The following is a 59,293-nucleotide window of genomic DNA, read 5'->3' as shown; positions in this document are numbered from 1 at the left end:
GATTTGCATAGCGGTGTGCAGAAACCCACCATTTAAAATGTTCTAAAAACATGATATGCATTACTATTTACATTTATAATCACTTAGAATTAAATAAATATTAAAATAAACGTACCTGAGCAAGAGGTAAACTTACATGAAGGAGTATGCATTGAGTTTGTTGCAATTACCTGCTGATATAGTCGTACGTAGTTCCAGGAAAATAAATAATCAAGACAAATAAAATGTAATATTAAATCGCATTACAGTTCCTACTCTGCGTGCATCGGAAGATTAGTTTCCTACCAGTTTATAAAAGGAATATAAAGTGCAGCAACTTAAATATTTTCAATATACTTGTTGTCTTGTGCTTTGGAGAGAAAAACAAAAAAGGGGGTAAAACAGGTTTAACATTTAAACTATAAAACATGAAGAGTTGATTATCCTTCATCTAAACAACTCTGAGTGAGGCTTTATTATTGTAAGGCACGTATAGCTACCTGACAATTAATAACTCGAAAAGTGAGGACGAGCGACGAAAACTCCGCCTAAATAAGATAAAGGGAGTCACACGGTGTACATTTGGGAATCTGAGGTCCAGTCTGTGCAGAATAATCAGAGGTCAGGCTGCTCCTGTTCACTCCAACACTCGAGCAAGTGAAAGCTGTTGAACCAGTTAATCATGTTTTCCTCTCTGACTCACTGGCTTTGGCTCATTTTCTAGGAAGAACATGCAAAAGAACGCATTTTCCTTGAACGCCCCACATATGTGGTGCTTAAGCATTTTGATGGTCATTTTAAAAAAGCAGGAATTGTGGGTGAAAGCAAGTGTAAATACTGTTAAAAACAGAGAAGAAGGTTTGCCGTGTGCCTCCACTCGGCCTGCTGCTGTCGAGTGTATTTGTGTCGTCCTATAAATTTGCTTTTTTACCATTTTATAGGTGCTTTAATTGATCAATGTAATGTAGTAAATATTAGCCAAATGTGCTGTCTACAGTCCACGTGAAGAACAGTTTTTATACTCCATGTATATCGTGTCAGTCTTGAGTTTCCAGTGACCTTCATAACTCTGAATGTTCTATGATGGAACAAAAGAACAATCGTGCATTAGAGACAGATTTATTATGGGTCCTCTAGAAATATGACAAAATCTGCTGGTTTAAAAATAGACATACAGCAACTTGAAATATCAGTTTTATTGATGTAGAAAACTTTGTTGATCAGATTTTCTTAGTGGCCTCTGAACTCTTCATGAGTGATTACGACTGACTACAGTTGGTGATTCCTCTGAGCCAATTTAAACAGGGCTCATTGGATCCACTCATCAGACTGAGCCTCAAACACTACAGTAGGAAAGTCTGAGGAGCTCAGCAAAGATCTAAAAAAGCTAATCACTGACTTGAACAAGTCACTTGGAGCCATTTCAAAGCAGCTACACATCCCAAAATCCATTCATCCATCCATCCATCATCTCTACACCTTAACCCTCACTAGGGTCGTGGGGGGCTGGAGTCTATCCCAGCTGACTCAGGGTGAAGGCAGGTTCACCTGGACAGGTAACCAGTCTATCACAGGGCTACACTTAGAGACCGGTGGGAGGAAGCCGGAGAACCCGGAGAGAACCCACGCTGCACGGGGAGAACATGGAGACTCCACACAGAAAGATCCCGGGTGTCCTCACCGGGACGTGAACCAGCGACCTTCTAGCTGCGAGGTGACGGTGCTAACCACCACATCCCAAAATCAACTGTGCAAACTACTGTAAGTATAAAGTGCACGGTCTGGTTGTGTCACTGCTTTGATCAGCAGAAAAACACAAACTATCACCTTCTGCTGAGAGACAATTGGTCATGATGGTCAAGAGTCAACCAAGAATCACCAGAAAGGAGGTCTGCAATGAATTAGGAGAAGTGTGTTTTATATCTCCATGTGCTGTGCAAGAAGGAAGTCCTTCCTCCAGGGACAGCACCTTAAGGCTCGACTGAAGTCTGCTGTTGGCCTTCTGGAGGAGAGTTAAACAATTAGTTGTTTGGCCACAATGACCAGAAATACTTGGAGGACGGAAGGTGAGGCTTTGAGCTTCAAGAACACCAAACCTACCATCAAGCATGGAGGTGGCAGCATCATGCTCTGGGCCTGTTTTGGTGCCCGTGGAACTGGAGCTTTACACAAAGTAAATGGAGTAAAGAAGAAGGAGGATTACCTCTATATTCTCCAGGAAAACCTAAAACCATCAGACAGAAGGTTGGTCTTGGATGCAGTTGGGTTTTCCAACAAGAAAATGACCCCAAACACACATCAACAGTGGTAAAGAATCAGGTTAGAATTATCTTAGACTGGTCTTCACAAAGTCTTGACTTACACCTTTAATCAGGAACCTGTGGACTGATGAAGAAAAAACACAAAGATACATCCAGAAGCTTGTATTCAGCTACCAAACGCACCTAGTTGTGGTGAAAATGACCAATGGATGTTTAACCAAATAGTAGCAGTGCTGTATGTATATTTCTGACCCAACAGATTTTGTCATATTTTCTGAAGATCTATTCGAACTCTTTAAAAGAACCAAAATACACGATTGTTCTTTGTGACAAAGATTCATGTTGCAGTGATTCCTTCATAGAAATTCAGAGTTACAGGAGGAGAAACTCAAGACGGCCATGATATACATACAAACCTGATTATGTTGTAGACCCACCACACCTGCAAACTTTGGTAGTTATTCAGAAAAGCAGCACAAAAGGGTTAAAGATCAAAGTTGTGACGTGTGAAACTACAGGTCCTCTGTTAAAAACTGCACATGGACAAACAAATAAACCAAAGTTAGGAAGACAACGACAGTCTAACAACAAAAAAAAAGAATCAAACGAAGATGCGACTTGACCTCTTCCTCAGGCTGACATGTTTCAACAAGCACCTTCATCAGAGTGTCACACAACAGACTTGTAGCTTCATGTTGTTTTTATAACGCCTGTAAAATCAAAAGTATTGTTTTTACTCATTTGTTCTAAGTCGTTCCTTCTTGGCATCCTCAAAACGCACCAGACCTTAAAAGTGCATCGAAAACTATTAGAAAAAATACTGGATTTTTTGTAGTGCTACCTTAACATGAACAGGATTTCTGCATGCAGTCAAGAGTTGAACGCATTCTTCTAGTCCAGCAGGACATGCATGATGCTTATGCTTAAATCACGTCTTATTCTTAAATAAATCCGTTATTTAATCAGTGAATTCAAAAAGGCCCGTCGTCTGTTTCCGGTGCGACGGGTGTCGAGGTGGGGACTGAGTCTGGACTCTTCACTCTCACTTTCGGCGAAGAGGTCGGCGGCAGCGAGAGTCTTCGTTTTACCGACAGCAGACGCAGGATCTCGCTCACGTGAGACTCGAGCAGCGACAGTCGGCCGCTCAGTATCTGAATGTCTCCCTTCAGCTCCAGCTTGGCTTCATGCAGCGTCGTCTGAAGCAGAGCTGGTTCAGAAACCGGCTGCACGAAGGAGTGTTTGAGGGAGACCTCGCTGTAAACGCCCAGACTGTGCTCGAACGGATTCCTCTCCAGCGGGCTCTTCTCCATCGGGCTTCGCTCAAAGGAGCTTCTCGAATCTCCCGCTCGGTCGATGCGGAGGTCGCTCTTTGTGATGCCGCTGTCGCAGGAGTCAGTTTTGTGCAGGGCGCTGGTTTCCTCTCCTGCGCTGTTGCCGCCCTCTGTGCCGCCCATTTCTCCACCTTCCTCCATCTCCTGAATCTTGTTGGCAGCTGCAAACAGTTCTGAGGACTGTGCTGCTTTCGGCCAGTCTTCTGCTTTCTGCGTCGGCTTTTCTTGCACGGCAGCAGGACGCGGCGGCTCAGCAGACGTGGCGTTCCTGAACTTGGCCCATCCTCGGGCGCCTCTGCTGCTGCTGACGCCACCTGCAGCTCCGTCTCCACCTGCACCACCGCTCCGTGCAGGACTGCTGGCCTTCTGACGGAGCTGACTCTCCGCACAAGGTTCTGATACAGACTCCACCGCCTCTTGTGTGCAGCTTTGCTCAGACTTTTCAGGCACTGGAGGTGCAGCCATGTTGCAGTCACCGCCTGCACCTCCAGCACCTCCAGCACCGGTGTTGTTGTGCTGCTGCTGAGAAGCTGCTGTCTGAGTGTAAGAGTTTGAGTCGGGGCGATGGTGGTGCTGCGGCTCCACCTGCACACAGTTATGATCGAAGTAAGCGTGAGACTCTGCCGGTGTTTGAGCTTCTCTCTGCTGCCTGAACTTCTGGAACAACTTGCGAACAGGGTGGTCTTCGGGAATGGAGAGCGTCACCTCGCTCCTCTGGCGCTCCTGCTCCCGCTTCACATCGGCGATCTTTCTGAAGATTATCTGCAAGAAGAAGAGTCTGCGCATGAGGACAGTGATGTGGGATGTTCACACAAAGGTCACATCTGAACCGCCGCAGCTGTGCTTCACTTACTGCACACACTCCAGCGCTCTGCTCGGATGAAACAGAATGCACATATACAGTATAATGCGGCTTTAAAGCATGGATAACCATCCAGAGCTGCTACGTATCTTGAAATATTTACAACTTGAGAGCAGCGGTGCACAAGGGAAACCGTTAATGGAGCACTAATTCAGCGATATCCAGGCTCTGAAGACAAAGAAACAAATGTTGACCAACCTCCTTGGACGTTTTAAGTGCATATTGTTGAAGAAATTGTGATGTAACAGCAGGCAACAGAACACAATCTGGAGTTCCTCAGCACTTCTAGATGTTTATTTCAGATGTAAAATACCTCCTGGACTAAATCCCAGAGGCTGGTACAGCCTCAAACATACGATGCGTATTCATGGCAACAACTTTTTTCTCTTCAAAGTGCTTCTGCAAGTGTTTAGTGGTTGATTCTTTGGTGGCATTTTTTTAAATTATATCAACATCACTGTGAGTTAATCTGGAACTGATGATAGTTTAGATCTTATGTTCAACCAAAGCATAAGCGATTAAAGTCCATTTAAAGGAGATCCAGGGAATCCTAAATATATTATACACGTCAGAAACTAACTGCTAAAAACATGTGAAAAGAAAAACTGTGGCGTTGGACTGTTCTTCATCGTTTAGGTTTCGGATTTATTGGGTGGCCCAGAAGTTAGGACTCAATGATACACTGAAGCGACGCTTTGATTGGCCCCCCGTCACTAACACTATAACGCTACAGAAACTAGAGTGCATTAGCATCAGTGGTTCTCCTGCTCTATCAGGTGTTGCTGCTCCTACTGCCGCCTACAGTTTGCTGGCGAGTGTGGCATCTGATGTTCCACATCATGGGTCTATGATTGGAGTCCCAGGTCAAAGGTTGGATCTGGGTCTTGGAATTAGGGGCCTTGCAGATTTCTGATTGGAGTAATCAGGTTAAAAGTTGCATCTGTAGGGTCGTCACATTACCTAGAGCAGGGGTGTCCAATCCTGGTCCTCGAGGGCCACAATCCTGCATGTTTTAGATGTTTCCCACCTGATTCTAATGATCAGGATCGTTATCAGGCTTCTGCAGAACTTGATGATGAGCTGATCGTTTGAATCAGGTGTGTTGGAAGAAGGGAAACATCTAAAACATGCAGGACTGTTGCCCTCGAGGACCAGGATTGGACACCCCTGATCTAGAGGATGTGACTCACATTACGACACGAACCATATGTCCAACAACGGCCCTGTGTGAGCCAGTGGTTAAGGCTGGTCTGGAAGGGGATTCTCTTTGGCTTCAAATCCTCTCACAGGCATCGGAGGTGCTTGTTCCAACAAATTTTTATAAACCAACAATACGGTATCAGCGGAGGACTTCTTCATCATCTTCACATCAATAAACAGCACGAGCAAATACAGCTTCCCTGGATGCCAGAATTTGCAGACCAGCTCGGTTCCTTTACTTAAAGTTTGTAAGATTGAAGAGATGAAGAAGAAATTAAATATTTTTGACGTCCAAACTGATGGATAGCTGAGGATCCCCTACCACTGCAGTGACCGTCCTGCATCGGGTAGTTTTAATAATATTTATCGGACATGACTGGGATTCAGATATAATCCAGTGTTAGTGGTGAAAGAGGCAAAACCGACAACCTTGTTCCCCTGAACTCCTCTGAACTTTAGTTTTTTATTGTATTTAACTCCATTTGCACCGTTGGGTTGGTTTGTAAACTGTCAATAAGCAGCTTTGGCGGACAAGCCCCCAATGAATAATTGCCAAATTTCTTCAAAGTCTGACAGCTAATTTTATACACTTGGAAAATATTTTAATCATCTAAATTAGTCTGAATGGTGTGACAAACTCTACACAGCTTTACACAGACTTTAGTGAAAGTTTCTTGGTGTAATCTTGACACAAACTTTGCTGAGCTGCTTCCAAAACAGTTTTTCCCCCAAAACCTCTGGAGACTCTTTTATTTCATGCACAAGCCAGCAGAACCGAACACATAACAGTAAAAAGGGGTTTAGAGTAAATATTAAACCTATGCAGGCATGAACAGCCTCTAAAGCTGCTCATATTAATAATGGATGCTTTTATTTTCAGTGAATACGTTTTAAGTATGTGCCATAAATCTTTCAGCGTGCAGCCACAATTTGCCTTGAAATCGTTTGGATTGCGAGCTGCTTCTCTGACTGAAATAATCAGTAAATATGATGACATGAGGCTTCTTATAGGAGTTGTAGTGGATGAGGAAGGACAATTAAACTATATACTTATGTAAAATATTATGACATCACTGTAAACGACTATGTTTTGTTTGGACCTGCGTGTTTCTATAGACACGCTGCACTGTTGTGTAGTTTCTGAACAGACAGATCCAGAGGTCATTCTGAGTAATTATGAGTCTCTTTAACTACTTCATCAAAGTTCATGTTTTAATTGATAAAAGCTTCTTTTAAATCTGCTGCCTCAGACGTTTTTCTCATAAGCCAGTCCTGAACAAAGAACACAGCATGGACCGGATTGACTTCTGAAGGGAGAATCCATTAAGAATTAATGCAACGTAGATCTCAAAGGATAATATTATAGCAATAAAGAAGCAGCTTACTGACAACGTCTTAATGGGACGAATATGTATAGCACGGAGAAGCTCTATGAAATATTCATTAGAGCTTTAGTTTGAAGTGGGGAATAGTTTTGATTGGTTTTTCTGTTTCTTTGTGACTGTCCTTTTGTCGAGTCCGTTCTGAAATCTGAAAGTTATCGTTGGAAGCAGCGTCCACACATTAAGTCCCATAATCAGTCGGTAAAGTCGGTTCACTGACAAAACTTTAAAATAATAATACCTACTCTGTATATCGACACAGATCGCAGCATTATGGACTTTTTAAATAAATAAAAATTTAAAAAACATTGGATGAAATACAGTCATTTCCATGACCAAAAAAAAAAAAAGATTTTCCTGCCAAATGTACATAAAAAAATACAAAAAATATTTGTACTGTTTAATGGTTTCTATTATATATGTGTATCTCCAAGTTTATTAGTTTCATCTAATAAATAAAAAGGATTATTTGTTTAACAAAAATCATGTTGTTTACAAATAATCTTTTTATGTAAAGTCTGTTTTATTAAAAAAAAATCCTGATAATGAAATGAATGAAAAATTAAAAATACTTTATTTATCCCAGAAGGGAGATTCAATTATTTATCATTTATATCAATTCAATAATTCACTGTTACAGGTTTTGTTATTTTGCATTAAACATAGAAGTATACAACCATTTCTAGTCATTTTATTTATATTTTTGTAATATTTTTTGCGAGAAAAAGTAAATTAAAACAAATAAATTCAGTAGAAACTCTGTTTTCTATATCTTGATTTTTTTTTTTTTTTACAGTGTGTGATCAATAATAATCAGCCGGCGCATCGCTGTTCTGTTTGCTAACCCGTCTCTGTTCTCGTCCTCATGCTCGGACCTTTTACTGCTGATGGCCTGAATATCATTGATTCTAATCACTGTGACCTATAATTACACACAAATCAAACGGCTCTCCGCTCGCTGCGTCGCTTTTCTTTCCTTCCTCGTCCAGACTTTCTCCATCATGAGACTCTGCTGCACTTTCTGCCCTCAGCTGCCCGTTTCTGACAATGTGCAGTTTCTACTCTGCTTCTGACACATTTTTGACATCATATATAAACAGCGTGCCCTCTTATTCACCCGTAATATAGACCGCTATCACTGCCCGTCTTATCTTTATAACCTGATGAGCACATCGTAAACCCACTGACTTGTTCTATAATTAATACTTTGAATGCTCATCTTATCACTGCCGGTCCTGTTTGTATCATGAGCATCTTGTTGGTATCATGTCTATGCTGTATGCTGCGTGTTTGCTGATGCATGTATGAATTAATCTCTGATCAACTGGCCTGCAGGGTTTCCCCTTATGAGCTGCTGAAGGCTTCTGTCTGTTAAAAAGGATGATTATTTCTTCCTTCCCAGCGTCGCCTTCATGCTGAGTCTGGGGATCTTGACACAGTTTCAATAGTTTCACTTCCTTTCATGTCAGTTGGTGCAATAGAAATAAAATCTAATTGGATTGAATTAAACTGAACAAAGTGAGTTACGTTCTTGTGCTTTTCAATCGACGATCACAGTTGTTCCAGCTCCTATTAAAACTTTATTATTTTACCATCAAATAGGAATATTTTAAATAACAGGAATATGTGTTTTTTTGTATGAGGTTGTGTGTGACTGCACAGCATGAGTCTGTAGCGGGTTTAACGTCTCAAGTCCAGCTGGAAACCTTTGTGTCCTGTCCCACATTTATGGTCTTTCCTCCTACAGCGGCATGCACTCCTGACTGCAGCCTGCAGAACAGATTTAATTTGGTTTAATTGGTGTAAATGTCAAATGTGTTGATTAAATTGGTTTAGACGAGGTTCAAATCATGAATTGATTGGTTTAAATGGCAAGTCTGAGTGAAGTCAAATGTCAGTTTCATTGGTTTGAACTTAGTTTTGGGTGGAATTAAACAATACAAGTTTATAAAATAGAAAATAACTCTGCAGCACGTCACAATGTCATTGTTTTTCTTCCACTGGGTTCCATTTTTGCCACTTTGTTACACGAGTACCTGCATTTACTCAGGTACAAACACTTGAGTAAAGATTTTATTTCTTGTGAATGCTTGTAGAAAAAAAACTGAAGGACTAAATGTTCCTTTTTGGATGAGAAATGATCCTATTTCTGAAGCTACACAGCTGTAGAATACAAAAAAGTGGTTGAAAATGAGCTTAACCGTAGCTCAACATCTACTCCAGTGAAATGCAACGTATACTTTAATGCAGCAGTAAATATTAAAAATGTCAAACCACTAACAGAGAGCAGTGGCCTCCAGTTTGTGAGCTTTGCTGAGAACACTTCCTTTACTTAGATAAGGTTTTAAATGCAGGACTTCTTTAGTAAAACTACACGCTGCACGCTTTACTCTGCAGCTATTAGTCTGACACTCACAGAAAATGTCTAGCAGCTCAAACAAACCGGTATCTTTTACACACACTGATGACTGAGTGCAGCTAAAGATCCTTTTTTTTACCCGTTTCCGTAGGTTACAGGTGAGGATGAGGTTGCGGGAGAACGAGCTGGCGAATGCGGTGTAAAACTCCAGAACCCTCATCAGAGCTTCCCTCCGGATGACGTGCAGGTCGCAGTAGGTCAGCGCTCGGACGTTGGCACAGGCCCGAGCCAGCGTGGTTTCTTTCCAGAACACGTCTCCAAACACGTCACCTTTACCTGGAGGAGGCCAGACATCAGTGTGTTTTGTTTAACAGGTGCTCAGTGTCAGATTCTTTGACAATAAAAGCCATATTTGTGCATAAACATGTGGTGAACTGAATAGAAGTGGATGCAGGATATTCTATTATCAGTAGAAAATGGGTTAGGGAAAACATTAATGGCTGGACTACAAATGCTTTGCACTGTGGTAACCTTTGCTCCAGCTTCATCGCCGCCAAAAGACGCAGATAAAACCTGGCAGGGCAGATTTCATAATATTTCTCTTCGTTACCTAGGATTGCGATGACCTCATCGTCCTGGATGACCTCCAGCGAACCCGAGACGACGAAGCAGAGCGTATCGACGCTCTCTCCGATGTGGAAGATGAGGTCTCCGGGCGCGCAGTGGGTGGTCTGAAACTCCACCGCCAGAGAGCGCAGACAGCCGTCGCTGGCCAGACGGAACGCCGGGTGGTCGTTGAACACCTGCCTGTTGAGGTGGACGCAGATGTCGGCTCGCATGTCTTTGGGACAAATGGAGAGAACCTGAGAGAGAGACGGTGAGATTCCACAGCAAGCACTTAATGAAGTTAAATATAAAACGTTTCAACACAGTGTGAAAATAAAGTGGTGGAGACATGAAAGTCTGCCACAGCTGCATAATCTTTACGTTCCAGATTACGGGCCATGAATGCGATGATCTCTGAGCAGCTAGACTTCAGATGTCGGAGCAGTTAAAGGCTCTGATTACATCTGTTTTACTCCACAACACTAAAAAAGTAGAAAAGAAAGAGAAAAACCTAGATAAATACGAGCCAAAGGTAACGTTGGTGATAGTGGCACCAGGAGAGCTGACATTCCTGCAGACAGTGATAACTTCCACAGAAATGGGTTGACTTGCTTTTTCTCGTGTCGGCATCTCAACTATCGAGTTAGTAATCAATCGCTTTCTCTGAGCATAAAGACTGGAAGCAGATGCAAACAGCTGATCTGACCGAATCAACACAACAATGCAAAAACGCTCCGTTACAAATAAAAGCTCTGCAGGAAAATCCTGCCTAAGAAAAGTACAGCAGCAAAATGTCGTCAAAGTTTAAAAGTCCTGGTTTGGTGTCCTACATATTATTATATATGACATCATAGGGTTGTTTCTGCTGAAGCATCAGTGTGTCTGCAGCAGGTTACTGTCACCGAACGGATAAATCTGAGAGGTGGTTAGATGATTAAAGGTAGAGAATATCCATCCATCAGTCATCTCTACACCTTAATCCTCACTAGGGTCATGGGGGGCTGGAGTCTATCCCAGCTGACTCAGGGTGAAGGCAGGTTCACCTGGACAGGTAACCAGTCTATCACAGGGCTACACTTAGAGACAGACAACCAAGCACACTCACATTCACACCTACAGACAATTTAGAATTAACCTCAGCATGTTTCTGGACTGTGGGAGGAAGCCGGAGAACCCGGAGAGAACCCACGCTGCACGGGGAGAACATGGAGACTCCACGCAGAAAGATCCCGGGTGTCCTCACCGGGACGTGAACCAGCGACCTTCTAGCTGCGAGGCGACGATGCTAACCACCTTGAAGCCCGGTAGCGAAAATGAGAAAATAAGATACTGATACACAAACCTATTTTCAGTTTTTGGACTTTCTGAGACTTTAAACTTGGATCATTTAAACATTTTGTGAAATAAAACCCCTTGAGTCTCTTCGATGTACAACCAACTCTTTGTATGTCTTTCAGAGGTGCTGGAGGACTGATTTCACTGCCTTTAAACCGGCCGTTCCCTCTCATGCTCAGCAGCTTTCTACCTGCCGTACAGACAGAGCGTGACCTGAGATCGATCTTCTTTTAAAACCTTCAGCAAAAAAGCTGCATCTCTCAACGTCGACTGTTGCCGATGCAGTTATGAAATCCCAGCATGCGGTGATGTAATTACTGAGGTGATTATCGGTTAAAGCTTCACTATCAGTCTGCGGTCAGCCCGCCCTGCAGCACAGTAAATTAGGACTCAGTAATGGCCTTATGATTGTAGTATCACGTTCCAGAGAAGGTGTGCAAGGTTTCAAAGAACCCGAGTGCATCCAGAGGTCTGCTCTGACCTTTGAAGCCGGTTATGGCTCACGTTATTTATGGTTCTGTTGAAAGTGAGCTCACTCTGTGACAACTCAATCAGATTAACTCTGGTCTTAAAACACAGGTGTAAGCAACTGTATAACCAGATAACTGTAATAAAACACACATTTTCACTTTCAGGTCTGTGCAAAAGTTTTGATTCTCACTTTTTCACCTTCGATGCCTGAAAGCTTTGCTGTGTGTATCAGTGACATTTAATGAACTGCTGCTGCTGCTACCAGTAAAGATACCTTATCAGTGTCGATGCCCTTCGACATGGCCCAGGTGGAGACGATGAAGTCCATGACCCTCTCGCTCAGACCTTTGGGAACCTGGTAGAGCTTGAGGAAGTCGCGCACGTTGTTGAGCATCTCGTGGTAGCGGTTGGTGTTGGTGTACATCTGCTGGAAGATGGTGGTGACGTTTCCAAAGATGGTCGCATAAAGCAGCGCTACAACGAACAGACGAAGAGAAAAGTAATCAGCAACACAAATCAGGGGAAAAGGTTTTATTTGTTGTTACAGGATTTTGTCTTATAGAAGGTCAGAAGTGTTTTTAGGTGAAAATTAATTATGTTTATATTCTTATTGAATTTAACCTTTTCACCTTAAATTTGGGGTTAAATATTGGATAAATTAATGTATAGTTTTAAGACTTTTTAATGGACTGTACACAGGTTTTAATCGTATTTAAGGGGTAGAAACCCTTTTAAAATGTACAAAATATGATTGCACAACCTTACAGGACTTTTGTTTTTCATTAAGCAAACTTTAAAATAATGGATAAATTCATTTATTGTAACACATTAATACATTTTATTTTAGTTTCATTGGTATTTGATGCCAACAACCCCTCAAAATGTATCCAAAAAAACTTTAATATCTTGTCGACAATTTGCAAGCACTTTCTTCTCACCACTTGTAAGTCTTTTTATTCTTGATATATGAATCTTCAGCCATTCCTGGGATATTTTTTGACTTTCGTTCAGGCACAGTCAAGTGCCAACTGCTGGGGATAAAAACCCGAGACGCGATGCTGCCAAACACTTGTAGTTCCTCGAGTGACCACATGGGGCTGGATCTAAAAGAAGTTCATCTCCATACACTGCTGTGTTAAAACGCCCAATTTTAAAGCATAAATAAAATATGTAGACATGTTCCTGATCAGCCGAATCACATGTATGTGGTTATAAAACGACCTCTGAACACCAGAACCTTCTTACTTGGGTTAAAGTCTATATTATGGATCCAGACAAGAATAGAAAAATGTCATTGTGAGATTTTACAAAGATAGAGAAGGATATGGGAAGATCTATGACAAACTAAAAAAACGCAGCTATCAGAAAGTACAGAACGAGCCATAGTACCACTAATCAGAGCTGCAGTGATCATCCTAACATTCAGCCCACATATAGCACACTACTCGCATCATCTAGCTCAGAAAAACAGACATGCTCAGGGCTCATGATGGCGTTTACCAGAGGAAATCAGAATATCTGTGACATCTCAGACACTATGAAGAACATTACATCACATGAACCTTTATGAACAGCACTTACGAAGACAAAATTGTCTGTTCCTGAAGATTAAACCTTGCTGTCGAACATGAAAAGAACCCTGATGAATGTCGCAAGCATTATTTGGTCAAGATTGATCAGGTCCAGCATGCTTAGTGTGAAACCACAGCGCCACCACAGTGAATGCACGGTCCTGACAGCGAAGCACAGCGGGAACAACGTGGAGCGCAAATGATGCTGACGAGACGACATTTATATGTAGATGGAAGAAGGAAGGCCTGTGGATATATTGAGACACGAACAGAAGCTTGACAGGAGAAACATTCCAGTGTGACGATGATTTAAAGCACATTGCTGAAATCACACAAGAGTTTCTAAATAAGAAAAAGTAAAAAAACACTTGGCCAAGCGTGTTTCCTGCCTCGAATGCAATAGAACACTTTTTTTTTTTATTACAGAGAACGGCAGAGCAACAAAACCCCTCCAGCAACGAGCAGCTGAAAGAAAAACTAGTCTCAGAAGAACGACAGAACATCTCTCTAGAAAACATCCTCCATGCTGAGGACGATTGAGTCTGTCACTAAAAATAAAGCCGGACACACAAAGTGCTAAAAAAAGAAAAGACCCTTGATGTACCGGGTTCCCACAGGAGGAGCTGCTATTTTGAATATAGCGAACAAAAACCTGCTTAACTTAAAATTAATGCAACTGCTGTGCGGTGAAACACTTCTGAATCCTTCCACAACTATTGCACACGAATGTGCCTCACTTCTGCTGTACAGTCCACAGCACCCAGCAGAGCACGGTGTGGGCTCGCTTAGCAAACACAACCGCACACAACGAGAGGTGCTTTAGGTCTTTGTAATGTAATTCATAATGCACGTTTTCCTCGGCAGGAGAGCTGTGCTGCAGTGACCTCAAAGAGTCAGTCAGTATCTCTTAGCGTGAAGTTTTACCCACTCAAGGGGAAAGCATCGTCTCCGGTCGCCACAGCAGGATCACAGAGGTTAGGATACATATCTAACGTGATGTCTCATTGTCAGTTTACTACACTGGAGCCTGCAGGCAAACGCTCCCTTTCTTCTCCCACATAATTACTGTATCCGTAGCAGGAGAGTTATCGTCGGTGGCTGAACGCGACGCTGCAGTGAGACTGAGTGATCTTCGTGATGGAGGCACCACCAGACTAATGGGTGTTTACTTTGGGAAGTACAAACCTTGAAGCGCGCCTGTCAGTTTCTGTGTCCTCAGTGGTTTAATTGCATCGCTTTACATGCTGTTTTAGACCGACGGGGCCAGAGGTCAGCGCGCGAAGCCGAGTTCTGACGGCGGTAGCGTGGAGGAGCTATTACTCGATCTGCAGCGAGTGATGAAAATAACACTGCGGGCTGGCACAGAAATAGATATTTCTATTTTTGTGAAATGGTGCAGCGTAATTTAAACGTGGCTCACGTGACTTATTGTTCCAGATACGATTGATGTAACTTCACAAAAACAAGGAGGGAGTGGATGAAAATGTCCTCATGAGTCGAACTTTAGCTGCGTTTAGGTGAGATTAGTGTCATCACAGCATTAAATTAAAGCTATTGTTGGGTCAGGAACATGATGTAAAACGACCATTAAAGCAGCGTATAGAGCGTTACACAACCAACATGCCGACGTTTCCGAGTTACACAAGACTCTATAGCTTCATCTTGATCTAATTCACCCATTAAAAATGCAACTCAAAGCTGTAACTCACTGTGCAGCAGTTTGCACATGAAAGTAGATGCACGAGTCTTTTACATTAAGCAACGAGGCTACATGCAAAAACATTTATTCCTTGAGTTCAAGCAAATGATTAAAAGCAGAGAGGAGGGATAAATAATTGGAGTGTGACTGAATTAACCCGTAGACGATGCTTCTGTGATGCGATGGCCGACCTTCAGACAGACACTCACACAGCAGGCTGTGATGGGCGCTGAACATGTCACTTTTTATTATCGACTGAGCTCCGTCCTGAATCCTCCGCCGCGGTTCAAACCGAGGCTGCAGCTACAATGTGAATTACATGTGAGGACCAGAAAGTGTTGTCTGTGGATTATTTAACCCTGCTGAGGAGAAAGGTTTATTTCTCTCACTGAATGCCAGATTCTGTCATTATGAAAACAGGATTTTAAATGGTCGTTTACTGTCTTTGTGCCAAATAACAATTTGTTCTATTTTTACACACAGAGCTCGTTTACATCCAGACGGCAGCTTTCAGAGCTAAATGAATGTGAGTTTGTTGGATCTGGACTAAACACCTGACATCTTCAGGTTGAAGCGGTGACTTTCAGGGACAGAAGAGCAAAAAACAAAGATGTTTGTATCAACCGCAATACAAAAAATAATGATATTTATGATCAGAAACTTTATTTAAATGTCAAATTTATAGTGGAATTGGTTTCAATACTTCAGATTATCTACTACTAACTACTTTCAGATTGAATAAATAGAATAAATGTCGTGTTTGTTTCATATTTCTCTTGATTTTTACTCGCTTGGTTACAAAAACATCGACAGTGTGTGTGTATAGGTCCGTCTGATGTACATGCGGTGCTTTCTTCAATATAAAACTTGCATAAACATAAAAATGAGCGTCTTCTCGGTGTCAAAATTAATTCAAGTGTGAGTATATCACAAAACATGAGCTCTAAATAACGTTATGTAGATAAAGTGTTAATAAAAGGTGCACGACAAGCTTAGCCATGTATTGATCTTATTGTGCTGCATCTCTGTAGAAGATCCTCCAAACATCTATACCATATGTTGCTTCGCCAGCAGCTGCTAAATAGCCAGCAGGACTGTGAGCAGCACATTATCGTGAATAGCGTGCAAGTAAGTGCATCCAGATTGTTTAATCTCCTGCAAGATTCTACTGGCACGTTATGAACGGATGAACGGCCGAGATGAAAACAGCATCCAAGGACGTATGCTTTGTTTGGTGCAGAGCGACGGCGAGATCGAAGCGGCTTCTATCGGCGTGCAGCTGCTGTTCAGATATATTACACCTGCAGCACCAATAATGCTGCTGCTGCTGCTGCTGCTGCATATGTTCCACCTCCTGCTGCTGTTTAGAACTCACACCGTCTGTCGGCTTGTTGTGGTGGCTGGGTCAGTCACAGCTAAATATAATCCACCATGGCAGCTAATGTAGAGACTGACTGTAAGAAAAACTACAAATTATTAATGCTGACTTGTTCAATGACTTGGTCTAAATTCTTTAGCATTAGCTTTGTGGAAATAACGACTAAAATACCAGCATGAGTGATAGAACACCGGACAGTGACGGCAGCGTATGACGGAGTCGCTGAGCAGAAACATGCAGCTTTTCTAATAAATGTGCAGAGTGAGCGCAAGAATATGACCCTGATGAAGTTTTTTAAAAATGGATGATTCAGTGTTTCAGCCTAAATCACTTCCGTACGCTACACTGGAAAAAAATCCAAATTGACCCAAAAAAGAACTCTTTAATTTTAATTTAACAGTAGTTTTTGTTTCATAATATTAAAAATAAAATCTGTAAAATGACATTATCTGTAAATTTACACTCAACAGTTGCTTTAAATATAATGCAAATGATGCCACATTACATTTATTTTTATTGAAAATGTACCATATTGTTTAAACTATTTGATTTTTTTCTGTTTTACTGAATTCATACACAATTGTATTAAACAAATAATAATAATACATTTTAAATAATCATTTTAAGATAAATCTTTTTTTTTATTTTAAACTTCTACATTCAAATGAAATAAACTTTTTTTATTATATCCAACAAAGACATTGAAATAAATCTCTTCCTTCTGTAAACTCTGGTCTCCATAGTGAAAGGATATTTTAAATCTTTTATGAATTATTCATAAATAATTGTTGGATATTGTCATTTTTTAACTGAATAGATCAAACAAAAGGGTTTTTGGTGATGTGTGCTTTGTCTGTCAACCCTTTATTGAATGTGTTTGATCATCATAAGTCTGTAAATAACAGTTTCCCTGCAGAACTCTTGATGGTGTCTGATTGCAGTCATTTAAACAATAGCGTTTCTTTGCAAAACATATGATTAAGTCATCTGAACATCTATTGGTTTTGCACTTTATTTGAATTATCTTGCTGCTTTACTTGAATTTATTTACATTTACTCTCTACTTTACTTGAATTGTACGAGCTTTTGTTTGGCAGCTGCCAGTCACTTGACCTTTTTTCTGTACAGTGTATTTCCCAGGAACAACAGTGGAGCCGCTGCTCTTTTGCCTTCCCCTCTGATTAACTTGGGCTGTGGAGGTTGGACTGAATGTCCATTGAAGAGGAACAACAGTGGTCACTTTGATTTAAGACGTTTTGAAAAGCTTCACTCCCACTTTTCACTTGACAAGTTAAAGTGATGGATGTGGGGTTACAGCTTCTGTGTATCTGTATTACACGTCTCTGTGGGGCTTTATTATCTCGATAATGTCCTCTTAATTTACCGCTCCATCAACGACCACTAAAACCAACGAGTGTAGTTGTGATTCTGTTAAACTGTTGTGTCATTTATTGGAGTTGTTGTCACTTCAGTTGCAGCTTTAAACGATGCACACTGTGGTCAAAGGTGCAAAGAAGACTCTCTGCAACCTTTGGAATAATTCTTAGATCATTGTGTAAACATGTTGGAGGAAGGTTGAGTACTTACAGCCCACCATCATCATCGCCACCGAGAAAATCTTCTCGCCATCTGTCGTTGGAGCGATGTTGCCAAAGCCGATGGTGGTGAGGCTCGTCATGGTGAAGTAAAGAGAGGAGATGTACAGCGTGTCTTTGTTGGGGCCTCCCTCCCACTGGCCCGTACCGCTGGCGTTGTAGCGGTACGGCGTTCCGATGCTGTGGGCCAGCTGGTAGAGCCAGCTGTCCGTCTTAATGGTGTTGGTGGTCTCATCGATGACCTCGTAGTCCCCGATGCTGTACCAGATGCAGGCGAGCCAGTGGGCCACCAGGCCGAAGACGCACACCAGCAGCACCAGGACGGCGGCTCCATACTCCAGGTAGTGGTCCAGCTTACGGGCGACTCGGCCCAAACGGAGCAGACGGATGACTTTCAGGGAGCTGAAGAGGCTGCTGAGGCCCTGCAGAGGGAACGAATGAGCCAGAAAGACAGTTTAAATTTTACATTTTTTTGTGCATTTGGTCTTTTATAGATTGACAGTAGGGCTGCAGGGTGGCGCAGTTGGTAGCACTGTTGGTGAGGACATCCGGGATCTTTCTGTGTGGAGTCTCCATGTTGGTTCTCTCCGGGTTCTCCGGCTTCCTCCCACAGTCCAGAAACATGCTGAGGTTAATTGGTGATTCTAAATTGTCTGGATGTGAGTGTGCTTGGTTGTCTGTCTCTAAGTGTAGCCCTGTGATAGACTGGTTACCTGTCCAGGTGACCCTGCCTTCACCCTGAGTCAGCTGGGATAGACTCCAGCCCCCCATGACCCTAGTGAGTACTAAACGGTGTATAGATGATGGATGGATGGATTCTTTTTATCAGAGAATTTCTTTAAAAAAAACATACTTTTAAAAAAAAATGGTTAAAAAGGTTCTTTTTCTTTTTTTCTCCCTTTTTTTTTTTGTTTTTTTTTTTACAGTGCAATGTTACAGAGAGACATGGATCTACTCACTGGGAGAACCGAATCCTCAGCCCGCGTGGTGTTCCTGTGGAAATGTGAAGACTCACGGAGATGACCGGTTGGAGAGCCGTGTGCGAGGACGTCCTTCATGAAAACAGTAAATATTTGAACGTTTACTTGCAGTGTGTTCAGAGTATTTTAAATCTCAGATGAAAGCAAGAACATCGTCCATTTAAGCGGCAGCGTTAGCGTTCGCTCACCTCGTCCACGTGTTCAAAGGCGTTGATGATGTCGTAGGGCAGACAGGACAGCAGGTCGATGACGAACCACGTCTTCAGGTAGTTCATCCGGATCAGCTTGGCGTCTGATATCACCTCTCCAGCTGGACCCACGAAGGTGGTGTGGAAGTTGAGCACGATGTCGATCAGGAAGATGACGTCGACAACGCTGTCCACCACCAGCCAGGCCAAGTTGTTCTGCTTGGTCTTGAAGGAGACGTTGTAGGGCACCATGATGGCCGTGTAGAAGGTGAGGATGAGGATGACCCAGTCCCACGTGGTCTTGAAGGTGCAGTAGTGGAGGATGATGTGCGGAGGAGTTTTCGGCGCCTCCTGTTTGTACTGAGGCAGGATGTCTGATCCCAGCTGGAGAGCCTTTCACCGAGAGGGAACACCAGCACAGAATCACACGTTGAGCGTCTCCAGACAGACTCTAGATCGTCTACCTTTAACCCACTTCACTGGTTTAACTTGTGCCATTCATAAGTGGATGCACAGATTGGGATTCAGACCTGGGCACTGCTCACCTCGGCCAGCCTGGACGGCTTGTGGCTGACCTCGGTCTTGTTGAGCGGAGCCAGCTGCTGCACCACATTGCGGTTGTTGGTCAGTGCCCGAGTCAGCCTGGCAAACTTTGTCCATCCTGTTAGCAGACAGCAATACAGGCGATTAAACGAAGACGCACATCACAACATAACATCCATTCGGGTCTTTTCTGGCAGATGTTACGATTGAATCAATCATCAATATTCACTAAATAGATTTAAAACATCTAATAGAGTATCACCACCGTGAGATACCATTAAAAGAGTGACTGTTGCACAAGAAGGACAGCAAGCATTTGAATAAAACAGTTTAAACCCTGATCAGACACAATGCACAGCCTGTATCCCACACTGCAGCCTTGATGCTAATTGTTTCGAATTTCTATTTGAAGTCAATGAGTTCCTCAGCCCAACTTCCATTTATCGTTTCACAGAAATTAAGCCAAATTTAACAGAAATATCATCGCATTTTAATTTTACAGATGCCTCCAGTGGCAGTGAAGGCATTATAAGGTCATTTTTTTCATTAAAAAGGTTAAAAAAGGTTGGAAACTAGAGCAAAGTTCTGGAACAACATCACTGATATTAACATTTCAGCTTTGTATTGTGAACAATAGACCTGATTTATAAGACTTATCAATAAATCGAGACTTTAAACCACATTTTAATACATCAAACATAAAAAAATGAGTACAAACACAACTAAAATCCCCTGAAAAACTTTTCTCTGTGTATCAAACTTGCATGAAACATAAGTTTTTTTCATGGAAATAATCGTTTCATTCTGAAGAGTGTGCAGCTCCATGAAGCCTCTCTCTCCATCCACCCCTCTGCAACTCACTGCAACCCGAGCACACCAGCTCACCTACAACTCTGCTCAAACACTGCAAAACTGCTCTACTCACACATAATACAACATTGGAGTAATCCCACTATGTTTTGCACGTGTTACCGATTCTGAAAAAGAAAAATAACCGGAGGGATTGTTTTCTTAGGCTTATTAATTTTTCCGAGGCGTCATTAGTAAACTGCTGTTTCAAGGTGGAAACGCTCAACCATGTCTTCTCGCATATAAAAAAAACCCCAAAGACATGTTAACAAGGTAAAAACCAACCACCTAATATTCATCTTGCATGCACATCCTATTCGATCATCCAAATAAATTCTGTGTTGAGCAAACGCTGCAGTATCTGTACTATTAGAAGCACAACACGGTTCAGCAGCTCCACCAGAATGACGGCTCATGCACAGTCGGCTTCATTGTGTTTCAGGCTTCACTGTATTTCTTCTGTGTTTTCCTGCAGTGTTTTCATACAGCTACCTTCCCCATATGGTCCGACTGTGTCTGCTCGATGTATGTAAAAAGTCTCGGTGGCACATTTAACCCCCAGGGACACGGCGCTGGCGTCGACCCACAGAGACCAGCGTCCACTGACCCGAACACACAACACCTGGACAGTTGTATGTTACACACCAGGAGAGGAGCGTCCGTTAAGTCGCAGTCATGTACTCGAGACTTCTGGCTGCATTTGGTCCTCATAGTTAGACTTTTTGAGAGAAGGCCTCACATTTTTAATGTAACATGCTACAAAGGCATTAAAAAAAACAGATAAACTCTCTCACCTTTAGTTGATTCATCTTCAATCGGCTGTTTGAAAAGCGTGATGTCCCTGAAGGTGCAGAGGAAAAGCACCACCTTGTCGTTTTCGTTTCGGATCGGGGCCACCTGCATGTAAAGCCATATCGGTGTTCCTGGAGGAAACAAAGTCGTGTTGTGAGAGGACGAACGGAAAATTACACCGAAAAGTAAAAGAAACAAACATTCCCTGAGTAAACATTACTTTAAATCATGCGGTGTGCGTTTTAACAGTTTTGTAAAATCATCTTTAATAGTCATACTCACTGTTTTTGGTGTAGAGAAGCACCTCGTAGAAATTAGATTCATAGCTGTTAAAGGTTTGTCTGATGCTGTCTATGGTCTTCTTATCGGTCAGATCGCCGTACATGAAACTGCAGAAGAAGAAAAAGGATCACGCAGGCCAGAGGTCACATTCTCTCGAGATCAGAAAAGAGTTCAAGTTTCTATTTAACTTCTCTGTTTGCCAGATTCAACCACTTCCATCATTTTGGATTAGTTCATCTTTCCAACACTGTGATTAAAAATCCCCAAGCTGAGATTCTTTATGACGAAACAGGACAAATAATCTTTGCAGTATTTATTTATCAATGCAAGCTTTCAGTCAAGTGTCAGGAAGAAAGACTCTTGACACCAAAGTAAAGTCAAACACAGCTGCTCTACTTCTACTGGACCTCCACCTTCTAGTCATCGCGGCTCGAGCGACGTCTTACTTGCATGTGCTGCTCCTGTGCATGACCTCGGCTCTGTGGTATCCAGACAGCTTGCAGAATCCATCGTTGCTGTACACAACCGGCCACTCCACGATCTGTGCATTTCCCAAAAGGAAACTGGTTTCTGGGACAAAGCACAGCAAAATACATGAAACGGCACAGTGAGGAGGACAACTGCACCTGTTGCCTCACATCGCTGCTGGAGTTACGCAACTGCAGCCTCACTGGTTGTTTTTTTTTAGCTGTGTTGGGTTTTTTTTACACTACAGCGGCAAATCCTGCTGACTCGTGAAAAATCTCATCATGTATCTATATAAACCTCCCACCACTGACATTATTTTAATTGCCACATATAATAGAAACAAAAAGCCAAAATGATCAATAATTAAAGCAGCAGTAAACAGCGGTGATCAGACGCGTCGCCGGGCAGATAAAACGTTTATGTTCCACCTATAATGCAGATGAATTATTGATGAGGAGCTGAAAAGTTCTTCAGTTTGGGAGCAGCTGCAGTCTTATTAGGACGCTAAATCCACATCACATTGCACAATACCCTTAAATTGTCACATTCGTGTGTTTTCTTGAATACATTCTTGAGTTTTGGATCAGTTTGTGTTACGATGAAGTCGCCTCTCTGCAGACAGGCAGCCAAAGGATCTGAAGTCTGGCCACCACACAACCAACAGTGAAGCCTGTTAAAGGGCTACACACATATTTATAGAACTAGAGTCACATACAAACTACTATCTTTCAGACAGAACCATTTCTGTACGGTTGTTATTCCATACAGATGCATTTTAATGGCAAACCCAACCCACATCCAGCCAAACAGTTCTGACCAACCAGGAAATGTTCATATTTCATATTATTGTCAAAGTGTTTAGAGAGTTTAAAAGTGTTTCAAAGTTTTTCGATGTAAATAAAGACGTCTGTGAAGAGCCTCAGTCCTCCAGGTCGTGGTTATGCTCGTAGATTAATCGTAGCAGCTGGACTTGCTTGAGTTCCTTGAAGACGTTTCATGCAAGAGGCTTCATCATCATCATCATCATCATCAAATGGTTTGAGAAAGGGGTGAAAGAAGCCATCTATGTCAAACCATAAAGACCGTCCCTCAGCAGAGGTGGAGGTCTGAGGCATCACCTCTCACCTGTTTACAGTTCAGTCCTAAGAGCTCTCCCCAGGAAGATGAAACCACATCCACACCTCGCCACAAAGACCCTAACGAACCCCATTGTGGCAGGAGGAGCACTAACGACTAGACGAGGGGGAGGAGCAACAAACCCCCAATTGAAACCGAAGCTCAGGTGTTAATGGCTCCTAAAGGACATAAGTGTCTGGAACTCCCAACTAGTCAGTCAGAGCCGATGAAGTCTCCTGGATGAGAGGTGGAACGTCTTCAAGGAACTCAAGCAAGTCCAGCTGCTACGATTAAACTACCAAAATAACTGTAAATAAAGAATCTGGTTTCATTACTGTGACTTCAGTTGAACCTCTTGTACGGCCGGTTACAGACTGCAGGGATGAAACCTACTTTGGAAAAACTCTGGAAACAAGCGATACAAACTGCTGAACAATGTAAGACTGACCCAGAACCCAAAGGAACAAAAGGCTGGATGGACATCGTGTTACGTCTCAAGTAGGTCGGTGTCCTGAGCAGAACAGGGACGCTGGCGTGTTTCGCTTATTAGACTGTATATGAGCTCTTATGTGCCGCTACATGACAGTCCTGCCTGCTTCAGCAAACGATAGTGCCCCAAAAAAATGGCCTTCAGCGAAAATGTGCCACCCCAAAGTGAGTAATCGTCTCAGTCTGGCCACCCTTATTAAAATAGTTTGGTTCCGCCACTGTCTGCAGGTGAGAAGTTAAAACAGTAATGACTCAATTTCAGATTATTTACAGACTAAAATTGTTTAGAAGATATCAACATCTTCACAGACAAAAACCTCTCATCCATCTACCAAAAAACCTTTTAATAACAGCATTAAAACTATCGGATGCTTTGCTGAGACGAGTTGTCTTCCTGGAAACTATCACAGCAAAGCAATGATCATCTTAGTGGCAAACGTGCCAACATAAATAAAACACTCTGTATAGAAAGGGCTGCAATCTTCATAAGAATGCATGCTCTCATATTTACTGCCTCACTGTCCCTGTTTCCAAAAATCAAGAAGACAAATTCAAGCATCACTAAAACTGCTCCATGCAATAAATGTGGACCTGCAGGTTGAACAATACATCTGGCCTGCATGCATCTTTGCAACATCTTCAATATTTCCATTGTTATTTATTCATCTATTGTGTCTTAAACATATTACATGATGCTGCAAACCATTTTATTCTATCTTCTGACACACTAAAGGTTCCCTTCACATCACATTTCCTGGAATTATTCATCTAATAAAGGACATGAGTGGCCCTTAAATCATCATGAGGCAAAACGATTGGTCTTCAGTTGCATCTAAACCACATCATTAACAAATAATTTCTCTTCCACAAGAGCAGCCTACTTGTTTCATGGACATTTCTTGAAGAATATCATGAGAACACGCTGTTACACTCATGCGACTTCTTACATAATTCATCAGTGCCTTGAAATGCACAGTCAGTAAAACTGTTTAGAAAACTGTTGTACTTTACATTTAAAGTGTTGATTCTGTTTTCCAATAAATTACACAAAAATAACATTTACTTTTGCATCCCAGCCCTGTGCAGCAGCCCATAATAATAATAATAATAATAATAAAGACAAATAAATTAAAAATTAAGCATCACTTAATTGTTGTTTTCTTTGTCGAATCAAACTCACCGCTGGAGCGCCGGACGATGTTTTCCAGGAAGGTGTTCTGCGGAGCCACCAGCCCTCTCTTGCCCCCATGCATCCTGGAGGATCAGGACGGAGCTCGGTGCTGTTCGGTGGAGGAGCTGGTGGTAACTGTCCCCTCTGCGGACCGACCGACGGGACCACAGCAGTCAAGCTAAGCACAATGAGGAAGTGTGTGTCCGGGCTGAGGTTTCACAAATAAAAGCCCCCAAATGCAAAGTGCAGATTGATCATGTGGAATGAAGCGTAAACGGAGATGAATGTGAGCAAATTGTCATTTTTATTTATGAGTGTTCAACAACCTCATTAGGCAGCATCTTCACTCCTTGAATGAAAATCACTTCCCCGTATATCTTCAGCAAACATTACATGACATTAGACCATTTTATTATTGTCATTATTCGATATTTTGCATTTATTGGATCACTGCAGTACAGTCAGACAGGAAACACGTGTCCTGACTGCAACAAATAATCAATTAGCTGCTTACCAATAAATTAAAATAAAAGAAAAAGAAAAAAAAATGTGTTTGCATAATTTTTCAAGATAAACTGGTTATCTTATAGGCAAAACAACACATTGTCCATCTTGGGATGATCCACATTTTTCAGCATTTTTGAACATTTTATGGACCAAATAACTTAATCTCCATCGAGAATCATCCAGCCGGTCTCCCCAAATGAGCCCTTGCATCTAAAAAAAAAATGCATTTATTATGAAGGAACCTCCATTGAGTTTCTAGTTTTGTTCCGGTGTTAATTTCTCAAACTTTACAGACACATGGCCTGAAATTTCTGATTCTGTGTAAAGTGTCTGATTGGTTATGAATATAGTTGGGACTTAATTATATTAATCATGTCTATAACGTGAGACTTTATTCCATGTTCCCTTTTTTATTTATGCATTTATTTTTTTTAAATAAATGTAACTGAAAAATGTCAGCACATATATTAGGATTAATATAACTTCAATATGCTATTTGAAATTAAATGATCAATGTAATGAAAATGTAATTCTATATTCTATATGGCTATGTGGACACCAACATATAAAAAATAGTTAAGAAAGAGGAAATTTCAAATTAAGTCTTAAAATTATAAGAACTTTCAATACAGTTCTTAGATAGTGATATATTTTATTGCACTTTATATTTATTGCTCCACCACATTTAATAACAACAACAATTTCTGTGTCCCAGAGATTAAGTGTTCTGGTGAGAAATGTGCGAATCAACCCCAGAACAGAAGCTGAAGACCTTGTGAAGATGCTGCTGAAGCTGGTCAGAGAGTCATTATCCACAGTGGAACCAGTCCTGTACCGACATGGGCTGGAAGGCTGCTCAGAGAGGAAGAAGACATCACTCCAGAAGAAACATGAAAAAGCCAGATTACAGTTTGTAGATGCACACAGGGACAAAGAGCTTCATCAGTGGAGACATGTCCTGTGGTCTGATGGAACTAAACCTGAACTGTTTGGCCTTAATGACCATCGTTACATTTGGAGGGAAAAGGAGGAAGCTTGAAGCCTGAGAACACCATCCCAGCTGTGAAGCACGGGGGTGGCAGCATCATGCTGTGGAGGGACTGGTGCACTTCACAGAATAGATGGCATCATGAGGAAAGAACATTATGTGGAAATAATGAAGCAACATCTCCAGACATCAGCCAGGAAGTTAAAGCTTGGACACTAATGGGTCTTCAGATGGACAATGACCCTCAGCATACTGCTAGATTAGACACAGAGAGGCTTCAGGACGACAAAGTCAGTGGTTGTGGAGTCACAAAGCCCTGATCTCAGTCCTGGAGAACATTAGTGGGCAGAGCTGAAGAGGCGTGTGGAGCAAGGAGGCCAACAAACCTGACTCAGTTTCAGCAGTTCTGTCAGGAGGAATGCGCCAGAATTCATCAAACTATTGTGAGAAGCTTGCGGAAGGAAAAACATTTGACCCAAGTCATACAGTTGAAAGGCAACCAAAAGGCTACCAAATACTAAAGAAATGGATGTAAACTTCTGACTTTGAAGAAAGTAATAAAAAAAAGTTATCTCTCTCATTATTCTGGCATTTAACAAATAAAAATAATGTTGGTAATCCTAACTGACCTAAAACAGAAAAAAAGTTTTGTCTGATTTCATGTCAGATCGTGAGAAATAAAAAGGTTATGTGTCTTTTTATACAGTGGATGTAAACTTCTGGTTTCAACTGTGTATGAACAGTCACTAAAATATAATGAATTATATATTAAACTACCCAAATAAACCCCACCGTAACACCAACATTAAAATTACAAAACCAAATAAATGAGACAATAGATTTTTTTTAATTGAATAATTAATTAAATAGTTTTTTTCCCTATTATTAAAACATTTTTTCCTAACAACCCAGTTATTTATTTCAAGATTTAGTTCAAAGCCATATTTATTAGTTATGTATTTATTTTAGGAATATTTAGTGATTTATTTGCATTGAATTATATTTCTGTGCCTATGGAATATGAAATGTCGTTTTATATCTTTCAAAAATATGTATTTTAGGAAATAAATATTAATATTAAATAAATAAAAGATTGTGAAACAAATTCTGAAATAAATCAATGAATTTTTTCAAATACATGAATAATTTTTTTATATTTTTTAAAAATTTTTAAAATGATATTTTTCAGAGGACTTTATTAATTTCCTACTGTCCCATTTATTTGCCAACAATAGTGTTTATTTATTCATGAGTCTATTTTTGACCATGTGTAATGTATCGCTTGTCCAGCAGGGGGCGGCGCTCGGACATGTTCGCCTTTGATCGACCAACACTGAGTCACGCGAAGAAGACGTGGAGCCGACGAAGAAGAAGCAGCCGAGCGAAAGCAGGAATAACGGCCTGACGCAGTTAGTCGGTGCCTCTATGAATTAGCGGCGTATATCGTGAAGTAATGGTTAACTGTGCCGGACTTTGGATGCTGCCGGCCACAACTTCCACGCTGCTGTACAAGGTCGGTGTTTTGGGCGCAGATATCAGGTCGTAGCGAAGCGTCGCTGCCGCTGTTGGCTCACTCTGTGGTTTCAGTCCGTGAACAGGAATGCATCGGCCGCCGAGCCGCACTTCTGCTTAGCTTCCTCTACGATGAGCTCCATTTTCACGACGGAACAGCGCTGTGTGTAGTTTAAAGTCGTCTGAATTAGCTGAAGCCATGGCGAACGTCTTCCTGAAGACGTTTGTGCAGATGTGTAATTATCTCCAGGACCCCTGCCATGTCGCGAGGTTTCAACATTTCTGCGGCATTAAAGGAACATTCCCGGATAAAGCGACCAAGCCGGACAGCGGACGCCCGGAGCCGGACCGTCCCGGGCTGAGGAGGAGGCAGGAGGGACGGAGCTCAGATGTTAGCGTCGGCAACGGAGCCGCCGGGGATGCCGCCGCTCCGCAGGTTAACGGGATGCAGGGCGACGATGCCGGCAGTCCCGGTGCTCCATCAGCTGACTCGGACACCACCAGAGCGAAGCCCCTCCGGAGGAACTCCCTGACCGGGGACGTGGGTCAGGAGTTCCTGGTCCACAACAAGTTTCTCTTCTACCTGTTCACGTTCGGGACTGAGCTGGGCAACGAGATGTTCTTCATCGTCTTCTTCCCATTCCTCTTCTGGAACATCGACGCCCTGGTGAGCCGGAGACTCATCGTGGTCTGGGCCTGGAACCTGTTCGTGGGTCAGTCCACCAAGGACATGGTGCGCTGGTCCCGGCCGGCCTCCCCTCCGGTGGTGAAGGTGGAGGTCTTCTACAACTCCGAGTACAGCATGCCCTCCACCCACGCCATGACGGGCACGGCCATACCGTTCTGCCTCTTCATGCTGACCTACGGCCGGTGGCAGGTGAGCAGGTCTAATGAAGCATCAGACAAAGTGTGTAGACCTGGTCAGGCTGAGACCCCCAAGGGCCCCAAAGGCTCCAGGGTTATTGACTGGCAGTTGTGGTAATTTGATAAACTGATTATTTAGTTGAGGCCAATTATTTTAATAATCACTTTTCTGTTTAACTTTAAGCAGTAATGTTTAAAAGTTCACTGGCTCCAGATTCTTAAATGTGAATATTCCCTGCAACCCTTATAGATATTCCAATAAACTTCCACAATATAGACTTTTTTATGTACCCCAAACCTTCAAAAAAATTTATTTATAAGTATGCAAATGAGTGATGATCTCCTTAAACATGCACTCATTTGCACACATTTCCAAAACAGAAATCTGAACACTAAGTAAAGCGACGCTCAAACTTTTTGTTTAATTTAGTTGACATAATAAATTTGTCTTTTTTACAAAGGGGATCACTTTTTTGTGCTGCCATAAATCAGAAAATACTCTCAACAGCCAAAAAAAAACCCCCTATTTTGCCATGTTTTTAGAAATAAAATGTTCACTAAATCAGGCTGCAAATGTAAATGAACAAACCTCTCCGTAAAAACATTCAAACATAGAGATCAAATTAAAGAGTTGGGGTTTGTGGTTTAGCGTTTCAGAATAAACTGCCTTAAAAGACAAATGTTCTAATTGAAATCTACAGACACAAATATACAGCATGTTGTAAAATAAACTCCTAAACATGCATTTTAAACAAAATTGCTCAGTGCATGAAAAATCTATGTCATGTCTGGTTTTTACTTTGACATGATTACAGCCCACATGGTCAGAGTGTTAATGTGTGCCCTTAATCATTACACATTACACCTTAGGTTGGCACCGTCTGGTTTTTAGATTCATGAAGTGGCAACAGTCTCCTGAAAAAGATTTTGTGCTTAACTCTAGTCTAAAACATTGAATAGATTTAGGTTTGAAGTTTGCAGTCACCAGTTTGCAGCAGCTGAAGTTTACCCACGTTTGACCCACATTTAAACTGTCGCGTCAGTGGTTTTCATTCTTGTGCAACTTCTTCTTTGTGCGACAGTCAGGCTTTCGATGGCATCTCGTGATGATGCTCAATCACATGTTTTAGAAAAAAATATTCAAATCACAAATATTTTCCCCAAAATTGTTCAACCCCGTTTAATTCCACAAACTCACTGACATCCAGCCCAGCAGGGGAAGTTGGTGTTTGAGATGCTGAAACACAACAGGATACATAAAAGGAACGGAGGGTTATAGAGGTTGCACAGCTCATGTTTAGCCGCAGGGATCCGTACAGTGTTAGTCCATCCCTAAAGCAAAGGGGTCAGACTGTGACAAACTGCAGCCTGATACATCTAAAACACTATGATGCTACACCAAAGTTCCTGTTCACTGTGTTCCCTCAGATTTCAGTGATCTGGTCGTAGCAGACAGGATATGAACTCATGTTGATTAGCCACAGGGCAGATGGGCAGACGCACCAAGGTCGCCAACATTCAAGGGCCCCAACATTTTGTCTTTCAGTATCTGTTAAAGTAACAATCTGCATTTACATCCAGGGTACCTGACCTAATAATGTGAAGAAAGCCCGGCTTACAGTCTTTTCTCAGTGTCAGGGAGGGTCAGCAGGTCAGTCTGGCCAGAGGAATGAAAAAGCACAGACTACCTTTAAATCCTGCTTAATCCTGTGAGCCCAGGCTTTTATTGAAAAATATCAAAACCATCAAAGCATATCAGTTCAAGCTGACACTTGCAGCTGTTGCACCCGTACAAGACAGCATACATTCCTCAGTGTAAGTGGACTGACCGGGTTTGCCAGAGAGGCGCAGATAAACAAAGACTCGCTGTTCTGCATTGTCCGAGTGAGTTAAGGAAGTAGTGGCTTAGAGGTGGAGAAAGTTCTGAAGTTTTTCTGTTTAGCAATAAGAGAAAGTGAGTTGGGAAGGTCTCTCAAGGCAGTTCCACTGTTTTCCACCACGAGCTATTGCCTACATCACAAAGTAGGATGAAGATAAATGACAAAGACACTAAATCTAATGTTTTTTATGAATGAAACATCAGTGAAAATGAATAAAAAAAGTGTTATCAGTCTGTTGTATGTATAAATATTTACTCTGCCCTCCTTGGTGACTAAAGTAAGCCACATTTCATACACTTAGTGTGTGCCAGTTTCTTTACAAATTACAGATAATCATAAGCTGATAGTTGTATTTGATAGTGAAGCAGAGAAAAATTAAATACCCGTCTCTTCATAAATCGAGAGTAGAAACAACCTATTCTGGATTTGAGTGTTTTTTCTTTTTCTTTTTTTTTTAAATCTACAAATGTGCATAACAGAAGCAAAGTGTTTGATAAGGATCAATGGTCCTACGTGGTGCACATGCCGTGACATAACGACCTGATAAGGTAAATGATCAGCAGCCCAGAAGATAGATGAAGGCGCTAGCTGTTAAAGAAACGGTGATGTAGCCGGTGGCAGCGACAGATAACAGAACGGTCAGAGAGGGAGGATATGTCGTGTTTAACGGGGGAGAGAAAAAGCAGGGGAAGCGATGCGCCAAGAGCTTAGCACCAGGAAGAAAGAGCTGAGCATGTGAAATAGGTTTTCTGTTGTTTCTAGACACTTGCATAAAGGCTCTGAACCGAATTTAGGCAGCTGACTGAACTGGCTGAACTTTCTTAGTGTCATCAGGTTTCTTGCCGTGTCATGACTTTGAGACTAGAAGAACTGAAACTTTTCAGAAAAAGAGATTACGGAGGGTTAAACAAGATAAGATGTGGGTCATAAACCGCATTCAAGGCTGGTGGAAGATTCAAAGGGGCTTCTAGTGTGAAAAGACAGCGTTGTCGACCTGTGGCTGTGAGGATGGTGGTCGATCAATAAACAGATATTAATAGTTTACAGGAGATGAACCCTACAGACCTTGGTGACTCTGTGACCTTTCCTCCAGTGCTAAAATGAACCTGACTATTCTGGTTTTGAGGTAAATGTCTCAACAAGTATCGGATAGATCCCCATGAAACTTACCTCATGCATGTTCCCCTCAGGATAAACTATAATCAAATTTGCAAACCTGACTTTTCATCCAAAGCCAACATCAGACCACAGTGTTAAATTTCCCAGAACTAACATTCCCACAAGCTTCAGTTCAATTTTGTGCAGCGCCGCTCAGCAGAGCTCGAGGTTGTAATCATGGAAAGCATATCTGCTAAACAGTGTTGTCATAGTGGGTTGCTGATGTTTGCATTTAACTTGATGCACTGCGGTGCCAAAGTACAGACGGACAGCGCTCAGCGTAGCCGGTGGAGACTACGTTTGTTTTCACACAGTGACCTTTGCATGAATTCTTTCAAGGACAGCTATCGGCTAAATGTCTACTATCTGCCTCCTATCTGCTCTTCACAGGGGAGTTTGAAAGCTGTCATGTTCACTGACATTAAACTGTTCTGGTTGCTTTACATGAAACGATCATGCTTCTGTTAATGCCCTCTTGCTGCCTTGTGCTCACTCTCAGCAGGATGTTAGAAACATCTGGCAAAATGGCTGCTCTCGAGACGTTCTCTGTTCCCCGAAGCCGTAGTCTGGATGTTTGGAGAGTCCAGAGCCTTTCAGGCACCTTTCTGTTCACTTCTTAATGCAGCGTTCTTTATGTTCTCTCTTCTAGTACCCTTTCCTCTTCGGCTTCTCTGTGGCTCTCGGCTGGAGCGTCTTGGTCTGTGTAAGCCGAGTCTACATGGGGATGCATTCTGTTCTGGTAAGAAGATTCAATCATTCCAATCCAATAAATATTCCCTCACTGAGATATGAACTATAAGCTGACTGCTTGCTCCACCTGGACCTGTTCACTTCCTGTCACCCGCAGGCCTTTTGCCATTTATCCTATTGTCCAAACTCAACCAGTCTGGTGAAATGTTCTCGAGGAAACTTTGGAGGAGTAAAACGAATTGCCTTGAACTTCTGGTGTCGTTAATAATATATTTTATAATTTAATGTGCACCTCAAATACACCTGCTGTAGTTCCTTCTTTCATATGCTCAGGTTACGTCTCAGCCTCTGACATCACCTGCACATATTTCAGGTGTTTTCGGAGTGGACACATTCCTGTGAGAGGAGCTGTTAGACCAGTTGTTGAGATCCAGATTCTATCAGGACAGCGGTTAGCATTAAGAACAGGTTTCAGAAGTTTAATACAGAAGGAGCGGTTTCATTTTGTTTCACTTCCGCCTACCGATTACTAAACAAATGTCACTCAAGCTGGCTTCAAGTAATATTGAGGAAAGCGGGAAAGAGACGGTGCAGTTGTGATTACTTCATCTGTTTCTGCTGATAACATTTATCCACGATGAAGCAGCACAACTCTGCTGCTGCTGCCGGAGGACACGGTTGTAATATTACATGACCAGACAACACCGGAGACGTTCTGCTTATCTCGACGCATTACCGTTGGCTAAAGTGACTGTTCTCCTCCTTATAGCAACACTTCAGTGTGAGTGCAGAGCGCTGCGACTTCTCCCACACACTGAGTTTCACTTCCTTTAACGAACCCAGTAGCCTGTGAAACCACCTTCCTCATAGGGGACTGTGTCAACCTCACGTGTTAAAGAACATAGAAACTGTATGAAAGCCTGTTATTATTAAGAGTCGGTCTGTCTTGATAGACAGAGATGGGCAGCGGTGGTAAGTAAAAATACAACACTGTTGAAGTCTGCTTTAAAATATTACTTAAAGTATTTCTGTATAATCAGGAATATGTAGTATGATAATAAAAGGAAACGATCTCCAGTGGGTGATCAAATAATATTTATTGATAAAGCACATTTAAAACAACAGGAGTTGAACCAAAGTGCTCTACAATTATCAGCAGCAACCCAACAGACATAAACACAACGACTAAAAAGACAAATCTGAACAAAAACACACTAAAAGAAAGACACAACCCAATAGAAGATTAAATCAGGAGATGAGGTGGTCTTCAGCAGTGACTTTAAGGTTTCTACAGTCTCAGCCGGTCTTACATGAACTGCTGTATAATACTGTTTATCATTAATTATCACTCGGACATTAGTGCAAAAGCAGGAAGTAACTCCAAGCATGTGCCTGTCAAAGAATCTGAATTTTCTTAAAAAGCAAATTCCTATCGCTTGTTTATTGCTGTTTACGTCACCATCAATAGATTTTCTTGGTTCGGTATATTTCTTACTGTTTTTGAAATAGAAGAAATTGAGGGTGTAGTGTTTTTAATCTGCTGCTTTGTTTTGGATAAACCTAATTAAACTATCTCTTAGCTGTTTGTTGGATGGTCTCTTCCAGCCAGCTAACATTCACAATAAATGCAAAAGCTCCGGACTCTATGAAGACGATCAGTCATGAAAGAAATAATACACGACTGTTGTAGTTCTCATTTGACATATTACAATACTTGTGTAATGTAGTAAAGTACATAACTGACCCTTCTAACATGCTGATAGCACACAGAGGAACTTAAAATTTATGATTCCAGGAAAGTTGCATGTATGCAGGGCCAATAAACAAATGAAGCCAGCAGATAAGGTTAGATTAGAGCGACCTTGCAGCTTGTGACCCGTCACCGATATCACACGATGCTGTTTACGTTGTGCATCCTCCAATAGTAGCGCCTTCTCATTAGTCAGCAGATGGAGTGATTTTCTAGGAATTTTTTGTACCTCCTCAGAAAGCGGCCACTTAAGTGAGAGGTGATGTGTGGCGCCTCCCTCTGGGCAGGAAGCAGAACAGGTTTTTCCTTTTGTTTGTTTATCTGTTGATGTAGAAACTGTTGCTATAAGAGTTTGGACTTTGTGTGCTCCACTTTTAGTGCATTGAAAGCAATGTTGGAGAGTTTTATTTTAGATTAAAACATGCATCATCAGTCATAAATGCAGTAGCCTTCTTTCTCTTTACTCACTGCTACTCAAACTGGGTTTCAAAGCTTCTATACATCCATCCATTATCTACACACCGCTTGATCCTCACTGGGGTCGCAGGGGGCTGGAGTCTATCCCAGCTGACTCAGGGTGAAGGCAGGGGACACCTGGACAGGTAGATAAGATATGCCTTTATTTATCTGACACTGGAGAAATTCACAGTGTTGTCAGCAGCAGTACACACAGAAATACACACATACAAGAAGAACAATGTACATGTAAGAAATAGGGCAAACACAAGTATAAAAACACCCATAAAAAAGAGAATAGTGCAAGTATAGAATATAAGAATGGGGATATATGGAAAAGACATATTTATTTATATATATATATGAAAGCTATAGAAAATAAGGAATAATAATAATACTAAACAGCAGTGCAATTGCAAATATATAATAACCAGTGTTGAAAAATAAATATTTCTAAATAACCAGTCTATCACAGGGCTACACTTAGAGACAGGCAACTACTTACGGATAATTTAGAATCACCAGTTAACCTCAGCATGTTTCTGGACTGTGGGAGGAATCCGGAGAATCCAGAGAGAACCCACGCTGCACGGGGAGAACGTGGAGACTCCACGCAGAAAGATCCCTGGTGTCCTCACGCGAACCGGCGACCTTCTAGCTGTGAGGCGACGGTGATAACCACCTTGCAACCAGCTTTTATACATCTGGTTTAAAATGTGTTCTGTCCTTGTGTTGCAGGAGGTGATCACCGGCTTCCTGTACAGCCTCCTTATTCTTGCCTTTTTCCAGCCAATCCTGGACAAGATCGACACCTACTACATGATGGACCACTATGCTCCGCTCATGATCATCGTGTCACATGTGAGCCTGGGACTTGTGGCTTTCTCTCTGGATTCGTGGAGCACGTCTCGGGGCGACACGGCTCAGGCTCTGGGCACCGGGGCCGGAAGCGCTCTGGCCACCCACGCGAACTATCAGCTGGGGCTGCTGCTGGACCCGCCGCTGTCCTCGCTTCCGCTGACGTTACCCCCGCTCGGCATCGGGATGGTGCTGCGCTCCCTGCTGCGCTTCTTCATCGGAGTCGCCGTCATCCTCGTCACGAGAATGGTTATGAAAGCAGTGACTATCCCGTTCTTATGCCGACTGTTCGGGCTGCCCTCGGATGACGTGAGACAGGCGAGGCAGCACATGAAAGTGGAGTTGCCGTATCGTTACATCGTCTACAGTGTTGTGGGTTTTGTTTGTGTCAGCTTTGTGCCTCTCCTCTTTAGGATCTTCAACCTCGCCTAAGTGTTGTGTGCGAACCGTCACGTCCTGCTGACACGTAAGCCGACACGGTGAAAGCCAACAGCACTCGGAAACATGCTGCTTGTTTTGACACAAGGTACAGGCTGTGTTTCTGCATGATAGAAGCTGTTTTAAAGGATAAATCCGATGATATTATACATTTTTGCTGTCAGTGAATCCCATCAAAAGACCAAAACCAACAGTGAACTGATCCTCAGTATCGTCTGTGTTGCCAAAACCTGTTATAGCTTATTGAAGAAATATTTTTTTGACATAAATGAGCAGCACTGGGTGACATGTTTGTTTCTAATTTACTGGCCAAATCCCACATATGCAGTTTCGCTGCTATAAATAAATCACAGGTGTGTAGTTTGTGTTAATCTGTGGCTTTAAGCAACACACAGCACGTGCACTCTTTACATTAAGTGTTATAAAACCAACAGTGCCCACATGTTTTTGGAAAGTTTTTTGAATAAACAAATTAAAGTATTTATTAGTGTCCAGTTTTAAAGCTCTTACAGCTTAAAGCCGACAGCCACAAAGATTGAAAGTATGAAAACAGACGATCACGTTGTCGGTTTTGGTCTTTTCATGGGATTCGTTCACCGAATACGTCGATATCACCGGCCTTATCCTTTAAGTTCCACCTGTGGTCGACACATTTGAGTGTTAAACTGGAACTTTGCAGAGATACAAATCTGCCAGATGTACTGTATTGATGCTTGTATTCATCAATAAGGAGACTATTGTACATTTCCGTCGTTCATCAGAGTATACAGTCATATGTTAACGGGGAGTTACGCGCTCTAGAAATAAACCAAGTCTGAAGTCACCTCACTTCTCATCTGTTGCCGTGTTTAAGTCGAAAACAGCCTGGAAGCAATAAAAAGTACTGAAGGTATTTAAGTTGTCGGGGTAGTTAATGATCTTTATTTAAATACTGAAGGCTTCTCAGCTTTGAGCAGGTCTGTTTGTGTCACGGCTGTTTTTCTACATTACCATAGTCAGCATTATCTTGTCGCCTCTCTTTTGTATTTTTCTTGTGCCACAAAATTGTTTATTTGTAATTTTGGCCCAAATGTAAGTTAAGTGCTCTCCGAAATGGTCTTTGGAAGGTCGAGGATTAAGTAAAAGCAAGTATTTTTGATAAATTATTTTACCATTGTGACGAGCTGAATTGTTGCTCCAGACAAACGAGATCTGAATATATATTGTTCGTATTTTATTACTATGAATTGCAGAGACATTGCAGCGTTCCTCTAACGGTCTGTTAAAACCTGTCTGATTGTTGTAACTGTTTGCAATCTGTTGTATTCTTTTAAAAATGGTTAACTGAATTATTAAAGTTCGAGTATTAAGGCCCGACTAATGTATATCACCAGAACTTATAGGGCTATTTATAGGTCTGCTATTATCATCAATTATCCCATCTTTTTATTTTATTTTTTTTCCTGTTGTGCAAGAAATGTCCGCTGAAAACGTATGGAAACAAAAAAATAAAACATTAACAAAAGCGTTGCTCTATGGTTTTTGTAAGAGAAAATCACATGAGGGTCAATATTTCATAGCGTGTTGCTGTTGTGGGTGTTTGGATGTGGATTACATGTCATTTCAGGTACTTCTTAGCCTAATAAAAGTAAAGACAGTAAGAATATGAACATCTGTCCACATCTGTCAGCGGTAATACTCAATAATATCAATGCAAGAACATCACCAAGTATGTCTGACAAAAAAAAAAAGAATTTTTCCCTCATGGAAACGTCCTTTTGTGTCTCAACAGACTAAAACTCTGTAATAATAGTTTTAATAACAACTTCATTTGTTTAGCACCTACACATAATGCAACTAAATAAGATCCAAAACCTATAATATCACAAGATAAAGTAAATTTGTACAAGCCATATGATAAAAAATACATTCTTTTTTCATAACAGTAACTAACCGCATTGTGCAGCAAGTTGTTTTTATTATTTAACTCAGCAGTAGGAAATTACAACACCCCACAATAACAATACAGAATCAAGACCTCTGCTTAAGCAAAATGTAAATATGATCATCCCAAAGAAGGAGGTATTAATTGTTCTGTTAGACTCCAGTTAAACCTACATGTACCTGTTCAAGTATAGTAATAAAATAATATTAAATAAGTAATAACAAAAAGAAGAAAAGAACTGCCGTGATCAAACTGTTTAAATTTGGTTTTGATGTCTGATAAAGTCACATCATGACGAGTGTTTTCACAATAATTTGACTTTTTTTTTACAAGAATTTGCATTAAAAAAAATCCTCTTTCATGTTTAGCCCTGTTCAGGACTTTCATGTTTCCATACGTAGAAGGTCTATCAGGGTCCATTTGACCTCAAGAAAGAATATATGCAAAATATTTGTTGGTATTCATTGTAGACTTTTATACTATGTTCAATACATTTTCTGATAAGTTGATGTATTTTTGGTTCCAAGTGCACGACAAATGTCCCTCTTCTTATGTTTAAAAAAAATCTTCAAAAATAAAACAAAATAAAACAATACCTGTCACCTAAACCAAATAGCCTGGGGTCCAAAAAAACCCAACAGGGTCAAGTGAAAACAGATTTCTATAAAATAAAAAGTCAAATAATAAAAAATATAAATTGCAAAATAAAAAACTGTATTCACCAGCTATAAAGTGACCCGCCTAAGTTAACACAGATTTCGTACAGTTCGTTCAGAGATCATCTGAGTGCTGCCTGAAGTGATTGTAGCATAAAGACAACCTTATCTGAAAGGCACTGATGAATCAGTACTCACCACGGAGGCAAGAAAAAAAATTTTTGCTGAGACTTTTATTTTGAAAACGGAACTTTTATTTTTGGAGAAAACGTGCGTGACCGGAAAAGCCGCGAGTCTGCAGATTCTACTTTCACGGACCAAAACATTCAGCAGCAGCTGATGACAGCGGAGGCAGTGAGACAGGAGGACGTGCTGCCTTTATTCAACGTTTAATGAAGCTTTAAAGGAAGTTGTTGTTGTTTCAGACACGTTAGTTAAAAGTCGCGTCGACCTGCTTTTACTGAGTTTGTCAGTTAGCTTGACCTGCTGCATGAAGTTAGCTCACATGACATAAACATAAGGTTTCATTTGGAGGAAACGTCAGACTGTGCAGATGCCTCGTCTGGAGAAGAACAGCAGAGGGACCAAAAGGTAAAACTCACCTGCAGACAAACTCACCTGTAGCCTCCAGCACAGGGACACATCCACTGACTGCTAACAAGCTAACTAGCTGCTCTGTGCCTGAACAGATAAATGCTGAGGCTGCTCTTACATGTACTTAAATATTTGTTAAACCTTTGAATTTTGTATATTTATACATGAATATAACCAAAAACGTCACTTTTTAAAAATATACAGCCAATAAGAGTAGATTAGGAGAACCCACTTAGTCACACAAGTCAAAAATATTATCCTTTATTACATGTGTGTACATATGGATGTGTCAGTAGATGATGTTATGTTGGTGCTGCAGTATAAGGATGTATACTCATTTAAAATTTGATTCAGAAAAGTTTATTCAGGCTGTTTGAATGCATTAATGGTGATACTCATACCTTTTGTGGGCCAGAATTTTAAATCATTTTACTTGTACTTAATGCATTCTGTGACAGTCTGTAGTTGCTCTGACGCCACTTTGGTTCGTCTGTACTTCCTTCTTCTCTTCTAGAATAATTTAGGTCAGTGAATGTGTCAGAAATATTCTCTGCCACAGCATGAACACAGAAAGTAGGTTATACTAATATGCTTCACTCACTCCCCGTCGTTCTCTCCACAACTCAGGCTACGACTAGACTGGAAGTTTGTCCAGAGGTTCTGCAGCATCCAGAAGGTCCTGTTCCCGTCATGGTCCAGTCAGAGCGTCCTGATGTTTGGTACGCTGCTTGTCGTCACTCTGACAGGTAACGGTTACAAACACTTTTTGTGCAAGAGGGGAATTACGACAGAAAAAAAAGGAAATTAAATTGCTGCAATTAAGCTGGCTTTGAAAGGCTGAGCTTGGTGTCTCTGCTTCACTTCTTAGAGTTGCGTTTTTTCTTCTCACTGACCTTTAGCTCAAAGCCTGATTTCCTCGTTTGGTTTTTACAGGTCTCCGTTTGAACCGAATGTGCTAACACGTCTTTTTTTTTTTCCTGCCATCAGAGCAGCTGATCATTTACCAAGTGGGAGTCCTTCCCAGTCACTTCTACAATGTGCTGGCAGACAAAGACTACTCAGGCTTCAGGAATCTGGTGGGCACAGCCATGGCGCTCATTTTAGTCAACTCCACAGTAAGTTCATGTCACGAGTCGACCTGGCGCGGCAGCATTCGTCTGTCGCTTTAGGTCCTGATTTTACAACTTTGCTGTACGTGGAATTTGACCTTTCAACACGTTTTACTGTTCATTCAAGTCCTCATTGTAGTGGTCCTTAAACACTTGTCAGTCCTTCAGAATTTTCTATATTTCCAAAGAGTTTCATACAAGAACTAAAAGTAGATAAAAAGACCCAACTGAATCAGTCACACATCTGATATATTTACGTGTCTGTGAGTGGGAAAAGCATGCAAACCTGCAGGATTCACAACTAACCCAAAGGTGAAATTAGAGTCAAGCGTTTCCAATCAATGGGACGATAATCAGGAGTGTGTGGGTGCTCTGCTCTATTTAAAGAGCAGGGACCTTCACATGACATGTTTGAAGTGTATCACGGCACAAGCAAAGAAGAGTTCAGAGGACCTCAGGAAAACAGATGCTGTTGCTAATCAGGTGGGAAAAGACGACAGACTCATCTCTAAAGACTTTGGACTCCACCGGGAAATTTAAGACCTTCAAAACTTTACTTTATTCAACTTTAAATCACTAAATTTGTGAGGGCAAAATGGGAAAACAGTGCATGAGAGACAGTTAAGATACAGGTGCATGTCTCGTTGCATTAGTACATTCAATACAGTACTCAAAAAAGACAATTGAGACAACCAGCTAATCACAAACAGTGACAAAACTGAGTTTAGATAAGAGAACAGACGAAGGACAGAGATAAAAGCCAAGCTGAGTGACCACCTCAGAAGTGGTTGACAATAAAGATCAAGGTGTGAAGTGGTTATGAAAGGTCACCCAGGGTCACCCATGGTCACGAGTCCTCCTGCAGGAGAACATTCAACACCAGTAGTCTGTATGGAAAGACTGCAGAGAGGAAACCACTGCTCTCCAAAAGGGAACGTTGCTGCCCATCTGCACTTTGATAATGATCACGTGGACACGTCAGAGGGCTGCTGGACAGATCTTTTGTTGGTGGATGAGACAAAAATAGAGCTTTTTGGTTGAAACGAGAAGTGTTTGGAGAAAGGAGAACACTGCATTGTGAATTGTAAAAGTAAACATCAAGACATCTGTCTATCAAAGAGCGATTATAGAAAAATAAAGAGTAACGCTTTGGACCCTCATCCAATAGAAATGCAGTGGAAGGACCTGAAGTGAGCAGTTGAGGAAACCCACCAGCAAATTAGAGTTGAATCTGTCGTCTACAGAGAAACAGGTGAACATTTCCTTCAAGCTGAAAGCAAAGATTCACAAAGTTTTTTCCACTCACAGATACTCAACATTTGATCGTCATCTTCAATAAATAAATCAATGACTAAGTGTGGTTTGGTTCTCTTTTTCTACTTTGAGGACTTTGGTGAAAATCTGATCATGTTTAGGTCACGTTCATACAGAAATATAGCAAATTCTAAAGAGGTCACCAACTTTCAGACACTGCTCTACATCTGTTCTGTCATTTTCCTTTGTGTGCACCTCTGCTTCTGAACAGTCATCGATGAAAATATCGAACCTTTTTCAGACTGTGCTCACAGTTGCTTTTTACATAAGTTAAACAGAAATACATCCATCCATTGTCTATAGACCGCTTAGTGGCTCGGTGGTTAGCACCGTCGCCTCCCAGCTAGAAGGTCGCCGGTCCCAGTGAGGACACCCGGGATCTTTCTGCGTGGAGTCTCCATGTTCTCCCCGTGCAGCGTGGGTTCTCTCCGGGTTCTCCGGCTTCCTCCCACAGTCCAGAAACATGCTGAGGTTAATTGGTGATTCTAAATTGTCCGTAGGTGTGAATGTGAGTGTGCTTGGTTGTCTGTCTCTAAGTGTAGCCCTGTGATAGACTGGTTACCTGTCCAGGTGAACCTGCCTTCACCCTGAGTCAGCTGGGATAGACTCCAGCCCCCCATGACCCTCGTGAGGATTAAGGTGTAGAGATGATGGATGGATGTTTATTCATCACATCTTTTTAAAAAATCTCAGTTCCCTATAGGTGCTTGTTTGACTTTTTTTTGTTCATGCTGAATGTTAGAAGCAGTAAACAAGTTCTTAAACATTTGATTATAGTAAACACGGCATGTTCAGAAAGGTGACTTGTTTATTGCAGAACTCTGTTATGTTCTTATTATCATTAAGGCAATTAATTTATTGTATACATAAAATATATCTGTACTTATTTCGGGAAAATGCTGTATTATCAATCCGTACATTGTAGATCTGTGCAGACGTGCAATTAAACAAACAAAATCCAAAGACAGCTACATGAGTTCTCATATTTTACTGTGTGAGGTTTTCTTTTGGATTGCGGTTATAATCTGAGCCGCTTCATAAGGTCAGCCTGACATTTTCATTTTATGACCCTAAAACACTTGACCTGACCTGTCCCATGCTGTTGGATTTTAAACCTGCACAACGTGTCACAAAATGAAGAGTTTACTCTGAGGAACTAAACTTTCTACGTCCAGTTTGTTGCTTTTTAGATGAAAACCTGCAGCAGACGTGAGAGATCGTCTGTCGTCTGCATCTTTATTTTTCTCCCTCATTGTGTTCCTGTGTTTCTCTCTCACAGCTGAAAAGTGTCGACCAGTACATTTGCAATCACATGTACGTTAGCTGGAGGAGGACGCTGACTGAGAGCCTCCATTCGGCCTATTTCCAAGGCAGAGTCTACTACACGCTCAATGTGCTCAGAGAGGACATAGACAACCCGTAAGCACACGTGGTTTTCATATGTGTCGGCTTTTTGTCTTAATGTTGACTCAAGTGCAATTTTAATTTTTTAAATAAATGGATTTGTTTGTTGGACTGTCTGTGCAGAGACCAGCGGATCAGTCAGGATGCAGAGAGGCTGTGCAAGCAGATGAGCACGATGGCGAGCCGCCTGATTGTCTCTCCGTTTACTCTGACTTATTACACCTACCACTGCTTTCACAGGTCAGTCGGTTGTCTGGCAACATGCGCACACATCCCACTCTCACTGCACGAAAGACTGATGTTGAAGTCAGAGACATGCAGCACGTAGTACAATACTCTGACAAAATATCACGTCATTGCAGCCACATTTGTGCCTTAGAGAGTCAAAAATATCCATTCATCAGTTTTTAGTTGTTCCATGAGCTCTTTGTTTGTATGAGACAAAAGGGACCTCCTGGCTTTATAAAAGTCAGGAAAACAGGAAAAGCTCACAGTTCCCATGGGCCTGTCTGAACTCTGAAGGTCTGCTAGAGGCTAAAAGAAGTTCGCTGTTAGTTTTTGTTTCATTTTAGCTGCAGCAAAATGACACTTTCAGTATTTCTTTATATGCTTAGAGTTTATTGAAATTCATGTGCAGTGTTGTTTTAGTGTGTTTTAATTCCTTACACTTGTGTTTGAGAGGAGATGATTAAACAAAGTGGCTTTGCTTTGCAGCACCGGCTGGGTCGGTCCTGCGAGCATCTTCGGTTATTTTGTGGTCGGGACCATCGCCAATAAAATCCTCATGGGGCCGATTGTGTCAACTCTGTTTGAGCAAGAAAAGCTGGAGGGAGACTTCAGGTGAGTTCAGCGCATGTCCATCCTGTGTCAGGTGACAGAAACACACAAGTGTCACACAGAATGAGACGGACTGCTTTACGTGGCCGGCCCGCTTGCTCTGCTTGAACTTTAACTGAGTGTTTAGGTGTTTTTTTTTCCGGCTTTATTGGTTATAAATCTTTCCAGTGTTTACTGTCAAGGAAACCGGCCCTTTGTTAAGAGGAAGTGTCTGGAGACTTTGGCGCAATGCCTTTTGCCTTCTAAATGACACAGGATGTGCGTCAGCTCGCAATTTAGTCATTTCCTGGAGAAGAATCTGTCGAAACACTGTTGGTTGTGTTAAGGGGGGAAACGTTTTAAAGAAGTTTGAGTTTAAATTTTGCACTGTTTGAGAGTGAAAACGCATTTTAATAGAAATATGTTTGTTTTTTTTACATTCAGATTCAAACACATGCAAATCCGTGTCAATGCAGAGTCTGCAGCCTTTTACAGGTGAGGCACAAGATGTACTGTGTGGACGTGGTTGAGTTTTTCTCATTCATTTTACAGTATCTTGTGCTGGTTTGATGTAAGCAGGAGTCGCTGCACAGGTGGAGGTTTTGTAGATGGTGCTAGAAAGTTAAATCACAATAGAAAGCAGGTTGGAAAAACACAACTGTCTGTGCTTTTAGAGCTGGTAAAGTGGAGCACATGAGGACGGACAGACGACTGCAGGCTCTGCTGCAGACTCAGAAAAGTCTCATAAACAAGGAGCTGTGGCTTTACAGTAAGAAAACTCAGCATGCATGCAGACTTACTCGCTGATATCGAACACTGCTCATTCTGCTTCACAAAACCTTTGACTGCTTCTTTCTTAGTTGGTGTGAACACCTTCGACTACCTCGGAGGTTTCCTCAGCTACGTCATAATCGCCATCCCCATCTTCACCGGTGTTTACGACGGTCTGACTCCCGGTGAACTCAGTGCACTCATCAGTAAGGTAGGCAGGATTTTTTTTCCCTTACCGACTGCACTACACCTCTTGACAAACTGAGAGCTAATCTTTGAAGTGTTTGTGTATCTCTTTGTCCCGTAATGCATTTAGTTGCGCAGCAGTCAGACAAAATAGACACAAACTTAGAAAATGAAAATATAAATTATATGTAATGTTTTCTTTATTGGTTGTATAGCATGTGCTTATGTTTTCCGCTCAAGAGTTTAGCTGAAAGATGAAATCTGTCACAGAATAGCTGCCTAAATTAGAATAGTTGTTCCTACTTTAACCACTAGGTGGCACCAAAAGCCTTTTTTTTCTTCTTCTGACAAACACTTCAGCTCCATTCATGTGGAGTTCAGATGCCTATTGTTTGACAGATACTTCACCTCTTAAGATCTTCTGAAGCGTTATTGGAGCTTCACACAATCACATGTGGACGAGTGTATTTAGTATTGAATTCATGTCCGTTGCGGTCTGTCTTGTTCTGCATTCTCTTTTATTTTAAAACGATCTCGTCTCTTATTTACTCTCTGCTCGGGTTTCTCCCTCTCCTTGTTCATATTCAGAATGCCTTTGTGTGCATCTACTTGATAAATGGCTTCACGCAGCTAATAGACCTGTCAACGACTCTGTCAGATGTGGCCGGATACACCCACAGGTATCTGGCTGCATACTTAAATTCACCTCCTGGAGGACAAATGATGACAGCAGGGTTTGTGCATGCCGTCCACCTTTCTATCACTCGATCTGTGTGTGTGTGTGTTGTGGTCAGGATCGGGGAGCTGAGGGAGGTGATGGATGACATCCTACGCAAGCAGTGCGACTACGACCCTGCGTCAGGGGAAAGCTACGACTTTGACAGGTTTGTGCGAGCATCAATCTCCGCTGCAGAAAAACGTACAGTGAGGCTGATTTAAGAAACAGGCTGCATGTTAAGAGAATTCATTAAATCACATTCAGCGTAAAGAAATAAGAACGAGACAGCAAAGAGCAAGAAGATGGTAAATGAGGATGTTTGTACCAAAGTCCTACTTAATGTCTATTATCTGTCCACACAGCGACTTCAACGTCCACGGAGGCCCGGCGGACACTGCCTTCATCCTGGACAGCCTTTCGTACAAATCTCCTTACTCGGATCAGCTGCTGGTGGAAGACCTGAGTCTGAAAATCAGTCAGGGAACTCACCTCCTGGTGGTCGGGAACACAGGCACCGGCAAGACGTCGCTGCTGAGGGTCCTCAACCGTCTGTGGGAGGCAGACAGCGGTGAGACAGCAGCAGGACTGATGCTGTTTTATTCACTGTGTTCTGTTTAATATGAGCGCACAAACAACAGGTCAGGCTTAATCAAACAGCGGAGAGGCTCCTCACAAATGTGGGGAGTAAAAGTAACTCCTGGCAAAAAAAATGAGAATTTACTGTAAAAGTAAAAAACATATTTAAAGGAGAAAGAAAATGTGTGTCCGCATTATGCAAACTACCAATTTATAATAATAATAATTTAAAAAGATAAAAGGCCCAAACACTGTGAGTTTCCTTTAAGGATATTTTATTGTGTAATGAACACAAATAACTTTTAACATTCCTTGTAGCTGATCCCGTAACAAGCTAATCTTGTGTGTAATGTTTTGCTTCTTCTATTTTGTTTAGTTAAGTACAAATTTGCTTCACAGCCTACACCACAAACACAAAAGAAAACACAAATATCTCTCAGCATTGCACAAACACACGTGAACATACTGGCCCAAGACAGGTTAAAGTGTTTTCTGGGTTTTCTGAGGGTCACAAGTTCAGAATATAACACTCCTGCTGGGGTGAGGTTTCCTTGACGCAGTTCCTAAGAAATTTGTAGCTTTTGTTCCGTCGGTTTTCTTATAAGAAGAGGTTTGAGTAAAGATCTTTAACCCTAGCCCTAGTGTTACTCTGTTTTCCATGCAGAAAGATCAGAAAACAAATTTTATCTATAAGGCAAAATAAAGAAAAATGACATTTTGTGCATCTTCTTCTCAGGTTTTGTCCAGATGACCACGTGTTTCGGACCCAGAGGAACCCTCTTCCTGCCTCAGAAGCCCTACCTGACTGATGGCACGCTGCGTGAACAGGTTCCTTTTATGCCGTTTTGTGCCTACAGCTTTTCAAATAATACAGCTTGTGCTATCCTTATGACGAGTGCTAAAATCTGCCACAACATAAAAGACAAACTGAGGATTTACTGGAACTTTTCTTTCCAACAGGTGATCTACCCACTGAAGGATATTTACCCTGAATCAGGTATTTATTCTGACCAAACTGTACAACGATGTATATTATAATCAGTTGTTCTGACATTAAAGCGTACTGGATATGTCATGATGAGTTCAGCCGTTGTTTTGTATGATATATATTTTTGCACTTCTGGGTTAATTTGAGAATATTTACATTTAATCTTGGGTGTCGGTGCCGCCTCATAAAATCCCTAAAATATTGAATAATTTGAGGGACTGATATTCATAATGCGAGTCTCCTTTCTCAGGGTCAGTGGATGATGACAGAATTATACATTTCCTGGAGCTAGCCGGAGTGGTGGGTAACTCAATCATGCAGCAATATGCTTTAAAATATAACCTTCACTATGAATTGTTTATTCACCTTGAACGTGTTTTTGACTCAAACGTGACGTGTGCGCTCTCAGTCCAGTATCCTGAAGCGGACCGGCGGCCTGGATGACAAGGTGGACTGGAACTGGTGAGAGCAAGTTGTTGTTGTTGTTGTGCACTTTCCGTGACTTCTTCAGACTGGTGCAGCATCTTGATTTTCTTGCAGGTACGACGTTCTGTCTCCGGGTGAAATGCAGCGTCTCTGCTTTGCACGGCTCTTCTACCTGCAGCCCAAATATGCAGGTGTGTTCTTTTGACTGTCTGTTATGAGCAGGGAAACTTTAAATGGTTTTGATTAGAAGATTTCGTCTTATGGCCTACGGCTGTCTGTTTTATTTTATATTTTAGTCTTAGATGAGGCCACCAGCGCTTTGACCGAGGAGGCGGAGGCACAGCTGTATCGAACCTGTAAACAGCTGGGCATGACGCTGGTCAGTCTGGGACACCGTAGCAGCCTGGAGAAGGTAAGACTAAACCCAGAAAGCCTCCTTAGAAAGAAAGGGATTGCTTGGTTTCAATGTCTGCTCATCAACACATGTAGCTACTAGAGCAGAGGTTTGGAGGAAGTATGCTTGACGTGCTCCCTACAGCTGAACTAAACACCAGGAACTGATGGATTAGATTCTACAGAGTCTCTATTACTTCTATTAAACAGATCATTAATGTTGATCAGTGATAAGGTTTGGTATTTCTATTCCCCATAAACACTTACCTCCTCTTGCTTTTTTCCCTGAATCTGATCAAATCTACAGAGAATATTAACTCTCACCTTTCTGTCTTTGGCAGTATCACGACGTCCAGCTGAAGCTGTGCGGGGAAGGCCGGTGGGAGTTAACCAGGTTAAAAGGAGCCAGCGGGAGCCTCAGTCTCAAAGACGACGACCACTGATCTGTCCACTGTCTTCTCTTTGAAGCATCAATGTTCATGTTCCTTAATCCACCAGCATTCAAGTGCTCTTCAACAAGGTACTTTTAAGCCAAGTTGCACAGTTAAAGGCAGAAGTACACATGCAGTTTTGTATGTATTTATTAGTCTAAAGGCAGTTTGAGATATAAACATTTATATCTATCGTTCTTGATTTTAAAAAACAGGCAGGAATGCAACATTTTTCCTAAGAAGTTCATGATCTGGAGGAAGCTTTGTGGGTCAGAAACCAACCAAAATGTTGTGTTGTGACAAAAATCAGGAAAGAAAAAACTCTTTTCTGTGATTCTTGTGTGCTTTTATGAGATTGCAGGTCACTGTAATATGTTTACAGTCACAATGTGGCATTATAACACACAATGTTCTTTATGATAAGCCCTTGAGTGGGGCACATCTGTGGCAATACAAACAGTTGTAAAGAGTTGTTGATTTCATAAAAAAATTCTACAATAAAATTTGGTCTTAAAAATCATCTTTGGAAGTGAGGCACGAGGGTGGTTCATTGAAACACAGAGAGCAACGTGCAAGCATGACGTCCACGCTCCTCCGTAGATATGAATGTTTTTAGACACGTCATTTACTCCGGAGCTCACGGTGTCCTTCAATAATCTCCTGAACTGCTGCCGGATCGTCCAGCGTGCTGAGGTCTCCCAGGCTGTCCAGGTCCAGCTCCACCACTTTGCGTAGAACCCGTCGCATGATCTTCCCCGAGCGTGTTTTTGGCAGCCGCTGGACAAACTGTGAAAAAATGACCACGTTAAGTCAGTCTAAAAGTCAGTTTGCCAATTTTAACAATTTCCCTGAGTTTTACACTGAAGGGATCGATAAAGTTTTATTCTATTCTATTGTATTCTAAAGTTAGAGCACAGATTTACCTGGATGAAGTCCGGACAAGCGTACTTTGCAATTTTTTCAGCGACGACGTTGTTTAGCTGCCTGGACAAGTCTGCCTCTCCGATATCTGCGTTCTTTTTAAGCACCACGAAGGCGTAAACACCTGGAAATGCGAAAGAGGTCGAAGTTTATTCATTTTTGTAAACTGCAAAGTGTGGAAAACGCATTTTACACAAACAAATGCGTTGCTTACCTTGTCCTTTGATGTCGTGCGAGTATCCTATGACGGCAGATTCGGCTATTGCAGGACACTGATTCTGTCACAGAAATCATAGTCAGGATCAAATGTACGCTCTACGGTTTAATCTTGGATCAAAAACATACATGATTCTTTGATTATTTGTGTTGGAAAAAAGCAGTGAAGCAGAAATTACATCAATACTTTTCAGAGATCTCATCCTGTAGTACCTTTATTCATGATTTTATTGCAATACTTCTTTTGGGAAATGGTTTTACATCAAGCTATATGAAAGAAGTATGTTTTTTTTTTGTTTAGCAACACTTTGGTTCAGAAAAAATATCTCACTGAGATCTCACTGTCCTTCAAGGGCCTGTAACTGTGAAAATATTCATCGTATGAAGGTAAAACTTTGCATGGCTTCATTAAATCTACTAAAGTTACTGCAGATAAAACATCAGGAGCGAGGATCTGATTGATTTGTCGTGGACGGACCCGTGAGAGAAGACTGAAACGATGTAAACTTTCTGGCTCAGATGGACGATTATCTTCTAATGCTGCTTAGAAATGTGTGACTGAAGTGTGACGTCTCTTTTCAAACTCGGGTCTCGCTTCTGACTCGCCGAACCTTCCTCGCCATCATCATCTCCCTGATTCTCTCCGCCACGATTGGCCACTCCGCCAATCACTCAGATGCATTGCGATGAAAGTTAATGTGGACATTGTTGGATTTTTATCATGACTTTTGATCTCATGTTACCAAAAAGTCTAATTTTCCACTTCCAGCTTGTCAAGACAGAAAACACTGTAAGTAAAGAGGGTTTGTACTCTTCTTTCTCTCCTCGTCAGTGGTTCAAACGAGTGAACTATTAGCTTTACTGCAGAATATCCTCACAATACTGTTCAGCTTCATCTTTTGCCATTTAGTTTTAACCCTTTATAGGCCCCTCCTTTGAATCCTTGGAAAATGAAAATGTCAAGCCTAGTCTGTTACTGAAGGATATTTCAAGATATTTTTACTTTTGTGACTTTAGAATAAATAAATATTGCAAATCAAGGTTAATGAGGTTACCATATATGGTAACTTGCTGGTTAAAAGTAACAAAAATGTAACAAACTGCAAAAAACAATTATTTAGAAACATTTTCGTTTGAGGTAATGATAATTACACAACCAGTAGCAAAGCATTTATAAAGCTCATCCAGTATAATTTGTCTTTGGGTAGTTTATTGGCACTAATCTCAAAAAATAAATCAGAGTGGAGTTCAATGCAAACCAGTAACAAAGCGTTTATAAAGTGCCTGGAACATTTATTTAGTGACTTTTTTCGTGAGGTAGTGATGTTTACACTAATATTAAAACTAAATCAAAGTGCACGTGGTCCTAAAACCTCAAGGAGACGCACCGGGCGGACATGTTGAACGTCCAAGGAAGTTACCAAACATGGTCACTTGCCCCATTAAGGGTTAAGTAACTTCCTTCCTGAGCCAACTTTCCCCCCAAACCAATCCAGTGACACAGTCTGAGCTGCAGCAGTGCCACAGCAGCTAGCCAGAGGGAAAGCCCAAGTTAGATAATAAATCTGTCGCAATTTAACGTGTAGTTTTTCTCACAATAAGTTCATTTAATTCCTTACAAAACTTGTCAAAACAGACTGTTTCATGCCCGTTTAAAACTCCAGTGCACTTAACTAGAACATATAAGTTGTCATGATATCATAAATGTGTATAATTAATGTTTATCAAATTCAGCTTGACTTGTCTTAATCGAGTGATGCGTATGTGCTCCTCTGCCTGGCTTGAGCCTTTTAGTGCAACAAGCTTTGCGACTGGCCGATCTTACCACTGCATCCTCGATCTCCGCCGTCCCGATCCGGTGGCCGCTCACGTTAATGACGTCATCAAGGCGGCCGGTGATCTGGTAGTAACCGTCCACGGAGCGATAGGCGCCGTCGCCGGTGAAGAAGTAACCTGCAGCACGACAACAAACACAGAGGCGTAAAAACAAAGATTAAAAAAAAAAAAAAAAACACACAAAACATGTGCTGCTTGTCCCTGAACACATCACGCCGTACCAGGATAAGGCTGACAATAGGTCTCGATGAATCTCTGGTGGTTGTTGTGAATCGTTCGGGCCATTCCAGGCCAAGGCTGAGCCAGACACAGAGCTCCCGATGTGTTGTTTCCAGTCAGCACTTTGCCCTGGAGAAGCAAAAAACAGTGACGGACCCAGAGAACAGAAACATAATGATAGCTGAGTGATTGTTAAAGTAATTAACAGTGAACAACAAACACAGGAATATATCTCATTATATTATTATTATATCGCATTATTGACTCACTGGCACCAAATATCAGTGTTGTTCTTTAAACACACAGATGGTTTAAATAGATATCACGACTGATTTGACTTAAAGGTCACTAGTTCAAGTTTAACTAAACTGCAGTAAATAATTAACTGAATAACACTAATGACATTGAATAATCGTGATAACGCGCACAATGTAGTGAATAAATACACAAGTCATGATTATTTTTCTGTTCCCTAAGCAGTCAGAATGCTGAACTACTGATCCAGATGTGCAAACACTTCTTTATTTAATTGCTTTTAGTTTCTGGATCCTGAAGAAACGTTCTCTCATCTTGTTTGTACTACTATTGTATGTGCAGCAAAATGACAATAAACCTGATTTGATTAGGAATATTTTTTCCTCTTTAGATACCCAGACTGTTGGTTACATGTCGAGCATCACAGAACTAAAGATTATCACGAGTTACTCAGTATGTGTTTCCGTATAACCGTATGCAGTGAATTTGAAGTGAAATTTTGAAATGAATTAGGCCAGTTTCAAACAACCGGCTTGGAATTAAAAAGAAATCTTTAGGGATTGTTTTTTTTTTTTAAATGGCTGTAATTATTGTTTCATGTCAGCTGGTTTCAGACTTGAGACGAAGACAACGAAAGAAGATTAAACAGCTGATCAGTTATATGACTTAAATGTTTACAGAAAAGGTGTTTCCATCTCACATTATACGCATTTACTCTTCGAAAAGAAAGTCCAAAATTATGGCAGGTTTATCTAATTTTACTGTTTCCTTTAGCTTTTTCTAATGCAGTACTTCAGACTGTGATCCCCACCCTGAATAATTAGTACTATTGTGTACATGCTATTTGTCATTGTATGATCTGTGCATACTTAATAACAATAACATAACACTTGTAAAACATTCTTAAAGGCACAGCTTTGGAAATGCCACACTAAACCCCCGTGAATGCTTTTATTTGTGTGCGTTTCGGTTGCGAGGGAGAGATCGGCTCAGAGACACCACTCCAACTGTCTGCGCAATCTGTGCCCTGCGAAAGCAGCCTCGATAGCCGCAAAACAGTGTGACAGATTTTTAATAGGGAGTTTGGCACGCAGGGAGCGGGACTGATGGCTGGGAGCAGGGTGGGTATCAAAAGTGACACAGCTGGTGGCTGTTTTATAATCCTAATCTGACCCTCTCCTCCAGGCTGCTCTCAGCCGTCCATTTGCCGACGTGGCACGCTACGCTCACGCACACATCCACGGGCGACCGCACCTCAGAGTCCATGAGCACCGGCTTAATGCCAAAGAAGGGTCTCATGGCCATTCCTGGGACAATCTCTGCGTCTGGGTCGGACGGCCTCGGAGCGATGCAGATACCGCCTGTCTCTGGGAACACAGAGAGCACATTCATTAGAGGATAAAGGTGACGTTGTTTTGGAGGTTTTGTGTTGTAAACATCTACTAGAAAGACTCAACCCAATAATATGTTGTACACTTTTGGTTTATCTTCCCTGTGCGAAGCAAAAATCTTAAAAACAAAGGCTACACAACTGCCTGAAAAGCTGGGAACTATAATTTTAAACAGTGCTACATTAACAGCTGTAAAAATAGAATTTCTTAGAGGCTGTTTTTAACTGAGGATGAATACAGGGCTTATGTAGGTCCGACCAGGACTGTTTTTAGCTTTCAAACACTCATAAATACACACTAAATCTGCATCACATTCCATATATATGCATCCTAATGTATCCTAATGTAAGATATTTAGCTGCATTGTTAACATCAAAATCAAAACAAACATGCAAATTCTAAAATATTAACCAATAAAATGCCGTATCTGGTTCACAGTTTATCAGCAGCTCAATAGAATGGTTGCCCTTCATGCATTAAGCTGTCTGAATATCCAGGCGATAACACCCTTGAACACACCACGCTGCCTGATGCTGTGAGAAGAGGCACAACTGAGGCAGGAAAAGGGCAAAAAAAACCCCACTTTAACTGATTATTGGGGAGACGCTGCACAGAGGCTCCAAAAAGGGATCAAACTCAGGACCTCAGCTTTGGTAACATCACACTCTAGCCAAATAAGTCAACTAGCCGCTGCTCTAAAGGAATGCAGAGGGGCGACTGTTAGAACCGTAGGACCCTTAAGTGCCAAAAGTGTCAAAGAAACACAAAAATGCGGTGGAACAACAGCTCCCTTTACAGCCACAGGGCTCTCTGGACATTCATCGTCTGCTTATAGCAACAAACGGCTCTGGGGCCACCTCGAGCCAAACTGCAGTGCTCGTGTTTTTTCAGTGTAGTGCAGGTTTTAGACAACAGAGCTGTGTCAGAAGGAATGTAATTGTGGTGTCCCTCAGGGGTCCATTCTTGGCCCACTGCTGTTTTCATTATACCATGCATTTTTTCCCTCAGCCTCATCAATCAGAACTGTTAAGTACGCTCATTTTCTTACAGCCAGACATCAAGCAAGCATGAAGCTTATCATATCTCTTTAAATGTGAAAACATTAGGCAAAGCATGGATTTGTCAAAGACGACAGGGTTTTTTATGCTATTAAGAATTGACAAGATGATAATCAGATGATAGAAAAAAAAAGATACCAGCAGCTCCTACCTGCTCTTATGGCATTCACCGACTTCATTCTTTAGTCTAAGACTGCACTGCTGCTTAGCATCAAGACCTAACATGTCGTGTTTTTATCAGCCGTGAGGTTGAGGTAGGTGTACGCACCACTAATGCCACATGTTTTAAGCGGGTTATCCGGCATTTATTCCGGCTGAGGCGCCTTTTAGATGGTGTGCAGACTCTGCTTGCTTAGCACACCACTGCCGTACACAACTGTTGTATATTGGTATGTGGCAGGTCTAAGTTCCAAACCAGCAGTCTAGATAATCTTCTGCCTTCCTCCAGCATATTAAATGTCATTAGTCCTTCATCCAGCATATTCAACTACACAGAATGATTGGCGTCCTGAAATGTAAGCAGACTGCTAGAAATCATTTCTGACACAGATTTCTGGGAAGAATGTTTTACAGTTCTGCTTCTTTCATCTGAACAAAACCAAAAAAACAAGTCGTTTCTGTGCCCAGCTGATTAACATAAGGTCACACATGCATTTATTTTTTCCTGCCTGTAATGTCAGCGCTCCCTTCACCAACCCAACTGGTGTCTGAATTTAAACTGACACTAATAGATATGAACATATTAATTAATGGCGCGCTAGCCAGCACTGCCTGGCCTTCATCCAAATTATATTGAGAATTTATTGACCTGTGTTCCCGGAGCAGTGGATGGGTCTCCGCTGGTTATTGCCAAGTAACGTCTGGTGTCTAAAGGTGAGCGGGCCTTTGCTATTCGACTCGACTGCGATCAGACAGATTTGGTGTCTTTTAAATTCCTTTTAAAACATTCTTTACAGGAAAGAATTCATGAATGTTTGATATGTTACAGGGTTTTATCATCCTGTCTGCAGCTGACATAAAGCAGAGCCATGCAGGAACCAAAGTGAAACGAAGCAGAAGAGAATGAAGAACACGAGGAAGACCGAGCTGAGCGACACTTTGTGAACCCGGCAAAAAGAACATCTCATTGCTACAGATGCAGATTGTGGAATTACAGCCATACTAAGTAAATTAAATGCAATTAGGTCCATGTGGACCACAGAGGCTCTGCTAATCCTGCTGCTGGTGGTGTTGGTGGCAGCAGTGGTGGAAACAGCAGAGGGGACCCGTTATAAAGTAGGACACAACAGATGATCCCACAATAGCATTAGCAACCGGCATCCTGTTCACATCAACTGTAGCTGTGAGACCTGCAGACCAAAGTCCCTCCCAGAAATAATTCAAAATTAATAAACAGGCTGATTAGCTCTCTTGTGCGGCGACACTGCTCTTGAACATCTGTCCGTTCAATATGAAACAGGCAGTTAGTTTAATGAAACAGGAAGTCCAGCTCGCTTAGATTTCATAAATTTACACAGAGCAGGTTGTCTGTTTCCATGTGTTTGCGGTCATCATGCTAAGCTAAGCTAAACAGCTGCTTGCTATAGCTTCATATTTAGTGTACAGACTTGAGGTGGCTTCACTGATATCACTGTGAAAATTCCCAAGCTGCTTCCTGACATTATTTGCATTATAAGTTTTAGGATTTTTTTTTTTTGTTTGAATATGCAAATTTAGCATCATCTAGCTAAATATGTGCTAATTTGCAAACATTTCCAAAACAGAAATCTAAAAATCCAATGAAGCTAACTTCAAAATTCTTTCTGTTGACATAAAGGACTTAAAGGTTTTTATTCAGGGGATTTTGGAAATTCCTGTTTATGGCTCCATTAATCAGAAAATATGTATGACAGCCAGAAAAAAAAAAAAATTTTGCCATGTTTTCAGGAATAAAATGTTATACGAATGATATAATGAATGAACTCCTCTGTAAAAACCTGCAGAAGTGGGAAGTTCAGTGTATGTAACTGAAGCTACTGAAATGCAGAGTATAAGAAAAAAAAATCATTTTGAGAAAAAAATACTTTGAAGACATGTCAAATTCCTATGTTACAGTTTTACTGAAAAACACAATCAATGGTTAAACATTTTCTCTAATAGATATTACCATGAAACTACCTAAATCAAAACAATCAATTTATGTAAAACAGATTCCTAAAAATGTTGTTTAAATATACAAATTAGTTATTATCTCATTAAATATCCAACAGACAAATTCTAGTTTTTTAAAAAAAGACCTAAATGTGTATTTTGGATGATTTCTTTCCACTAGTCTAAAAGAAGACACGAAGCAAAACGGCTCAAAATCTCTACATTAACTGGTGCATGAATGATGATGATTCTAACTGTAGTTTCTCATTACGTGCATATTAACTAAATTATTTCTGTTTCTTTATTTGTGCTGTTGAAGCTGCATCTCTTTTCATCCTCCTGCCTCCTCTCACTGCTCCAGTCCTGGATGACCCAACATGGAGGCCTGATGCCAACGCCGGATCAGAACCTTTTTTCTCTCTCTCTCTAAACAAGCTACTTGCTTCCAGATCAACCAAATGGCATTTATGAATAATGCCACTTAGTCCTAATTGAAAACACTGGTCCAGGAAAATAACATAACAACATAATCCTTTTTACTGAAGTAGGGTATTTGGGTCATATCTGTGTCTGTAATTCTCAAGCTCATGCTGCTCTGATGTTTAATTATCATGAATTAATTATAGACTTTTGCCATGTGTATGGTAATTACCACGGCTTTGCTCCATTCGCTCATTACTCAATCTAATTTGGAGGGACCGAGGATGAAACACATAGTGTCAATCGGATCCTGTTTTCATTCGCAAAATTGAGGTTATTAGCAAAATCTGCTGATTTCGAACATGTTGTCATTATGTCCCGTCATAAGCTGCCTTCGTGGAGGCGTGGTGGTTATTTTTGGAGTCGCCGCAGAGGTTATCAAAGAGTGAAGGACAATTTTTTCGCAGATTAGTTGTGTAGAATTACTGCATATATTCTGTCAGTCATAACGTTTTAAAAACTTCTACTTCAGCCTCATTAATCTCTCGAGGCATTTATTTTGTCACATGACTCTTCCAGCAGCTTTGTTCATTACATCTGCATCCTGCCGTTGAAGCGTCTCCAACTAGTGTTCGACAAATTTGTTAGATTTATTCAGTCTTAAGGAAGTAAAGGTTGTGTCGACATTTACTTTATCTCTGGTTTCCTGAAATGGATTTTAACCGTGAGAAGAAAACATCTGGTCTCATTCTGGAGTCCGGAGGGAATCGAAAACCTCCCTCGCTTTTTGCATGCCGCAGTGCTGTGTGTGCACACACACAAGTACAAAAGTTACGTAACGCTGTTGTGGTTGGAGGGGTGGAGCCGGCCGCTCTCCCCTTTAAGATGGACTGTTTGAGTGCTTGCAGACGTGGCTGTGTTCAGGGAAGAGTTCATGAACTGAACTTCCCTTTATGGAGGGAGTGTAAATGTGTCAACCACTGACTGAAACGAGGCTTTAAAGCTCAGAGCATGAGAGAATTAAACCAGCCCATAGAATGATTCACCTAAACCAGTTCTTCCAAAAGTGCAGAAGGTGGGTGGCAGCAGCAGTGCGACTTTAACATACGTGCAAAATAAAAATCTAACTGTAATGACAGGACCTTAGAGTTCAGCATTAAGCTAGTGCATGTTTTAGTCGTTTCATGTCCATAAAAATAATCCAACCCCCTTGTAGGTTTTCCTCTTTAATTGTTCTTCAACACTGGATCGTGGTCAATTCATCTGGCTTTTTGGACGAGACTTTACAAAACAAGACTTTTTCATGTCAAAGTGAAAATACCAAGTAATTTAAGTTAACTATTAATGATGAGTGATTAGCGACTGCATAAGCACACACCCCCTTTAACGTGACTCACTTAAGTCAACACAGTTGCAGCCAAAAGGTGGTGAAAGTCACACAGTTTGTGAACGGGAGATCATCGGAGTGCACTGAATGTGTCTCAGGGATTATAGTATAAAGACACCTGTACCTGAGAGGTCCAGTCACTGGTGAATCAGGGGATGAATAAAAGAAAATTCCAAGTCACTAATTGTCTTTCAGCGTACTGTTAAATCCATATTTAAGAAATGGAAAGTATCGGGCAGGTTGCCTCAAAAACTGAGTGTAAGAAAGTAAAGCAGGCCACTTAGAGGCCACTAAGACACCTATGACTCCTCTCAAGGATTTAGTATATATCAAAGCTAGTATTTACCGCCATGCGTCACGGTGGGAGATGGTGTGCTTCTGATGACATGCATCAGCCAACATAGTGTTTAGTTGTGACCAACAAGCTCAATTTTGGTCTCATCAGACCAAAGAACCTTCCTCCAGCTAACTTGCCTTCTGGTGAACTCCACATTTAGGATGAGCCTTCAACCACGGAGAAGTTCATTCCTTTTGCTAACCTTATGACCTCTGCATAGCTCATGGCTTTATCAATGCCAGGGAAAGCGCTCATGGCCTCTCTGTGCGACTCTCCCATAAAGCTCTGACTGCTGAAGAACAGACAACAGTTTCTGTATGTAGAGTTTCTCACATCTCAGCTGCTAAAGCTTGTAACTCCTTCAGAGGGGTCATAGGAGTCTTGGTGGCCTCCCTCATTGGTCTCCTTCTAGTAACTCCTTCAGAGGAGTCATAGGTGTCTTGTTGCCTCCTTCACTCGTCTCCTTCTTGCACAATCACACATTTGCTGCACTCGGATGAGCTCCATTTCACTGACTGTGACTACTAGTATCAACTCTATGTGCACTTGTGTTGAACAATATGAATCACTTTAAAGAGGGGCCTTCGCCCTAAGTCGGCTGGGATAGGCTCCAGCCCCCCCGCGACCCTAGCGAGGATTAAGCGGTGTATAGATAATGGATGGACTTTAAAGAGGGTGAATACTTCAGCAATCACTTATTTTTAATTAATGGACTTTACTTTGTAGAAATCTGTCTTCATTTCAAGATGAAAGAGTTGTTTTTTTGTTCATTCTTGTCAAAAACCACCAAATTAAATTAACAATTAAAG

At 41.5% G+C, this 59,293-nt stretch overlaps 4 protein-coding genes across 4 annotated transcripts; 2 read left to right on the top strand and 2 right to left on the bottom strand.

Moving 5' to 3' along the window:
* Positions 1–3,211: 3,211 nt before the first annotated feature.
* Positions 3,212–24,989, bottom strand: LOC103364987 (potassium voltage-gated channel subfamily H member 5-like). The gene is made up of 12 exons (XM_008292303.1): positions 24,917–24,989; positions 22,110–22,233; positions 21,664–21,770; positions 21,384–21,512; positions 19,743–19,858; positions 19,198–19,590; positions 18,989–19,081; positions 18,022–18,451; positions 12,061–12,260; positions 9,985–10,237; positions 9,514–9,710; positions 3,212–4,333 (listed from the first exon to the last, which is right to left on the bottom strand). Exons 1-12 carry the CDS (start codon positions 24,987–24,989, stop codon positions 3,212–3,214), a joined length of 3,237 nt encoding a protein of 1,078 aa, XP_008290525.1.
* Positions 24,990–27,771: 2,782 nt separating this feature from the next.
* On the top strand, positions 27,772–37,512 carry LOC103364974 (sphingosine-1-phosphate phosphatase 1-like). The gene is made up of 3 exons (XM_008292280.1): positions 27,772–28,791; positions 32,466–32,555; positions 35,451–37,512. Exons 1-3 carry the CDS (start codon positions 28,114–28,116, stop codon positions 36,000–36,002), a joined length of 1,320 nt encoding a protein of 439 aa, XP_008290502.1. The 5' UTR covers positions 27,772–28,113; the 3' UTR covers positions 36,003–37,512.
* A 1,397-nt stretch (positions 37,513–38,909) lies between these two features.
* Positions 38,910–48,834, top strand: abcd4 (ATP-binding cassette, sub-family D (ALD), member 4). The gene is made up of 19 exons (XM_008292277.1): positions 38,910–39,179; positions 39,810–39,928; positions 40,170–40,297; positions 42,885–43,024; positions 43,133–43,249; positions 43,724–43,849; positions 44,270–44,320; positions 44,500–44,594; positions 44,686–44,807; positions 45,371–45,462; positions 45,577–45,666; positions 45,863–46,068; positions 46,813–46,904; positions 47,037–47,073; positions 47,315–47,364; positions 47,474–47,526; positions 47,605–47,681; positions 47,787–47,902; positions 48,225–48,834. Exons 1-19 carry the CDS (start codon positions 39,142–39,144, stop codon positions 48,324–48,326), a joined length of 1,851 nt encoding a protein of 616 aa, XP_008290499.1. The 5' UTR covers positions 38,910–39,141; the 3' UTR covers positions 48,327–48,834.
* On the bottom strand, positions 48,449–53,230 carry LOC103364973 (acetyl-coenzyme A synthetase 2-like, mitochondrial). The gene is made up of 6 exons (XM_008292278.1): positions 53,016–53,230; positions 51,509–51,635; positions 51,277–51,404; positions 49,450–49,513; positions 49,238–49,359; positions 48,449–49,100 (listed from the first exon to the last, which is right to left on the bottom strand). Exons 1-6 carry the CDS (start codon positions 53,151–53,153, stop codon positions 48,936–48,938), a joined length of 744 nt encoding a protein of 247 aa, XP_008290500.1. The 5' UTR covers positions 53,154–53,230; the 3' UTR covers positions 48,449–48,935.
* Positions 53,231–59,293: the final 6,063 nt, after the last annotated feature.

The sequence above is a fragment of the Stegastes partitus genome, unplaced genomic scaffold, assembly GCF_000690725.1.
Source record: "Stegastes partitus isolate 25-593 unplaced genomic scaffold, Stegastes_partitus-1.0.2 Scaffold799, whole genome shotgun sequence".
In the NCBI taxonomy this organism is placed as follows: domain Eukaryota; kingdom Metazoa; phylum Chordata; class Actinopteri; family Pomacentridae; genus Stegastes; species Stegastes partitus.
Note: the sequence above shows the minus strand (reverse complement) of the source record. Positions and strands in the feature narration are given on the sequence as shown.

Excerpts from the sequence above, each read along its gene's own strand:
- LOC103364973 (XM_008292278.1), bottom strand. The coding sequence starts at position 53,153 with ATGAATGTGCTCTCTGTGTTCCCAGAGACAGGCGGTATCTGCATCGCT. Across the intron at positions 49,514-51,276 it reads CGGAGATCGAGGATGCAGTG|AATCAGTGTCCTGCAATAGC; the intron begins GTAAGATCGGCC and ends TTTCTGTGACAG. Across the intron at positions 49,101-49,237 it reads CTTGTCCGGACTTCATCCAG|TTTGTCCAGCGGCTGCCAAA; the intron begins GTAAATCTGTGC and ends ATTTTTTCACAG.
- abcd4 (XM_008292277.1), top strand. The coding sequence starts at position 39,142 with ATGCCTCGTCTGGAGAAGAACAGCAGAGGGACCAAAAG. Across the intron at positions 47,527-47,604 it reads GACAAGGTGGACTGGAACTG|GTACGACGTTCTGTCTCCGG; the intron begins GTGAGAGCAAGT and ends ATTTTCTTGCAG. Across the intron at positions 47,903-48,224 it reads ACCGTAGCAGCCTGGAGAAG|TATCACGACGTCCAGCTGAA; the intron begins GTAAGACTAAAC and ends TGTCTTTGGCAG.
- LOC103364974 (XM_008292280.1), top strand. The coding sequence starts at position 28,114 with ATGGCGAACGTCTTCCTGAAGACGTTTGTGCAGATGTGTAATTATCTC. Across the intron at positions 28,792-32,465 it reads TGACCTACGGCCGGTGGCAG|TACCCTTTCCTCTTCGGCTT; the intron begins GTGAGCAGGTCT and ends TCTCTCTTCTAG. Across the intron at positions 32,556-35,450 it reads TGGGGATGCATTCTGTTCTG|GAGGTGATCACCGGCTTCCT; the intron begins GTAAGAAGATTC and ends CTTGTGTTGCAG.
- LOC103364987 (XM_008292303.1), bottom strand. The coding sequence starts at position 24,989 with ATGCATGGGGGCAAGAGAGGGCTGGTGGCTCCGCAGAACACCTTCCTG. Across the intron at positions 18,452-18,988 it reads CTGAGGATTCGGTTCTCCCA|GGCCTCAGCAGCCTCTTCAG; the intron begins GTGAGTAGATCC and ends TTCCCTCTGCAG. Across the intron at positions 10,238-12,060 it reads AGGGCATCGACACTGATAAG|GTTCTCTCCATTTGTCCCAA; the intron begins GTATCTTTACTG and ends TCTCTCTCTCAG.